The 61,400-nt window shown below is 44.1% G+C and overlaps 2 protein-coding genes across 3 annotated transcripts; one reads left to right on the top strand and one right to left on the bottom strand.

The window, feature by feature from the left end:
* The first annotated feature begins 1,810 nt into the window (after positions 1-1,810).
* LOC311144872 (supervillin-like) lies at positions 1,811-33,401 on the top strand. Its single transcript, XM_084181033.1, has 31 exons — positions 1,811-1,891; positions 9,952-10,643; positions 12,467-12,501; positions 14,009-14,070; positions 15,187-15,335; positions 18,082-18,313; positions 18,921-19,468; positions 19,753-19,861; positions 21,455-21,505; positions 21,840-21,902; positions 22,086-22,160; positions 22,264-22,420; positions 22,643-22,732; positions 22,821-22,889; positions 23,065-23,266; positions 23,427-23,599; positions 23,810-23,965; positions 24,088-24,224; positions 24,469-24,616; positions 24,949-25,094; positions 25,331-25,506; positions 27,210-27,348; positions 27,703-28,164; positions 28,380-28,482; positions 28,605-28,812; positions 28,923-29,056; positions 30,760-30,915; positions 31,345-31,488; positions 31,811-31,923; positions 32,159-32,314; positions 32,752-33,401. The coding sequence occupies exons 2-31, from the start codon at positions 10,309-10,311 to the stop codon at positions 32,836-32,838; spliced, it is 4,815 nt and encodes a 1,604-aa protein (XP_084037159.1). The 5' UTR covers positions 1,811-1,891; positions 9,952-10,308; the 3' UTR covers positions 32,839-33,401.
* LOC311144859 (transmembrane protein 98-like) lies at positions 32,872-40,951 on the bottom strand. Of its 2 annotated transcripts, XM_084181013.1 has the most exons (8): positions 40,825-40,951; positions 36,763-37,005; positions 36,473-36,544; positions 36,123-36,254; positions 35,892-35,925; positions 35,686-35,801; positions 35,529-35,588; positions 32,872-35,263 (listed from the first exon to the last, which is right to left on the bottom strand). In XM_084181013.1, exons 2-8 carry the CDS (start codon positions 36,891-36,893, stop codon positions 35,062-35,064), a joined length of 747 nt encoding a protein of 248 aa, XP_084037139.1. In that variant the 5' UTR covers positions 36,894-37,005; positions 40,825-40,951; the 3' UTR covers positions 32,872-35,061. The 2 variants fall into 2 exon arrangements, with proteins under 2 accessions (XP_084037139.1, XP_084037140.1); XM_084181014.1 differs by lacking the exon at positions 36,473-36,544 and having other exon boundaries at positions 32,877-35,263.
* Between the last annotated feature and the right edge of the window lie 20,449 nt (positions 40,952-61,400).

The following is a 61,400-nucleotide window of genomic DNA, read 5'->3' as shown; positions in this document are numbered from 1 at the left end:
CAGCTTTTAACCAAAACAGACCGTGACCGCTTTGTTATTGTTTCAATTAAAGACTAGCTTTAAAAAAAACAACGCATTGTTGATTGATTTGATTTCCACCCTGTATTTGATACCAGGCAGTCAGAATGCAAAAACGAGCTGCTAGAACATTTTGCAGGATAACAAAATGTTAATAATGTGTATGCTTTAATTTATTACTGAGGGATATTCCTGTTGTTACAAGTGATATTATTAATCTCAAGCTGCTGTAAATCAATGACACTGCTGTATGAGCATATAAGTGAATGCATTGTTTTTATATTGTTCCAACTGCACCTTTGGTTCTTTATGGCCCTTTTTTATTTCATATATATTCTCTGTTTAGATACTTAGAAAGGTCATACCTGTACACCTGTTTTATGTGCCATAACATACATTTTCATTTTAAGTTTTGAGGTGCAATTTCTATGTAAGAGGCATTTTTTCAGGACAGAGAACATTCTGTGATCTTGTTTTAATTTAGCAAATGTAAATTCATTTGATTATTAGTACTTTCGACATTGTTACTGTTTGCATTTCATTCATTCAATTGAGCAGCACCTGTTAACTGTTATTGTACATGGTTTGATTTCACCCCCATCTTACATGTATTTTAATGAAGATATTTTTACAATATCATGTTTCCAAATGTCTGTTTTACTATTTTGTACGAGAGACATGGCTATAAGGTTATCCCACCTCCATGACCTAATAGGTTATAAGCCACAGTGCTGTTTACCCTTTCTTTCATGACCTTTGACCTTAGTATGGCCACACAGGGTCAAGTGCAATTATGTTTATAAGGTCACATATATTCTTATTGTTCAAGACCTGTAATGGCCCAAGCAAGAGTATGAATCAAACTTCAGACTCTCACTTAGGGAGAGGTTATTCTAAGTAGTTATCCGTGACTTTTTGTTATTTTAAAAGTTTTATCTTTGGCCTCTTCAGATGTGGAACTGCCAGCGCTGCATCCTTCCCTCTCACTTGTTGCCTAATTTGTACAAGGGCCTCTGACCCAGCTCTCTGATCTGATCCCCCTTTCAATGTATTCTGGTCCTTGTACCCTGTTAATTTAAAGGCAGAGTCAGTGATATGACGTAGATGCACAAAGTAAACAGCATAGTGGGTCAATTTCAGCAACAGCCAAGAGATTTGGAGCGCAATGCTAAACTTCTCCACTGTTTTGTTCCCGTGGCTACCACGTTGTAAGAGTGTGACGCGAACCTGTGCAGCATGCCAAATACAATTTGACTGTTCGATAGCCGAATATTGCATCTTGCTCATCTTGCATCTCCTCATTGCAATATTGCGTTGCTGCTTGTGCGACGTCATTTTGCTGAACACCTTTAAGTGAAATGGCAAAGTGCCTGTGTGGGCACTAGAGACAGTGTTCTATACTTAGAGGTGGTAGAGTACTTCTCAAATTAGTTTGCCTTACAGTATTTTGTGAGAACTTTCAAACAGGTGAATTTGATTCCCGTGTCATATTTGGATAAATACAAGTGTCTTTAGGTTTCAAGTTATCTTTGTTCAAGCGTATCTTGATCCATGAAATGGCCAGACTTGACATTGTAGATGTAGCCTATGCTTTAGCAAATAAATAAATACAATCCAATCATAGCTTCAAAGATAGAGAAGACCATGCTGCTAACTTTATATCTGCTATATTGACAGTGTGCTGACATTTCACTGTGCATGTGGCATGCTGCAGCGCCCGGGCGAGGGGAGGGGGTTATATTTTTATCAGGGACAGTCTGCGCTCTGCGCTCGCCCTAAATGGGCTTTCATGCTCTCTGTTGCAGCGGCGCACAAATGCCCAGTCCCTGCTGTTGTAAGCGACCATAGCCGGTCCCCTACGATTCGAGTACATGTAAGTACCCTAGCAAAATTCCTTTATGTAGGCTTCTAAAACAAAACATGTTGAAAGCCAATTTACAATGGGAATTGTTTAGCTTTTCGTTCATTGTAAATGACACCGTGAGTTTTAGTGCGCCTTTGCCACAACTAGATTACAACAGTTGATTCGACTCAAATAAACTTACACATTTTAGGACATGGTTCATTTAATTCATTTGCATTTAAAGACCAATTTGATCTATTAATCGTATAGCTACACAGTTAGTTAGAAATACGTCTCCAGTGCGCACGAATGGCAAGGAAAATAGACCTGGAATTGTGTCCCCATTGGAAGGTCTTTCCCCATAAAAAAAAAAAATCATTGACATGTGGTATCAAATAGTGATTATACTCTGTTAATAGATCTGTAATATCAAACTGCAGAGAGACTTGGTCGGCCTAATGTCATTATCTTGCCAAACATTTGACTTGAGACTTGTTTGCGTAGGAAAATTGTTCTCATTCGTGTCATGGCTCATGTCTTGTTTTGTCATCATTGTGGTGGTTTTATTATCTGAGTTTTTTCATACTATATTGTGAGATCATATTCTTGGGTACATATTTGGTGGTAATGATGTTTGTTGCCATGGTGTTTTCTTGAAGTGGTGAGCTACTGACTGTATTGTGGCTGATGTAGAGGGTGGAAGTTGGAGTGGGCTGGTATATCAACTAGGACTGAACTATATGTACAGAAAGGGACAGTGATGTCATGTCATCATTGATACTTACATGTAAATCATGTGATTTAGGCTAGATCTTTTGGATGCCATCTGGCATTGGTGGAGCAAAATATTCCCAATTGTTCACACTTGGATGTCACACAGTAAACAACTGTTAATGTGTCATATCATTCCATCATCCATTGTATGAGGGGCGGAGGAGGAGGAGAGCTACAGCTGCTGTAGAGGCATTATGTTCCTTAGTGTACACAACTCCTAGAAGCTGCAGTTGTTATCATTTCTAAACTAAATTAGAGTGTATTTGTTTAGGCTCTGCAAAACTCTGCCACTGCCCCAGTGATAGCAGCATTCTGAGCTATTTAAACCCAGAGCCTTTTATTGTAAATAGAAGGCTCTGTTTAAATATATCCCTAACTCACCTGCATCACATGTCCATTGTGTCCAGTGATTATCCAGAACATGGGTACAGAGAGAGGTAACACCACGTAAGCCTTCCGCATGTTTCGGTTCGGCTAGCGCCTAGCCAAACCGAACGAGTGTGCTCGCATACTCCCTTAATAAACCTTCGCTTGAAAATCGAGAAAAAAAAAAGCGGCAGTAGTACTGTTTGTCCATCTTGAGACTCCGTGGCCAGTATACGCTTCCTCAAAATAATCGAAAATAACTCAAGAAATCTGTCATTTAGACATTTTTTGCAGAGGAGATCGTTTTACATCTAACTAAGATGTTTGGTGCAGTATTTCGCAATTTGCATGAAAACGATTAGTCTCTCATTGAATGACAACAAACACTTCATTGAAGAATCCCTACTGTTGACCAATCACCGAAGAAGGGGCGTAGACATCGGCTACCGACTTCAATTTGGTTTGAGAAAAAATTTAATGTGCACAAACAGCCGAAAAAAGCCTTGCCGAAGACCAGAACGAACAAAAAGGCATCATAATATATGCACAAACTGTTCAGAACTGTTTCAGCTGGGAAGCATGCGGACGGCTTTAGAATGTGAAGAGTGGATGGAAAGCCACCGCTCATTTGTCCTTAAATTACTCTGCTGCCCAGTGGGGGGCTACAGATCTAATCGCGTGTAATTCCTCTCTGTCTCTTTAATCTGGACTTCACAGTCTGCTCCTGTCCTGAATTTGGTGACATCATCTGATGTAACATATCACCCCTTTAACTTCAATGAGGGAAGATGTGAGATCAGAGACCCCATGGTTGGAAAAAACCCATTGCATTTGTACTGGAAGTTATAAGGTTTAGTATGGACATTATCTATGAATAATCCTTTTATAATTATAGATTACTGTGTGGGCATTTTGAGTTCTGTTAAACCCAAAAAACATATAGGGTACGGGGATACCTAGTCAGTTGCACAACTGAATGCATTCAACCTAAATGTGTCTTCCACATTTCACCCAACCCTTCTGAATCAGTGAGGTAATACCTCCTACATAACAGGAGGTTGGTGGCACCTTAATTGAGGAGGACAGGCTTGTTGTAATGGCTTGAGCGGTATAAGTGGAATGGTATCAAACACATGGTTTCTATGTGTTTGATGCCATTACATTCACTCTGTTCCAGCCATTATTATGAGCCGTCCTCCCCTCAGGAGCCTCCACTGTCCTGCACTACATGACCAAAAGTATGTGGACACCTGCTCATTGAACATCTCATTCCAAAATCATGGGCATTAATATGGAGTTGGTCCCCCCTTTGAGCCTTCCCACTAGATTATGGAAGATTGCTGCAGGGACTTGCTTCCATTCAGCCACGAGCATAAGTGAAGTTGGGCACTGATGTTGGGCGATTAGGCCTGGCTCGCAGTCGGCGTTCCAATTCATCCCAAAGGTGTTCGATGGGGTTGAGGTCAGGGCTCCGTGCCGGCCAGTCAAGTTCTTCCACACCGATCTCGACAAACCATTTCTGTATGGACCTCGCTTTGTGCACTGGGGCATTGTCATACTGAAACAGGAAAGGGTCTTCCCCAAACTGTTGCCACAAAGTTGGAAGCACAGAATCGTCTAGAATGTCATTGTATGCTGCAGCGTTAACACTTCCCTTCACTGGAACTAAGGGGCCTAGCTCGAACCATGAAAAACAGCCAGCCCCAGACCATTATTCCTCCTCCACCAAACTTTACAGTTGGCACTATGCATTCGGGCAGGTAGCGTTCTCCTGGCATCCGCCAAACCCAGATTTGTCCGTCGGATGCCAGATGGTGAAGCTTGATTCATCACTCAAGAGAACGCGTTTCCAATTTCTTGTTAACAAACTATAGTTGTGGCAAGTCGGTTAGGACATCTACTTTGTGCATGACACGAGTAATTTTTCCAACAATTGTTTACGGACAGATTATTTCACTTATAATTCACTGTATCACAATTCCAGTGGGTCAGAAGTTTACATACACTAAGTTGACTGTGCCTTTACAGCTTGGAAAATTCCAGAAAATTATGTCATGGCTTTAGAAGCTTCTGATAGGCTAATTGACATCATTTGGGTCAATTGGAGGTGTACCTGTGAATGTATTTCAAGGCCTACCTTCAAACTCAGTGCCTCTTTGCTTGACATCATGGGAAAATCAAAAGAAATCAGCCAAGACCTCAGAAACAAAATTGTAGACCTCCACAAGCAATTTCCAAACGCAGCCGTCTTACCGCAGCCGTCCTTGGGACCACGCAGCCATCATACCGCTCAGGAAGGAGACGCATTCTGTCTCCTAGAGATGAACGTACTTTGGTGCGAAAAGTGCAAATCAATCCCAGAACAACAGCAAATGACCTTGTGAAGATGCTGGAGGAAACAGGTACAAAAGTATCTATATCCACAGTAAAACGAGTCCTATATCGACATAACCTGAAAGGCCGCACACCAAGGAAGAAGCCACTGCTCCAAAACCGCCATAAAAAAGCCAGACTACGGTTTGCAACTGCACATGGGGACAAAGATCATACTTTTTGGAGAAATGTCCTCTGGTCTGATGAAACAAAAATATAACTGTTTGGCCATAATGACATCTGACTTAGTTACACCAGCTCTGTCAGGAGGAATGGGCCAAAATTCACCCAACTTATTGTGGGAAGCTTGTAGAAGGCTACCTGAAACGTTTGACCCAAGTTAAACAATTTAAAGGCAATGCTACCAAATACTAATTGAGTGTATGTAAACTTCTGACCCACTGGGAATGTGATGAAAGAAATAAAAGCTGAAATAAATAATTCTCTCTACTATTATTCTGACATTTCACATTCTTAAAATAAAGTGGTGATCCTAACTGACCTAAAACAGGGAATTTTTACTCGGATTAAATGTCAGGAATTGTGAAAAACTGAGTTTAAATGTATTTGGCTAAGGTGTATGTAAACTTCTGACTTCAACTGTATAGTGTATCTCCCTAGAAATGTCCCTGAGCAGGACTGTCCATACTCACTCATCTGACAGTCTAATTTCTCTCTCAACAAGCACACACATGCAAAACCTCCATCCTGGTTACTAGGTTGCCTGGCTGTTTGAACACAAACAAGGATCTGAACCACTAACCATATATAAATAATGACATCACCACATTTGTATTCTCAATCAGTAGGGACTTGAGCCATTGGCTAGGCTGCCAAAAATTGGTGTGTAGTCTCCCGAGTGGCGCAGTGGTCTAAGGCACTGTATCGCAGTTCTAGCTGTGCCACTAGAGATCCTGGTTCGAATCCAGGCTCTGTCGTAGCTGGCCGCGACCGGGAGACCCATGGGGCGGCGCACAATTAGTCCAGGGTAGGGGAGGGAATGGCCGGCAGGGATGTAGCTCAGTTGGTAGAGCATGGCGTTTGCAACGCCAGGGTTGTGGGTTCGAAAAAAAAAAAAATTATGTATGCACTCACTAACTGTAAGTCGCTCTGGATCGTCTGCTAAATTACTAAAATGTAGCGTGGGACTGGGGTGAAAGAGGGATATGAAACATAGTGTCCGTGACTACCTCAGCTCTGTTTACAATGACATGCGGGGATATATAATACTCACCTTCCGTTTTGCCTCATTAAAACCTCTCTAGTACAAGTTGATTCAACTTTATCTTGGCAAATAGTGTATACAGTATCATTGCTCTGTGTATTCCTAGCGAGTACTAACTAGTCTGCTCATCCGGGTGCTTTAGAACATGCTTGTCAACTAGTGTTACTGGATTAGGGGCTGATGATCCATGCTGAGCTCCAATGGCAACCAACCTCTCTCGCCCAATCCAGCCCTGCCTAGCCTGTCACATGACCTCTACACCGGTCTGCCACAAAGATGGACACTCTCTGTCTCTGTCTTCATTGTCTTACTCTCACTCATTTACATGGTATTGGGACGTTTCTCATCTTGCCCGCTCTTACTCTTGACAAGGTAGGGCTATACTAACCAAGCTGTCTCTATTCTTGTGGTAGTCAATTTTGTGGTTGTGTTGAACTTGACCTCACATACACAAACATACACACATGAGCACACACACATACACACATGAGCACACATAAACACCTGCCCTTCTGATCTTGATGTCCCGTGGGGATCACTGCGTCTGACAGCTCAGCTTTCGGTGCATCGCCTTTTGCTGTCGTCTGCGGTAACGTCAGATTTGCAGATTCACCCGGCTCTATGTTAGTCGTTTACCTCACACTGTCTGAGAGTAGTAGTCAAAGTCAGGAGTGACTGCAAAATCAATTTAAAGTCAATCATGTCTTCTACATATAAGCTTGCAATGGCAATCTGGAAGACACTGTCTCACACCATTCCCAATACTCCCAGAGCAAGCGGTGTATCTACAGTGTAAACGATGTCCGTGTTTATGGTGATGGTGAAACCACAGAGTACAGTGCCTTTAGGCCTGCAGTACCTCTGCTGTACTAAGTCCTATGAGTCCCATGGCTCTCTCCGCTCATTGTTCCATAGGCCCCATTGTGTTTCAGCTGTAGGGGGAAAGGGACAGGAATGCTGACGCTAACATTTAGCCATTTCAGGACACACAGGACACACCAATTTTTGGCGGCCTAGCCAAAGTCCCTACTGATTGAGAATACAAATGTGGTGATGTCATTATTTATATATGGTTAGTGGTTCAGATCCCTGTTTGTGTTCAAACAGCCAGGCAACCTAGTAACCAGGATGGAGGTTTTGCATGTGTGTGCTTGTTGAGAGAGAAATTAGACTGTCAGATGAGTGAGTATGGACAGTCCTGTTCAGGGACATTTCTAGGGACGTACACTATATATACAAAAGTATGTGGACACCCCTTCAAATGAGTGGATTCGGCTATTTCAGCCACACCCGTTGCTGACAGGTGTATAAAATCCAGCACACAGCCATGCAATCTCCATAGACAAACATTGGCAGTAAGATGGCCTTACTGAAGAGCTCAGTGACTTTCAACGTGGCACCGTCATAGGATGCCACCTTTTCAACAAGTCAGTTCATCAAAATTCTGCCCTGCTAAAGCTGCCCTGGTCAGCTGTAAGTGCTGTTATTGTGAAGTGGAAACGTCTATGAGAAACAATGGCTCAACAGCGAAGTGGTAGGCCACACAAGCTCACAGAACGGGACCGCCGAGTGCTGAAGCGCGTAGCTGGTAAAAATCGTCTGTCCTCGGTTGCAACACTCACTACCGAGTTCCAAACTATCTCTGGAAGCATCGTCAGCACAAGAACTGTTCGTCTGGGGCTTCATGAAATGGGTTTCCATGGCCGAGCAGCCGCACAAAAGCCTAAGATCACAATGCGCAATACCAAGCGTTGGCTGGAGTGGTATAAAGCTCGCCACCATTGGACTCTAGAGCAGTGGAAACGCGTTCTCTGGAGTGATGAATCAAGCTTCACCATCTGGCAGTCCGACGGACAAATCTGGGTTTGGCGGATGCCAGGAGAACGCTACCTGCCCGAATGCATAGTGCTAACTTTAAAGTTTGGTGGAGGAGGAATAATGGTCTGGGGCTGTTTTTCATGGTTCAGCCTAGGCCCCTTAGTTCCAGTGAAGGGAAATATTAATGCTACAGCATACAATGACATTCTAGATGATTCTGTGCTTCCAACTTTGTGGCAACAGTTTGGGGAAGGCCCTTTCCTTTTTCAGCATGACTATGCTCCCGTGCACAAAGCGAGGTCCATACAGAAATGTTTTGTGAAAGAACTTGACTGGCCTGCACAGAGCCCTGACCTCAACCCCATTGAACACGTTTGGGATGAATTGGAATGGCGACTGCGAGCCAGGCCTAATCGCCCAACATCAGTGCCTGACCTCACTAATACTCTTGTGGCTGAATGGAAGCAATGTTCCAACATCTAGTGGAAAGCCTTCCCAGAAGAGTGGAGGCTGTTCTAGCAGCAGAGAGGGGACCAACTCCATATTAATGCCCATGATTTTGGAATTAGAAGTTCGACGAGCAGGGATCCACATACTTTTGGTCATGTAGTGTACATTCCCAATGACATGTTAAGTACCATGTTATTGGTAGAGGATCAGAATGAATACTGTAGCTTACATAAACCATGACTGGGTTTGAACAACCAGCGAACTATACCATCTCTGGGTAGGCCTGTTTGAGATATAATTTACTTTGTAAATGTAATATTTTGTTTAGTTAGTGAACTTACTACTTGCCGGACATGTCTCCAACTGTTCAGCTCGCTAACATAGGAAGCACTAACTAATGTTGGAAGCTAGAGGGACTAATATTGTCCAACCTTAATGATAACCAGTGGAATTCTACTGGAGGGGAAACCTGCAGAAAGTCAGCCACGTACTGTAGGACTGAAGTGAAGCTGACTGGCTGGATGGCTGGCTGGATGGCTGGATGGCTGGCTGGCTGGCGGTGGTATAGGGTTTCAGTGCAAGGGGAGATTCCTGCCTTGCAGAGCAGCCTACAACAGGTCATCTTACAGGGCTTCAGCAGGAAAGAGGAGAGCGAGAGAGAGAAGAGAGAAAGACATGGGAAGAAAAAGAGGGGGCAATTATAATGTAGCTGGTTGTCTACAGATGGCATACTGCTATAAAATGAGATGAAGCAAGACGCTGATTTTATCAGGGACATTTTAAATAGGTGTGGTTTGTTTGGGTTCAATGCTATGTGGGTGTGAGAGAGACTTGTGTAAATTCTGGCTACTGTAAATTCTTTAGCTTTTTGTTTCATCATAGCGTCATGTTATTTGATTTAATAGTGCACTTGTAGGCTGGTGGAATGTTTATGTCGTAGGGATTGACTTACTGAAGAACATACGGATGTGAAACAAACAATTAATCAATTATTCAACTGGTAGGGAATGAATGTGTGGCTAACTGATTGAGAAAGTCGAGATTGCACAGTTATCTGATGTTTCTATTGCGCCCTCTGTCTCAGCAGTGCGATGAGCTCAAAGGAATGATTAGTCTGTCTGGCAGTCTACTGATTGGAAGAAGACATTCCCAATGCCAACAACGGAGGTGCTGATTGGTTCCACATGCCAACTTTGGACCTTATGATTGGTGAAGCACTTTAGGATATCCGACTGGTGTTTGCAGTTGTTTGGAGCACACACTAACTTACTGGAGGAGGATTTGGTTTTTGAACCTCCATTTATCCTTTGGTGTTTGATAGCTGAGAAGTGACGTAGGAGGGAATCTCTTGAGGTTTGAGTCATCAATGCCCAGGTCATTGTTAAAGGAGACCTACTGAGACCTTCTGACTTACGGACAGACAGGGAGAGGAACAGGCAGCATGGACACTGTGGAGAACCCTGACTTGGAGCCCAGATCGGAGCGGATCGCTCGCTACAAGGCCGAGAGGAGGCGGGAGCTGCAAGAACGCTATGGCAACATGGAGGAGCTCCCATCCAAGTGGGTGAGGAGGGATGGGACTCTCATGAACTCAGACGGTGCCCCTCCCTTCACAGACAGGACCCTCTCTGGGGGGGTGAACGACAGAGCGGGGGGGCTGGAGGGGGGCAGGAGGGGCCTCCACTGGGAAAGCAACACCCCACTGGAGTCAGAACCTCGGAGAGTCTCCAACGGCTTTGAGGCAGACACTTCTGCAGACCCAACATACCTCCAAAGGTGAGTCCCTTCCATGTGTAGCCGATCAACCCCATCAGGAACACAAGTAAACAAAGAGTGAGGCAGCAGACAGGTTGCATACACTGACAATTCCCTTTGTTTCTGTGTGTGATGTGACACTACATGCTGACTCAGACCACTGAACCTGGTTATGCTGAAAGTGTGCAGGTAATGCCTACTGGCCATCAGTGAATTGTTGTGTTATACAATATCAGGCCATGTACACATAGAGTAACAGCTACAACAGACTGGCCTTTTCCCTGTTCCCTAACTACAGATTGATGAATAGAAACAACCATATTATGTGTAACCACCTCTTAAAACAACCCCCCTCCAGTCACCAAGCTCCTTCTCCAGTGAACATTCTCTCATGTGACCTTTCAGCCCCGTAAAACAGTTGTCAGAGTTCACCTGTGCTTTATGGCCTTTGTTGCTAATTCAAGCGGAGAGCGCTAAACCTGGCTCCCAGCGGGGTGCAATACTAGTACAGCAGAGATCACATTGATTCCTCCATGTGTGTTTTATACCCTACTGACCTGGACTCCCTTTCCTTTAAGAGATACAATACTTTGTCAGGGTTGCTCTTTAGGAATTGGCAGTGTTGTGGTAGTTTGCCACTTTCCTTACGCCACCTACCTCCCTCCTCCCCCGCCTCCAGGCAGTGTTCCTCTGGCTCTGCCGGCATGTTGAGTGGGGGGAAGCCCCTAGCTCCCCCAGGCCCCCCTGGACCCGACTCGGCCCAGCTGCAAACGCGGGTGTCGGTGGGCCAGCTGAGGAGTGCCCTGCTGCAGCAGACCGGAACTGTAACACAGCCTGAGAAAGTGTAGGGTCTCCTGCATGAAACGGCCTGTGTGTGTGTTGTTATTCTGAATATGTGTGGGTGTCAGTCTCTTTGTGAAGTCTTCTATGTGTCTCTGTTTGTCTCTGTTGGTATGCATCTACATTGTGTATTAGTGGGAGTTGTCCCACTGCTTCCAGTCTCTCACTATCTCTCTCTCCCTTTCTCTCCTGATGCTCACCCTGTTCCTCTGTGGTTGGGAATAGTAGCCCTGACAGTGGCCTTGCGGCCTCTTCCCTTGACCTGGCTGTTAAGCCGGGCTCGGAGGGGGGACGGCGGCGCACCCGTCGCTACCTCCCTGGGGTGTCAGGCGGGGGCCGCAAAACAAACGAGCGCTTCAGGACACAGCCGATCACAGCCTGTGAGGTACAGGAGAGCGGCGGGTAGGGACTGTGTGCTGCGGCCCGCCGTATCAACCATATCATATCAGAGCATGCAGGTCAAGCCTGGGGCTCATCTGGAAGACTCTGCCCTAGTTTGGTTACTCTTCAGGTGGAGAGGTTTGCAGTGTTTTGTGCCATTGCAGTGTTGTTGTTTTTTTGCTGATACGTTGTGTTGATAGTGTGTGATAATGGTTTGCGTGTGTGATAATGGTTTGCGTGCATGTAAATGCTTTCCAGATATGTACTGTCCTCTCATAGAGGAGCATCTCTTCTTGTGGTTATGTATTGAAATATTTTGCCCTTGGTACACTGGCAAGAGGCATGATTTGCATGTATGTTTGCATCTGTTCATGGCCCTTAATACCAAAACCATGACATGAACAGTGTTGCTATGTTGAGCATGCAGATATGGCACAGGAGCCTGGGCCTGTGTGTGAGATACAGTTACCCACACAGACAATGGAGAGAGAGTGAAAAGAGAGAATTACACCAGGCAGAAATGAGCATGGTCAAACTCCTCTCATCTTTTGTCTTGTGTGTATGTTTCAGCCAATGACCTCATGTTGATTCTCTCTCTCTCTCTCTCTCTCTCTGTCCCACAGGCTGCTAGAAGCAGAGGAAGAGGAGAACGCTAAAGGTAACGAACCCCGCCCACCTGGGGTCACATGGCCTGTTTTTGTTTGCCACACACAAACGGCTGATTCATGGCCTATTGGACTGCCTCTGTACTGCCTCTGTACTGCCTCTGTACTGCCTCTGTACTGCCTATGCACTGCCACTGTACTGCCTCTGTGTTAACTGAGTGGGGGGAGAGAGGGACAGAGAGGAACACAGAGAGAGAGACACAGAGAAAGAGAGGGACAGAGAGAGAGAGCGAAATAGCGAGAGAGAGAGAGAGAGAGAGGGTCACAGGCATAGTGCTGTGTGGCTTGCCAGGGATAATGTTTAACACAGTGACAAAGGAGAGCAGGTGCTCTCTCTTTCTCTCTCTCTCTCTCTCTCTCTCTCTCTCTCTCTCTCTCTCTCTCTCTCTCTCTCTCTCTCTCTCTCTCTCTCTCTCTCTCTCTCTCTCTCCCCCTCTCCCCCCTCTCTCTCGCTCTCTATCACAGAAATGCCGACATGAGAGATAGGAGGTGGCAAAGAGCTCTGATCAGCACTTGTCTCTACAAGTAGCGTGTGATAAAATGGCTCAGCAGGCTGCTGTAATAGGCTCTGTCATCACACAGTAGCTGAGAGACAGACAGACAGACAGACAGACAGACAGACAGACAGACAGACAGACAGACAGACAGACAGACAGACAGACAGACAGACAGACAGACAGACAGAGGAAAAGGGGGCGGACAACACAGGGTCAGAAGGGATAGCTGTTTTTTTCTATTTTCACTCAAAATCAACCGATAATATAAACACACAAACCTATATCAACTAATAGTTACTGTATAACAGTACGTTTATAACAGTAAACCTAATGAATATACTCTGACCTCTACTTACACTCAACCCCAGCTCCAGAGCTGCCTTTATAGAACATCTATAATAAACAGAACATCAAATAAATCAAGGGCTTTTATTTTTAAACACTCCACCAGACCCAGATGGGCACAGGGTGACGGTAGAATGTTGAAGTTCCTCTGTGGTGATGGATTTATGAGCCATAAAAGTACCTTACCGCCACTATAAAAATTGTCCACACTTCTACACAGTAACTGTCCAATAAGTTCTCTCTCATACATTAATTTGTATGTCCACCTAAAATACATGATTAAATAGCCATTGAGAGCATTGTTAGAAACAACAGAGACAGTTGACACTCACATGATCAGTGATGCTGACCAACTGCCCAACTGCGTGGTCAAAAGGATGAGCTGTGTGGTCATTAAGTTCAGGCCAGGTGAGAGGAGAAGTAGCCAGCTAGCAGTGCCAGCTGAGAGATAGTGGTGGTGGTGCCATGTGTCAGTGTAGTGAATGCCAGGTGCAGGATGACAAGCAGGGCGATGACCTCACATGAAGGGATTAGTCACAGAGATCTGTCTATCTCATTGTGTCGCAGTGGACTGATGTGTATGTACTTACCTCTAATGCATTTACCTCAGTTTGCCTGACTTGATGTATATATTTAATGTAATGTATTTTCCCCCCAGCTGATGTGAAGACAGACGACAGAGCCAAGATGAGTGTGGCGGCCAAGATGTCTCTGTTTAAAGTAAGCACGTCCATCTATCTCAGCCTTGGCTGTGAAACAGGACCCCCTCCCAGGACCCCCCTCCTGTTCCCTTGTACCATGCTGTCCGTCTCCATGCCTGATCACAAAAGGTCATCACCATGGAGATCAGTGGGGCTACACAGGGCTTATGTCTCACAACTGCACATCAACAGACACAACAGAGCCCATAGAGAGAGAGAGAGAGAGAGAGAGAGAGAGAGAGAGAGAGAGAGAGAGAGAGAGAGAGAGAGAGAGAGAGAGAGAGAGAGAGAGAGAGAGAGAGAGAGAGAGAGAGAGAGAGAGAAGAGAGAGAGAGAGAGAGAGAGAGAGAGAGAGAGAGAGAGAGAGAGAGAGAGAGAGAGAGAGAGAGAGAGAGAGAGGAGAGAGAGAGAGAGAGACCTGGCGGCTGCTCACCTTACAGTCACGGAGCAACGCATGATGGGCCAGCAGGCTGAGCATGCAGAACCCCCCCCCCCCCCCCCCCCCCCCCCCCCCCCCCCCCCATATTTCACTCCTGGTGGGTTTTAGTCGCCTTAGCATCTGTCAAACCCAGGTGAAAGGTAGCCAGGGACTATAAAGCCATGAACAGCCATTAACAGGTGGTTATAATTAGCCTGTAGCTGGCTCCTGTCAGGCTGGCTGGTGGAGGAGGGAGGCAGGGCCAGGAGGGAGGGGATTGAGGGGATATGGTACGCTACTGAGAGAGCTCTGGTTACACTGTGCATTCTATCCCTCTCCTCTACCTCCTTACGTAGGCTACCCACAGCACCTTACAGATCCCTGGTTTATTCACCAGCTATCCAACCCACTTCCGCTGCATATAGTACTGTACCTCCATTCACATGTCAGGAAAGAGAGAGACTTTCAATGAAAGAGATGAAAAACTAGAGGACATTTCTGTAGTTTCTCCTGTTATTGTTTCAGTAGAGTGAGACAGTCATTTCAACCATTATATGCTCTGTTTGATCTAAATGTTGATTATACACCGGTGGCAAAGGCATTATTGTGCAACATGTAATGGTCAGATATTACGTATCAAATATCAACATAAATGTTATGAATGACTATTTCTCTCTCTCTTTCTTTCTCTCTTCCCCCACTTTCTCTCTGTTGCAGGCGCTAGAGAAGACCGCAGCCCCTGAGGCCTCCTCCTTTCTGAAGCCTCGTTCTGGCAGCGTCACGTATGAACGCAGAGTACGACGCGGCAACGAGCACCGCTCACTCACTCAGCCAATCACCTGTGAGGAGATGGTGGTGGCCACCAGGTGAGCAGGGTCGAGTCACACCTCGATGGTCAATGGACAAGGAGATATTGTATCTGTGGGCAGTGAGGTGTTGGCAGACAGTATGCAAAAGACACACGTTCAAATTCCTTGCCCAGTGAGGGGGTTGTGGAATCCACATGGAAGGCAGGTCATGAGATCATAACTGATTATAGTTGTGATACGTTTATGGTATACGGTTTCTGTAGATTCGTCGCTCTAGCACATTCCGATATGGATTTAAAGCCAATGTTATCAAAGTAATCTAAAATAATTCATAGATTTTAAACAAAAAACACTTTCTGTTTGTCATAAATTGACAATATGAGATGAAAGGCCATTTCATAACGAGTTCAGGAAGTCATGCTAGAGCCCTGTGCAATGTTCAGAAGGGTGGGGGCAGAAGTCTTAATCAAAGAGACCTTAAGAAAAATATGCCACATTTTACTAACACTAAACATACAAATATGTATTTCACCGTTATAATGAAGATGAAATCTTATAGCTAGTCGTTTTAAAACTTGATTGTACTATATTTAGAATGCATACAGTGGGGAAAAAAAGTATTTAGTCAGCCACCAATTGTGCAAGTTCTCCCACTTAAAAAGATGAGAGAGGCCTGTAATTTTCATCATAGGTACACGTCAACTATGACAGACAAAATGAGAAAACAAAATCCAGAAAATCACATTGTAGGATTTTTAATGAATTTATTGGCAAATTATGGTGGAAAATAAGTATTTGGTCAATAACAAAAGTTTCTCAATACTTTGTTATATACCCTTTGTTGGCAATGACACAGGTCAAACGTTTTCTGTAAGTCTTCACAAGGTTTTCACACACTGTTGCTGGTATTTTGGCCCATTCCTCCATGCAGATCTCCTCTAGAGCAGTGATGTTTTGGGGCTGTCGCTGGGCAACATGGACTTTCAACTCCCTCCAAAGATTTTCTATGGGGTTGAGATCTGGAGACTGGCTAGGCCACTCCAGGACCTTGAAATGCTTCTTACGAAGCCACTCATTCGTTGCCCGGGCGGTGTGTTTGGGATCATTGTCATGCTGAAAGACCCAGCCACGTTTCATCTTCAATGCCCTTGCTGATGGAAGGAGGTTTTCACTCAAAATCTCACGATACATGGCCCCATTCATTCTTTCCTTTACATGGATCAGTCGTCCTGGTCCCTTTGCAGAAAAACAGCCCCAAAGCATGATGTTTCCACCCCCATGCTTCACAGTAGGTATGGTGTTCTTTGGATGCAACTCAGCATTCTTTGTCCTCCAAACACGACGAGTTGAGTTTTTACCAAAAAGTTATATTTTGGTTTCATCTGACCATACGACATTCTCCCAATCCTCTTCTGGATCATCCAAATGCACTCTAGCAAACTTCAGACGGGCCTGGACATGTACTGGCTTAAGCAGGGGGACATGTCTGGCACTGCAGGATTTGAGTCCCTGGCGGCGTAGTGTGTTACTGATGGTAGGCTTTGTTACTTTGGTCCCAGCTCTCTGCAGGTCATTCACTAGGTCCCCCCGTGTGGTTCTGGGATTTTTGCTCACCGTTCTTGTGATCATTTTGACCCCACGGGTTGAGATCTTGCGTGGAGCCCCAGATCGAGGGAGATTATCTGTGGTCTTGTATGTCTTCCATTTCCTAATAATTGCTCCCACAGTTGATTTCTTCAAACCAAGCTGCTTACCTATTGCAGATTCAGTCTTCCCAGCCTGGTGCAGGTCTACAATTTTGTTTCTGGTGTCCTTTGACAGCTCTTTGGTCTTGGCCATAGTGGAGTTTGGAGTGTGACTGTTTGAGGTTGTGGACAGGTGTCTTTTATACTGATAACAAGTTCAAACAGGTGCCATTAATACAGGTAACGAGTGGAGGACAGAGGAGCCTCGTAAAGAAGAAGTTACAGGTCTGTGAGAGCCAGAAATCTTGCTTGTTTGTAGGTGACCAAATACTTATTTTCCACCATAATTTGCATATAAATTCATTAAAAATCCTACAATGTGATTGTCTGGAATTTCTTTTCTCAATTTGTCTGTCATAGTTGACGTGTACCTATGATGAAAATTACAGGCCTCTCTCATCTTTTTAAGTGGGAGAACTTGCACAATTGGTGGCTGACTAAATACTTTCCCCCCCACTGTATAAGTCATTTCAAGCCTTATACAGTTTTGTTGAATAGAAAATACATAATATAAAATATTTCATATTTTCATATTTGTACTGTGTACTTGAGCTTGTGTCCTGAAAAGTGACTACTACTCAGCAATTTATAACTATTTTTACCAGAACGGTGATTTTAATCTTTCTTGCAGTAAAAGCATTACTAGTTATTGTTTATGGCCCTCTCATGATAAATAATTACTTTTGGGTATGTCTATTTAGGCAGAAATCTACATTTTGCCATTACATTTAACAGGTTTAATGTTGTACAGTTTTCAATTGAAAACCTAGAGCTGGTAGGGTTTGTTCACTCATAATGGCGTCCCATCTGGCTAACTACATGTGTCCTTTACTGAGTTGGACAGAGAGATTCCTGCCTCTAATTGGAACAGGGAGCAGTCAGAGAGGAGGCTAAAACACTAATTTACTGCCACGCATTAAAAATATCTTGCATTGTGTTCCACAGTTTCCGTCAATCCACATTTTAATTAACAGGGCTGTTTCTCTGTTTTAACTATTCATCCATGACTTCCATTAACCACCCTTCTTCTCCTACCTATCTACCCCATGTCCCTGCAGCACCCCCCAGCCAGCGGAGTCACGCGAGGCCAATGCTGTGCAGGCCGAGGCGGAGGTGGTGGAGGACGATGAGAACAGTAAGCTGACTCTGAGTGAGAAGCTGGCTCTGTTCAACAAGCTGTCCCTGCCAGGGAGCCAGGGGGACGCCCCTCCTGATGCCCCCCCGGAGAGACGCAGGCAGAAGGGGGCACGCTACCGCACACAGCCAATCACTGTGGAGGAGGTCAGCCTGGTGAGTGGGTGTGGGACCAAGACATCCTCAGAGGAATGGAAGAGAGAATATTAGAGATGACATTGGCAATTGTGTGTGTGTATCTTTCTTTAACTGAGAAATGTAGATTGTGACACAGGTGATTCAGTGTGTGTATTAGTGCGAGTGTGTGTGTGTGTGTGTGAGTATACTGGATGTTGACGTGAGTATGAGTGGGTGAGTAAGTACACCAAATTAAATGTCACGCTCTGTGCCTCTAACTGTTGTGAGCACTGGATTGATCAATAGTTTTAATTGATCAGCATCAAGCCAATATCGACCATACCACTGTCCAGAGGGTAACACTACCCTAGCGCCCAATTCACACTAAAATTAGACAGGTCCAAAATGATGACTCAGAAATATGTAGTAACCTCTTCTTCTTATAGTTTTCATACTAATTTACACTATTGTGATGAGTAGAATTAGTAACCTCTTCTTCAAATTTTCATACTAATTTACACTATTGTGATGAGTAGAATTAGTAACCTCTTTTTCAAATGTTCATACTAATTTACACTATTGTGATGAGTAGAATCTATAATCTCCATGTCTCTGACAACATTCTCCTCTCTATGTCCTCCCTCAGCTCCAGAAAGGCCCCATCCAGCTGCCCCCGCTGCGCCTGTCCCCCACCCTCTCCGACCGGCAGCAGGAGCTGTCCGTCAACCTGATGCCCAGCGAGGTGTATCATGCCCAGACTCGACCCAGGGCCGACGTGGAGCCTAACACAGGACCTGACCCGTCCCAGCAGGGCCAACAGCAGTGCTGGGACTCGGAGCAAGGAGAGATCAGAGGCATCCTGAGGGAGAGCCCCTCTGCAGGACCAGAATGGGACCGAGACAGAGACACTGTGTGGGAGGACAGACAGCAGGACCAGAACGGAGGAGGGGAGAGGGGGAACGGGGTGGAGGAGAGGAGGGCAGTGAGACATGATAATGTACCAGTGCCTCATAGAGAGAGACCAGCCTCCTCTGCCCCCTGGAGACAGAGGAACAGGAACAGGAGGGAGACGGTGGCTGTGTGTGCCCCAGCCAGGCCATCCTCAGAGCAGGGTCACCCCAAGGAGGAGAGGCCTTCCCTGGCTGAACAGAGAGGGCAGATGGACCCCCCTGTGAACACCTCTGGGAGAGACGGGTACACAACTAACACAAGAGCCAACACACAGGCCTTTTAAATGATGTGTTTGTGTGTGAACGTTGAGGGATTGTTGTGACCCCGAGCATGTATTGACATTTGTGTGCTGAAGGAGGGATTTCTATTGCTGAGTGTCATGGAATGTTTGTCTTTGTGTTTTTAGGTGGGTGGGTGGGTGGGTGGGTGGGTGTGTGGGTGGGTGGTTGTGTGTGAGCGAGCGAGCATACGCACAAGAGAGAAATTTGCATGGCTATTTCTTAGACCTCCCCTCTATCTCTGTGCAGGCTGTCAGATGCTTCCAGGGAGGAGGAAGTGGAGGAGAGGGGTAGCTTAATGAGGAGAGACACCCCTCCCAGACAACACGTCCAGGTGACCTTGGCGGACCAGAGAAAGGTAAGACCAGCGGCCATCTTACTGGACCTCTCCTTAGTTGAAACACACACATAGACACCTTAGTCATAGCAGGCATGTACTGGGAATGGTGGGCAGTGGATGGATGCTGACATCACTGATTTGCATTGGAAATCTCAGACTGACTGAGCTCATGTGTTTTGGAGCAAGTTGGTTGGCTGTTTATAGTTGATTTGGGTCTGCACTTGTGTTTAGCATCTTGAATATGTAGGCTCAGAATCACAATGAGGCAAATCCAGTCTTAGCCTGGAAAGCAGAGCAGCGGACAGCTGTGGACACATCCTTCTCAGTCAGATAGATAGATAGAGCCACAACAGAAGGCTCCCAGCCAATCCCTACTCCCCAGGGTCTGTGATACTATGGCTTGGCCCCACTGTAACACTCCACACCAGCCCAGCCCAGAGAAAAGGCCCTGGCTTCCCCTTGTAATCTCTAATCCTCGGGGTGGCTGCCTGGAACCAGTGGGTTTAGTTTAACCTGTCAGTCAGGGAAAGAGGGGAGGATGAGGGTCACCAGGGGGACAAATCACAGGGGAGATTGGCCTGGATTTGGGAGGCATTTCAAAAGAGGGGATGCTGTCCGCACACTGCCCAAAAATTAAAAATAAATAGTATATTTATTTGGAAAAAGGTGAAAAGTACAAAGGTGCATAGTACGTGGCCAGGTAGGAGGAGTTAGTTAGCTGTCCTTTCTGTTCTTGAAGGTAGAACAGATATGTTGTGTAGGCTAGTTCAGAAAGCTGAGTGCTTAATATCAGAGTTTGAGTTATAGTTTTGCCATTCCACTGAAACCAAAGGAGCATCATAACATCATACCACCTCTACACCAGCCCTATACCTTACTGTGGTATGTGTTTAATATCATACCACCTCTACACCAGCCCTATATCTTACTATGGTATGTGTTTAATATCATACCACCTCTACACCAGCCCTATACCTTACTGTGGTATGTATTTGATATCATACCACCTCTACACCAGCCCTATACCTTACTGTGGTATGTGTTTAATATCATACCACCTCTACACCAGCCCTATACCTTACTGTGGTATGTGTTTAATATCATACCACCTCTACACCAGCCCTATACCTTACTGTGGTATGTGTTTAATATCATACCACCTCTACACCAGCCCTATACCTTACTGTGGTATGTGTTTAATATCATACCACCTCTACACCAGCCCTATACCTTACTACAGTATGTGTTCAATCTCTGAGAGCTACCTTGCATTACTTAGATATGGGTGCCACACCTAATGGTGCTAATGCCCAGGAATGGGCTGAATGGCTCAGAATGACATGGAATGTTAACAGATAGACTGAGAGGCTTCCATGAAAACCCTCTTGACCCCATTAGGCACCCTTAGCTGGACAGTGTTGACAGTTCTCTGTGCTGTGTGTGTGTGTGTGTGAGGGAGAGACCTCCATACCCTTGTAGATGGATCTCATTACCCTTCACCCTCTCTTTCTCCTGTTTGCCGTCTCATTTTATGCTACGCTCCTCTCACCCTATTTTTCTCTTGGCTTTGCTGACCACACCCCCTCTATGCTCCCATGCTGCCCCCTGTAGGAAGACAGTGAGATCTCCCATGATGCACCAGCTGTCAACCCTCAGTGCTGGGTAAGCGGAGTGCTGACTCTGTGGCACCCTATTCCCTACATAGTTCACCATATTGCCTACAAACATCTGTGTTTGGTTATTTCAACCTAACGTTTGACCCTGGTTTGTTGACCATGCTGCTAGTCCAAGTCATATCATATCTATTCTATTCTGTTCAACTCAATCCTGGGCTTTTTCCTTTATCTCCCTCCTCTCCTCTCCTCCTCTCCTCTCCTCTCCTCCTCCTCTCCTCCCCTCCTCCTCTCCTCTCCTCTCCTCTCCTCCTCCTCTCCTCTCCTCCTCCTCTCCTCCCCTCCTCCTCTCCTCCCCTCCTCCTCTCCTCTCCTCCTCCCAGGACCCTGTCTTTTCCTCTGTCTATTCTAACAGTACACCTCAATATGTCATGTGTTACAATCAGGTGAGTGTGTGTGTGCAAGCACACGTTCAGGTGTGAGTGAAGTGTGTCCATTGCACGCCACTGCCCTCAATATTCCATTTGGATGTGCTTGTTTGAGTGCTGTGATTTGAGTTGTGTTATTACTGCAGTGAAACGTGTTAACGTAGTTCCCCTTCATATACCCTATTTTCTCTCCCTCCTCAGACCAGTTCTTCCTATGAGGCCCAGGAGGTCTCCTCTCCAACCCAGACCCGCTCTCAGCCCCAATGGAGACAGAAGGTGACACACACACACATACACACACAAACCCACAATCACAGAATCACACACATACTGGTAGGTGTTACTGTCTGGTCATTGATCCCTGTCTCTGCCCATGCAGCAGGCTAGACCAGTAGAAGTGGAGGAGCTTCCACAGGCGTCGGTGGCTGAGCGCATGAGAACTCTACAGGAGAGTGAGGAACAGTGGAAGACCAGAGGGAGAGGGGTCGCCAACGACTCGGCCCAGTACACTGTGGCTGGACGTATGGCGAAAAGAGGTGAGGTTTCTCTCTCTCTGAATTAATCTGTTTCCCTCTTTCTCTTTCTCTTTCTCCTTTTCTCGCTTTCTCTCTCTCTCTCTCTCTCTCTCTCTCTCTCTCTCTCTCTCTCTCTCTCTCTCTCTCTCTCTCTCTCTCTCTCTCTCTCTCTCTCTCTCTCTCTCTCTCTCTCTCTCTCTCTCTCTCTCTCTCTCAGACCTGTGTGTGATTGTCCCATTGCAGGTTTGGTGTTCCCTGTGTCAGACATAGACGAGACCCCTCCATCTCACACTAAGAGACCCTCCACAGGAGCCACAGCATGCCCATACGAAGGTAAAACTACCCCATCCACAAAAGAGAAAAGATGTTTGTGTCTGGTTTGTGATTGTAGATCCTCTTCCCTGACCTCTCCTCTCAACAGAGATCTCCAGTCACTCTGGGATGGAGGTGGAAGAGGACACAAAGCTGGACAAACTGGACAGAATGAATAGTACGTCGTATTATCAATTCTAGGATGATTTGTCCAAACCTCAGATTAAGAGAGGAAGTCTATCCACTGGTGTCTATTGTCTAACTTCCTGTGTTTTGCTCAGTGATGCTTTGAGTATCCCAATGAAGTGGAATACCTGTAACTTCTCTCATGTTTTCCCCCTCTCCTCCCCCAGCCGCTCCCCAGGACACGCCCCTGGAGGTGACCTCAAGGGAGGTGAAGGAGGTCATGACCCCCGATGACCAGGAGACATGTGGTGGTTTCTACAGGGAGGTGTCACCCCCCTCACCCTCTGCCCGCCCTGCTGGGGCTGGAGCTGCCACTGGAACTGACCCAGAGCAGGACCTGAGTGCCCTCTGCCAGACAAATACCCCCATGTGAGTCTGTGTGTGTGTGTTGGGGGGAGGTGTGCATGGTTGTGTGTATGTGTTTACGTGTACGCTTCTATCTATCTAATTGATTGAGTGTGTTCATTGTGTGTGTTTGTCTCTTAATGCCTCTTCGTGGTGTCTGTGGTGTGTGTGTGTGTGTGTGCAGGCTGACATCAGAGGTAGCACAGCATAGGCGGTCGGTGCGTCCGTACCGCAGGACCCAGGGCTCCCGGAACCCTCTGCGTGCTCTGGCGGCCCGCGATGACATCAGACAGAACTACATGGGAGAGAGAGTCACCATGGCTACCGTTAACACTAACAGGACACAAGTGGAGATGAGTGAGTCATGTTTACATATACCAGAGAGATATCTCTCTCTCTCTTGCTCCTTCTCTCTTTCTCTCTATATTTCTCTCTCTCTCTCTCTTTCTCTCTATCTCTATCTCTCTGTCTCTCTCTGTCTCTTTTTTTTTTCTCAATCTGCTTATATACCGTTTATATACTGTGACTTTCTCATCTCTGATCTCTCTGTCCCATGTCTGTCCTCAGTGGCCAAGAATTCCAACATGGCTGACTCAGCTCTAGCAGGTCTGTCCGGTACAGACAACTTCAGTAACGTCAACCTGCGTGATGTCACTTCCACAGGCTCAGTGACGAACAACAACAACCTGCCCATCAGCAACCTCATGCTCATTCACATCAAAGGTCAGTACAGATCGTGCATGTGTGTGTGCATATGATTGCGTTTATGAGTGTGCGTGTGCATGTCTGTGTGTGTGGATACAAACTCTCCATTCAACATGTGTGTGTGTCTCCTACGGTGCCAGGTCGGCATCATGTGCAAGTGCGTCTGGTGGAGCCCACAGCCAGGTCTCTGAACAGTGGAGACTGCCACCTTCTGGTGACACCCTCTCACTGCATCCTCTGGAGCGGAGCGTTCGCCAACACCACAGAGAAAGCCAAGGTACGACTGGGACACTACACACATTGTATCACATACTGACTCTATTCCTTGGCCACTAACTAGATCCCTGGCCTGTATTGTTCATGGTTTATTCCTGTTGGGCATCTTATTCATCTGTAATTCAAGCCATGTATGCTATTGAAGTACATTTTACACGCTACATTTAAACACAATGTGAAGCCACTGATAAATGTCAGTTATTACTGGTGATGATGTTTGCCTGCCTTCTGCTGTCTCTGTCCAGGCGTCAGAGCTGGCATCGTTGATCCAGACCCAGGGAGACCTGGGCTGCCGGGCCTGTGAGGTCATCCACCTAGAGGAGGGGGTCAATACTGACAACAGCCTGGCCTCTGACTTCTGGAACCTTCTGGGAGGAAAGACACAATACAGAGGTCAGACTACAACTAGTCACCAACCACTCTGTCTCTCACTCAGTAGACAAAACCATAAGAACTGTACAAACTATGTACTAATTCTATTAAAACAACCAGAACGCCCTTTTAGGTAAGTAAGTCAGTAAGTAAGTAAACTAAGTCAGTCAGTCAGTCAGTAAACTAAGTAATGAAGTCAGTCAGTCAGTAAACTAAGTCAGTCAGTCAGTCAGTAAACTAAGTCAGTCAGTCAGTAAACCAAGTATGTAAGTATGCAAGCAACCAGGAAGTAACCATTTGCATCTGTCTTTGTGTACTGTATGTGGGATTGTATATGTGTGTGTTTACTGTAGGAGCGGGAGCCCCAGAGGAGGATGAGCTGTATGAGAGTGGGGTGGTGGAGTCTAACTGTTTGTACAGGCTGGTGGAGAACAGACTGGTGCCCCATGAGCAGGCCTGGGCAGCCATCCCCACTGTCTCCCTACTGGGATCCACGGAGGTCAGTCCCTCCCTGGATCCCCCTGTGTGTCTCTGTTGCTTCTCAGCCATTGCTGCCTTGGTGCTACATATCAATGGGTTTTAACTCAATATAAAGATTATAAACTGGTATGCTATCTATCAACTTTTGTGTGATTCCTGTCAGTTTTCAACACTACAGATAGTAGCTGATCTCTGAATTGTTGTCTCTCTCTGCCTCTCTCTCTGTCTCTGTCTGTTCCCCTGTCTCTCTACCAGGCCCTGGTGTTTGACTTTGGCAGCGAGGTGTACCTGTGGCATGGGAAGGATGTTGCCCCTGGCGACAGGAGTGTGGCTGTACAGCTGGCCCAGCAGGTGTGGGGTGGTCCCTACGACTACAGCAACTGTAGGGTCAACCCACTGGACCCCACTCACTGCAACCCCAACATACAGCCGTACGTAAACACCACACAGGCGCTTACATAGTAAAATAAGTAATTTAAATACATACTGTTGTATTCATTGATACATTATGTACAGTTGAAGTCTGAGGTTTACATACACTTAGGTTGGAGTCATTAAAACTAGTTTTTCAGCCACTCCACAAATGTCTTGTTGACAAACTATAGCTTTGGCATCTACTTTGTGCCATGACACAAGTAATTTTCCAACAATTGTTTACAGACAGATTATTTCACTTATAATTCACTGTATCACAATTCCAGTGGGTCAGAAGTTTACATACACTAAGTTGACGGTGCCTTTAAACAGCTTGGGAAATTCCAGAAAATTATGTCATGGCTTTAGAAGCTTCTGATAGGCTAATTGACATAATTTGAGTCAATTGGAGGTGTACTTGTGGATGTATTTCAAGGCCTACCTTCAAACTCAGTGCCTCTTTGCTTGACATCATGGGAAAATCAAAAGAAATCAGCCAAGACCTCAGAAAGAAAATTGTAGACCTCCACAAGTCTGGTTCATCCTTGGGAGCAATTTCCAAACACCTGAAGGTACCACGTTCATCTGTACAAACAATAGTACGCAAGTATAAACACCATGGGACCACGCAGGCGTCATACCGCTCAGGAAGGAGACGCGTTCTGTCTCCTAGAGATTAACGCACTTTGGTGCGAAAAGTGCAAATCAATCCCAGAACAACAGCAAAGGACCTTGTGAAGATGCTGGAGGAAACAGGTACAAAAGTATCTATATCCACAGTAAAACAAGTCCTATATCGACATAACCTGAAAGGCCGCTCACCAAGGAAGAAGCCACTGCTCCAAAACCGCCATAAAAAAGCCAGACTACGGTTTGCAACTGCACATGGGGACAAAGATCGTACTTTTTGGAGAAATGTCCTCTGGTCTGATGAAACAAAAATATAACTGTTTGGCCATAATGACCATCGTTATGTTTGGAGGAAAAAGGGGAAGGCTTGCAAGCCGAAAAACACCATCCCAACTGTGAAGCACGGGGGTGGCAGCATCATGCTGTGGGGGTGCTTTGCTGCAGGAGGGACTGGTGCACTTCACAAAATAGATGGCATCATGAGGAAGGAAAATTATGTGGATATATTGAAGCAACTTCTCAAGACATCAGTCAGGAAGTTAAAGCGTGGTCGCAAATGGGTCTTCCAAATGGACAATGACCCCAAGCATACTTCCAAAGTTGTGGCAAAATGGCTTAAGGACAACAAAGTCAAGGTATTGACCTCAATCCTATAGAACATTTGTGGGCAGAACTGAAAAAGCGTGTGCGAGCAAGGAGGCCTACAAACCTGACTCAGTTACACCAGCTCTATCAGGAGGAATGGGCCAAAATTCACCCAACTTATTGTGGGAAGCTTGTGGAAGGTTACCCGAAATGTTTGACCCAAGTTAAACAATTTAAAGGCAATGCTACCAAATACTAATTGAGTGTATGTAAACTTCTGACCCACTGGGAATGTGATGAAAGAAATAAAAGCTGAAATAAATCATTCTCTCTACTATTATTCTGACATTTCACGTTCTTTAAATAAAGTGGTGATCCTAACTGACCTAAAACAGGGAATTTTTACTAGGATTAAATGTCAGGAATTGTAAAAAACAGAGTTTAAATGTATTTGGCTAAGGTGTATGTAAACTTCCGACTTCAACTGTATGTGATTTGTGTACAGGCAAGGTGAAAGACGGCCAGACTGGGCCCTGTTTGGCTGTGTCTCTGAGCACAACGAGACAGCCCTCTTCAGGGAGAAGTTTCTGGACTGGGCTGTAGATAAGGAGGATACCGCTGCAATGGTGGTGGAGGAGGCACAGGTTAGTTAGAGACAAATCTAATCAAATCCATTTTTATTTGTCACATGCGCTGAATACAACAGCTGTAGACCTTACAGTGAAATGCTTACTTACAAGCCCTTAACCAACATGACGTTTTAAGAAAAATAAGAGTTAAGAAAAGATTTACTAAATAATTTAAAAAGTAACAATAAAAAAATAATAACGAGACTATATACAGGGGGTACCTAGTACCAGTACCTAGTCAATGTGCGAAACACATGACTCAAAGCCAAATAGGACCCATCCTGTACAGACTCAGAGTGACTGTGAGAAAGATGTCTGGTCTTCCTCTCCCTTCCTACATTTCTCTCTCTACTGTGTATCTCTGTGCAGACTGCCATGCCAGTGTTGCCCCAGCATAGTCCCCTGCCCCAGCAGCCCCAGCAGCATTTAGAGTGTGTGTCTCTGTGTGCGTGTGATGCCAAGGCGCTGGTGGCAGGGCAGGGGGTGGCGGTGCCAGGAGACGGGGTGGTCCCTACAGTCCTGGAGGGGGTGGACGTTCAGAGGGGGCATGGGGTCGTACCCCTGGAGGACGGGCGGCAGGTGGAGCTGAGCACTGTTGCCTTGGATACCTGGCACATTCAGGAGTTTGAGGACAGCGAGGCCCAGCTGGAGAGCCCAGGGCAGCTGCATGATGGAGACACATACCTGGTCCGCTGGACCTATACTCTCAGCCCAGTGGATGAAAGCGGGGAGCCTGGGAAGGAGTGCTCTGCCGTCTTCATCTGGCAGGGCCGGCACTCCAGTATCAATGGGCGAGGCACACCTGCACTCAGGAGTCATGAGGGAACACAGGTGGGTGGTTCTTCTATCAACACTCTTAAACCACCCATAGCCTCAGTTAAATCCATAGAATCACATATAGAACATGCAAATTATAGGATGTCTATGGTTAAACCTGCCTAGCATTTCAGAGGCCTGAGTTTAAACCAGTCTTTTTGCTGGGAAGGATGCCTTTGGTTGTTGTGTACAGTAGGCTCTCTGACTGTGTTGTTGTTGTCCTGTTGAAGGTGATGGTGCCTCAGGGGCAGGAGCCTCCATGTTTCCTTCAGCTCTTCCAGGGAGGTCTGGTCATCCACAAAGGCTGCCGAGCGGACACCACCAACAACACAGGTGGGATATTACCTTGGCTTTACCTCCTCTAATTTAGGTGTGTGTGTGTGTGTGTGTCTGGTTATGTGTATGTGTTGTGTGTATATGTGTGTTCCTAACTGCACTCTCTCTGTGTCCTGTAGGGGTCTGGCGTCTGTTCTGTGTGCGTGGGGAGCTGCCGGAGGAGGCCAGTCTGTTGGAGGTGGACTGCAGCTGTGGAGGCCTGCGCTCCCGAGGCTCTCTCATACTGCTCAACAGTCAACAGGGGGCACTCTACTTGTGGCACGGCTGTAAGGTCCACACCAGCTCCCGGGAGGCGGGCAAGAGGGCTATGGAGCGACTCACTCAGATGTAAGTCTCCCTTCATGGATGTGTTCTTGTGCTTCTGTATGTATTCATTTGTTGGAAAACAAACAGTATTAATACGTGGGTATGTGTGCTTTCTGCTGTCTGTGTGTTAGGTGCCCTCCTGAACTGGGCCTCAGCATTGATAGCCCTGCGAGGGTGCAGGAAGTAGAGGAAGGGGCGGAGCCTGTGGAGTTCTGGAACGCTATTGGGCAGCAGGACAGGAAGGCCTATGACTGCATGTTACAAGGTACTGAACACACCTCTCAGCTCCTGTTCATACCTGAACAAAATACACCTTGACATACAGTGCCGTGAAAAAGTATTTGCCCCCTTTCTAATTTTCTCTACTTTTGCATATTTTTGATACTGAATGTTATCAGATCTTCAACCAAAACCTAATATTAGATAAAGGGAACCTGAGTGAACAAATAACACAGCAATTACATACGTATTTCATGTATTTAATAAACAAAGTTATGCAACAACCAATGCCCCTGTGTGAAAAAGTAATTGCCCCCTTACACTCAATAACTGGTTTTGCCACCTTTAGCTACAATGACTCCAACCAAACACTTCCTGTAGTTGTTGAACAGTCTCTCACGTCGCTGTGGAGGAAATTTGGCCCACTCTTCCATACAGAACTGCTGTAACTCAGCGATATTTGTGGGTTTTCAAGCATGAACTGCTCATTTCAAGTCCTGCCACAACATCTCAATTGGGATTAGGTCTGGACTTTGACTAGGCCATTCCAAAACGTAAAATGTGTTGCTTTTTAGCCATTTTCATGTAGATTTGCTTGTGTGTTTTGGATCATTGTCTTGCTGCATGACCCACCAGCGCTTCAGCTTCAGCTCACAGATGGATGGCCTGACATTCTCCTGTAGAATTCTCTGATACAGAGCAGAATTCATGGTTCCTTCTATTAAGGCAAGTCGTCCAGGTCCTGAGGCAGCAAAGCATCCCCAAACCATCACACCACCACCACCATGCTTGAACTTTGGTATAATGTTCTTACTGTGGAATGCAGTATTTGGTTTTCGCCAGGCATAATGGAAACCATGTCGTCCAAAAAGTTATACTTTTGAATCATCTGTCCATAGAACATTCTTCCAAGAGTCTTGATGATCATCCAGGTGCTTCCAGGTGCTTTTTGGCAAACTTGAGTCAACTTTTTGGACGACATGTATCAGAGAATTCTACAGGAGAATGTCAGTCCATCCGTTTGTGAGCTGAAGCTGAAGCGCAGCTGGGTAATGTAGCAAGACAATGATCAAGAATACACAATCAAGTCACACATGAAAATGGCTAAAAAGCAACATATTTGAAGTTTTGAAATGGCCTAGTCAGTCCAGACCTAATCCCAAATGAGATGTTGTGGCAGGACTTGAAACGAGCAGTTCATGCTTGAAAACCCACAAATGTCGCTGAGTTAAATAAGTTCTGCATACAAGAGTGGGCCAAAATTCCTCCACAGTGATGTGAGAGACTGATCAAGAACTACAGGAAGTATTTGGTTGAAGTCATTGCAGCTAAAGGTGGCACAACCAGTTATTGAGTGTAAGGGGGCAATTACTTTTTCACAGAGGGGAATTGGGTGTTGCATAACTTTGTTCATTAAATATATAAAATAAGTTGACATTTTTTGTGTTATTTGTAAACTCAGGTTCCCTTTATCTAATATTAGGTTTTGGATGAAGATCTGATAACATTCAATATCAAAAATATGCAAAAGTTGAGAAAATTAGAAAGGGGGCAAATACTGTTTCACGGCACTGTATTTAACAGAATGCCTGAAAGTTCTGAATAACCTGAACAGATATCCCAACCCAAATGTCTTATTTTGAAATGAACACACAGATGACTAATGTAAGAAGGTATACACCTGCTGAACTTGACTGAGTGCTGAAAGGTTGAGAGGTTGATGAGATGCTGTGGGTTGTTATCGCTCAGATCCAGGGAAGTATAACTTCACGCCACGTCTCTTCCATCTGAGCACCTTTTCCGGAACCTTCCAGGGGGAGGAGCTGCAGAGCCCGGCCAGGTTACCAGGGGTTGTCATGGCGATGCCCTTTGTCCAGGAGAGCCTGTACTTTGTGCCACAGCCAGGTGAGTGTCCGCTCAATGCCCAAACTCACATGTATGCACGCACGCACTCATAAACACAACTTCCATTGTTATCACCGGGACTTGAGGTATTTGGTATTTGTGTATTTTATTAGGATCCCTATTAGCTGTTGCAAAAGCAGCAGCTACTCTTCCTGGGCTCCACACAAAACATGAAACATGACATAATACAGAACATTAATAGACAAGAAGAGCTCAAGGACAGCACTACATAAAAAAAAGATTACACTCACCCCTAATATCCCCCTCTTTCTTTCCCTTTCTCACTCACTCACTCACTCACTCACTCACTCACTCACTCACTCACTTACTCACTCACTCACTCACTCTCTCGCTCTCTTGCTCTCTCGCTCTCGCTCTCACCCCCTCACTCTCTCTCTCACTCTCTCCCCCTCTCTCATCCCTCTCCAGCCCTGTTCCTGCTGGACAACCATATGGAGCTGTATCTGTGGCAGGCAGGTGAGCCTGAGAACAGTGAGACTGCTGGCTCAGCCTGCATCCGCTGGACTAACGAGAGGAGGTGTGCCATGCAGACAGTGCTCCAGTACTGCAAAGGTGACAGCAAGTAGACAAAGCAAGGCAGCTAATAGAAGAGTTGATTGTTTAGATCAGGGGTATTTCAATCTTACCCTATGAGGTCCAGAGTACTGCTGGTAATTGCACACACCTGGTGTCCAAGGTCCAAATCAGTCCTTGATTAGAGGGGAATAATTAATAAAGAAAAGCAGTGGAACTGGCTTCGAGGTCCAGATTTGAATCTGAGGGGTTTAGATGGTTGTTGGTCATTATCAGGAGTGTGTTGGGGATATGCTGTAGTTAGGGGTTAAGTTGTTCTGTGGTTCTCTAACGGTTTGGGGTGTGTTGGATGTGTTTTTAGAGAGGAACCCGAGGCGCCCCCTTCAGGCTTACCTCATCCAGGATGGAGCAGAACCCCTCACCTTCACCAACGTGTTCCCTCGCTGGGAGAAGAGACCCACATCCACCACACAGGTACAGGAAGAGAGGACTGCTCATCCTCCTCGTGATAATCATTATCATTCTCAATAATAGCGTCTGTAGACATCAGCAGCATCATTGGTAATAACTTCACAACAGCAGTAAACACAGTTCAGTATTATCTGGTTGGGTAAAGACTGCTGTGTCATAGCAACACCACAGTCTTTGTCTTTCAAAGTCAGGTATGTTTTAGATTTAGATATGCTGACTTGTGAATGATGTTGTCCAGGGGGAGGCCGGGCGGGTCAAGCTGACCTTGGTGCAGGACGCCCTGGCCCAGCTCACTAAAACCCAGTACCCTCTGGAGGAGCTGCTGCAGACCCCTCTGCCAGAAGGAGTGGACCCCCATCGCCTGGAGATCTACCTCTCTGACCACGATTTCCAGGTTGACACACAAACACGCTAGTCCTGTGTGGCTCAGTTGGTAGAGCATGACCCTTACATTGTCAGGATAATGATTCCCACTGGGGCCACTCCTATGAAAATGTATGACAATGTATGCACACTTTGGATACATTTGTCTGCTGAATGTTATATACAGTATTATATACATGATATAAAACAGAGTGCAGCTACACCTGACAGCCACTAGGGTGCACCACTAACCTCCTAATGATGGCTGTGGTGTGACATGGCCAATGGAAATATCTTATTGTGGTAGTCTGGAGATTATAAAAACAGATAGTTTAAGAGAAAATGTGACATATGTAGGTTTCTATGTAAATATTTCACAAAACGTTCATCCCTAAGACCAGTGGATGCTTGCTTTTCTCCATTATTCTGCAGTATCTGAAGTAATGTCTGTTTGTTTATATGTTTCAGACTATTTTGGAGATGAAGAGAGATGAGTATGACTCCCTCCCAAACTGGAAACAAATCACCCTGAAAAAAAGCAAAGGACTCTATTGAAAACCTAAACAAACACAAAAAGATCCCATTTTATTTATGTCAATATATCCTGAGGAGAAAATGTTTTTGTATTTTCTATTTTTAAGAGAATTATATTTTCTTGTCAGGTGATGACAATTGTGTACAGTGTTTTCTTAGTAGCTGTTTTTAAGTTGAATCTGTGTGTCTTCTTTAAGTATGGTGCATTAGGGCCTTATTCGTTCTTAGCCAATCGCTTGCAGAGAGACAGGACTGCCTATACCTTCAAACAGAAGGACAACCATCCTTATCACCAATCAATCAACTGGATCCATTTTCTTATTCCTAGAGCTTACATGAGTGTGTGGTTTTCTTACTGACTATGGATTCCCTCAGAAATGTTAACTAAAAAGAAGAAGAAACAGCATTACACATTTTCCTATGAAACTTTAATTTACCTGTACAAATCAATGAAGAGCAAGGTGTAAAAGAGGAGGGAAACATCACTAACGAACGGTGGGTGGGGAGGAGAAAACACAGGAGTACAAAAGCAATCAATTGTAATAAACAACGGAAACCAGGAAAATAAAGGCGTGGCCACTTTCTTCATGTTTCATCTCAATCAATATCATTCCTTCACAGAGCTCTGCTTGTCTGCTGCAGGCTTCAGTTATACTGGCAGTCTTCTCTTAGGCTGAATTTCAGAGCTTGAATTCTAAGAAGGAAAAAGGCACAAAAGGCATATCTTCTCAGAAAGACAAAGTGAAAAAAGGCCTGATTTGTCTCTAAGCTTGACCGTGTGTTTAACAGTATAGTTTTGCCTATAAACTCTAATGTGTGTATTTACGGTCTCCACGCTGTCTCTTTGCGTAAGTGTGTGTATCACTGTGTGCAGTTGCCCCTTAGGTTAGCAGTAGGTGAACTCTGTTACAGTTGCTCTGTAAGCTCTAGTGTGTGGTGAGGTGTTCGCAGCTCTGTGAGCTGTGATAGGGCTGGCCAGTATGTGTGTAAAGCTGGGTTATACTGTGATTACAGCGCTTGGGTTTCAGTTCTACCTAGAATATTAGGCACGTATGGAGAGGCAGGTAGCCATGCTCCAATAACATCACACCACCGGTCAGCACAAGGCACGCAAATTCACCTCCGCCTCATTTGACACAGCTAACCAAGAAACCTTCCCCCATACACACACATTTTACCCTTCCTTACAAGAACAGCAAATTCAACCGTTCATCCGCTCAACAAACCCAACACTGACGTGCATTAAACCGTCCAACACCTTTAGCTGATAGGGAGGCTTGTCTTTACTCATGGTTCTAAGTAGCAGTGTATTGCTCTAAGTGAGAGTGTATTGCTATGAGTAAGCATGTATTGCTCTGAGTAAGAGTATATTGCTCTGTGTAAGAGTGTATTGCTCTGAGTAAGAGTGTATTGCTCTGAGTAAGAGTGTACTGCTCTGAGTAAGAGTGTATTGCTCTGAGTAAGAGTTTATTGCTCTAAGTAAGAGTGTATTTATCTGAGTAAGAGTGTACTGCTCTGAGTAAGAGTGTTTTGCTCTGAGTAAGAGTGTATTGCTCTAAGTAAGAGTGTATTTCTCTGAGTAGGTGTGCATGTATTTCCTAGGCCTTTGGTCCTATTGGGTGTCCAGGGTTTTCCCCCATATGGATTAGCTGACTAAATTTAAGCTTCCATGTGACTGTGCACTCCTAACGGAGCGGATTACAGCTCACCGCTGGGAGAGGGAAGACACACAGGAATGAATATCAAGGGGCCAGTCATCCATGGCAACAACTACACACAAGCCTGTCTCAATGATCTCTCCACTTACTTACAATACAATCTGAATCTGAGTGTGGAACATAACATCTATATAAATCATAATCATAAAATGCATTATGGTTATACGTAACTATATACAAAACCAGAAACATGGTAAAAGTGAAAGGATCAAGAGCAAAAGAGCATAAGAATCTGGCAACCCGTCTGTTTCTAAAACTAGCTCTTTTCTACAATCTGGCAACCCATCTGTATGTAAATCAGCACAGAAGAGCAGCGGGAAAGAGCATTGGGAATGTGTTGAGTTTATTTTATTGTGTGTTTATCAAACATTGTGTATGTGTGAGAATGTGCACGAGATGTGCATTAATGTGTCTATTTGTATAATGTATAGAGAAGGAGTGTATGTGCCATGCTTGCCAGTGTCTATGTGAATGTGTGAGTACATGTGTGTATGTGTGTATGTGTGTATGTATGTGTCTTTGTGTTCTAGATGGCCTGCTCTCTCTGCATGTCTATTCCAGGTAGACTCCGTTCTGGTTCAGACGCTAGCGCCGCCTCCCGCAGCACCACCATGTGATCCTCGGCGGCGTGCAGTGATTGGTCGATCCAGTCCATGCTGCCAGACATGTGACAGGCGTTGCGGGTCACCAGCACCAGGTGACTGACTGACAGAAGGAGGGCGGTGGCCCTGAGGGGACAAAATAGACAAAGGATATTTAGAATTTCTCCATCAAGACTGGACAGGGAAACACTGACACACAAGTCTGTCTGATTATCATGGGTTATATTGTACCATCCCCACCTATAGTAACTTTGTTGGTCAGGTCAGACCTCTTATCATATGAGTTCCATCAGCAGAGCTATGGTCTATATTGTCTATTTGCCCAGCTATCTTTGTCCCCTCAAACCATTATAAATTATATTATCTAACAAAAGCAAACTTCATTAGGTACCTGGCATCCAGGAGTATGGGGTCCAGTGGAGGGTACATAGACCGCACAACGTCATCCACCCTACAGACACACACAGGATGATGGGAGGTCATGAAGGACATCAAACGGTCAGCCAATTTAAGGGTTATGTGATAGTACTGTGTAACCTGATAGTTACCTAGGACTGATGCGTTTAGCCACGTTGATGATGTCACTGAGGCTGGCTGGGGCTTTCACCTTAGTGCCTGAGCCCATTGTCATGGCAACCAGCTTTTCAGTCAGGGTGTGGCAGATCTGCCAATGGAGAGAGTGTGTAAATATCATTGAGTTAGATCATAATGAAAACAATGTATTCATGGAGGGTGTACAGCACGTAGACATTACCTTTAAGATGGAGATACAATGCGAAACCAAGCCACTGTTAGATAAAGAGAGAAAAGCTGTAAATAAGGGTTCATTTTTGTATGATCATGTCAGAGATGTATCACCTATTTTAACTTGATGTTATGATTATGTTGAAGTTATACTCTTGTAACCATGGAAGGCTATACGATTAGCTATAAAAGCTAGCCTGATCTACTCCTGGCATATGTCAGTGTCACATGGCCGACGTACGAGGCATCCTCGATCCAGTCCTCGTTCTCCAGGATGGCCTCGATGTGAGGGTTGGTGATGACCACGTCGTCCAGCTCCAGCTCTGACGGCTCACTCTGGGTCTCCATGGCACCGATCAGGTCAACATTGGGTCTGTGGGGAAGGAGAGGAGAAGTTCTGATGAAGGGAAGAGAGAGTGTGTGAGAGGGAGGGAATGTATACTGAATAGAAGCGTGTGTGTGTATGAGAGAGAGGGAACACGAGGAAAAGAGAGAGCGAGAGAGCAAGAGAGTGAGACAAAGAGATATTACTGGCTCTAGAACTTTGCCCCTGTATGTTGACTTAGTATTAATCCTGTGTATCATTTTGACCTTAGTGCTGTGAAGTCGCTCTGTTCAATCCATAGACTTATAGCTTCAAACCAGCAGGTCAGTCCATTGGGCCTGGGTAAGAGTGGGATACAGTTGAATCAGCTATATCCAGGACCCCTTACCACCACCTAATGTACTGTAGGGCCTAGGCCACATACCCCATCACTAGGGTCAAGAGTTTTCCTGGTCTGGACAAACTCAGGGCCCTATCCATAACCATCCAAAATGCCACTCACCCCTCCCTCCCCCTCCCAGATGTATGAAGCTAGCTAGGTATACTAGGCACTGACTTGGAGTTGAAGTGGTGCAACAGGTGGTGGGGGTGGCAGTAGCGGTGTCGACACACCACCACCAGGGCAACGAAGGAGGCCAGGAAGATGGTGGCCAGCACCCCAATGGCCACGATCACCACCGTCTCCATGGTGACGGCGGGTCCCAGGGCGTCAGTAGTCGGCAACGGGGGGAGAGAAAGGGGTTCTGATCAGACCAGGGTTCTGGTTTTCTGGGCCTGCTGGTTATGGCTGGTCGCTCATCTGTGGAGGAGTTGGTCATTAGGGGTTGGTAGTTTAGTAGTTACATACAGTTGATTTATAGACGTATGGTTACATCTTAAATAAGTTTTAGCTGAGAATCTATCTGAAAACGACCTACTTCAACTTCCATGTGCTACTACGTGGTTAGATATAGCCTACTTCACAAACCACAGGAAAAATGTCCTGTGACTTGGCTCCTAAATATGAAACACCTCCAAAGCACACAAAACTCTGATCTTTATCTGAACTCATAGAAAGCCCTTTGTGTTTGTTTCGCTGATTTAAAAAAAAAAAAAATATATATATAAATATATATTGTATTTGTCCCATGCGCCAAATACAACATGTGTAGACCTTACAGTAAAATGCTTACAGTCGTGGTCAAAAGGTTTGAGAATGACACATGTATTGGTCTTCACAAAGTTCGCTGCTTCAGTGTTATGAGATATTTTTGTCAGATGTTACTATGGTATACTGAAGTATAATTACAAGCATTCCATAAGTGTCAAAGGCTTTTATTGACAATTACATTAAGTTTATGCAAAGACTCAATATTTGCAGTGTTGACCCTTCTTTTTCAAGACCTCTGCAATCCGCCCTGGCATGCTGTAAATTAACTTCTGGGCCACATCCTGACTGATGGCAGCCCATTCTTGCATAATCAATGCTTGGTGGTGCCCCGATCCCGCAGCTGAATCAACTTTAGGAGACGGTCCTGGCGCTTGCTGGACTTTTTTGGGCGCCCTGACGCCTTCTTCACAACAATTGAACCTCTCTCCTTGAAGTTCTTGATGATCCAATAAATGGTTGATTTAGGTGCAATCTTACTAGCAGCAATATCCTTGCCTGTGAAGCCCTTTTTGTGCAAAGCAATGATGACGAACAATGATTTCAAGCACCACCCTCCTTTTAAAGCTTCCAGTCTGTTATCCTAACTCAATCAGCATGACAGAGTGATCTCCAGCCTTGTCCTCGTCAACACTCTCACCTGTGTTAACGAGAGAATCACTGACATGATGGCAGCTGGTCCTTTTGTGGCAGGGCTGAAATGCAGTGGAAATGTTTTTTGGGGATTAAGTTAATTTTCATGGCAAATAGGGACTTTGCAATTAATTGCAATTCATCTGATCACTCTTCATGACATTCTGGAGTATATGCAAATTGCCATCATCAAAACTGAGGCAGCAGACTTTGTGAAAATTAGTATTTGTGTCATTCTCAAAGCTTTTGACCACGACTGTACTTACAAGCCATTAACCAACAATGCAGTTTACTGTAGCAGAGTACATACTGTCCATTAATATAACACAGTTAGTTGATCATAACATCTGACTCTCAACATAAAATAATATAATCATACATTATAGGAAGATATTAACATATTATTGCATGTTTCACACTTTTTTGACTCGGTGCAACCACATCCTACAAGAAACCCATGATAAATGATGTGAATGCTTTATAACTTATTTAAGATCCAAATGAGAGTTTCTCAAAAGCTTTTTATCAGAGTTATGTGAGCTGTTTACGTTGTACTGTGAGTGTTGTGTTTTTGGTATCTGACATACTTTATGACTAGCTGTTCAGTATCCAAATATACAGTACACACAGCAAATGAAACAATATCCTTTCAAAAGAAACAATATCCGTTGTCTACCCTCTTATCCTTTTGGGGTTCTCAGGTCCTAGTTGTGTGAATCTGTAATGTATTTCTGATGGTCTTACCACAGTGAGTAGTTTTCACACAGGATGTGTCAAAGAAAACTACATAACATACAGTATCTGTCCTCTGCCCAGGCTAGTCACTCATTAACCTAGCCTTGCCCTACCTGTGAGCCCAATGTGTGTCTATGAGTATCACTACTACTATAAGAGGCCATGAGCAGAAAGATACATTTCCTTCTGGTACAGCATAATAGCTTTGTAATGAGTTGGCACTCATACAGTGGCAAGACACCATTTGAAACACAGCTTTTGTGCAGTCACTATGGGCAACGGAATTACCGAATTACAACATACCCAACCAACATTTTGATCCAGATGATTATATGAGATTCTGCTTTGGAATGTTGTAATTCTTTAAGCAGATTAATTTGCAGCACACTGGCTGTATCATACAGTTCTTTCGCCCCTCTCTTTCAATCAAGCATTTCTGACTCATTTTCTGTTCAAAGGCCAACGGTCACATTAAAGCCTGTTGGTTTCAGAGGCACTCACTCAGGGTGGAGTTTGACTGGTTTCTCCACACTTTTCCATTGCAAAAAGATGATTTGATAGACAGATGACTGTTTTATTCTGTAATTGTGGGCAGATCCATTGGGCCAAACACTATTCATTAACCTGGCCAGCCCTACCAGCCTATAGTGTGTAATGCGTAACATTGTAGTACTTCAATCTCTAAATGGTTTAATATATCCTTCACCCATCTGACCAAAGAATATTCTGGAATCATTCCTGAGATTACAATAATAAAGGAACCACAACCACTAGAACAGGGTTCCCAACTGGCGGCCCGGTGATTTTATTTGGCCCCCCAAGTTTTCGGACCCCAAAAATATATATATTTTTTGCATTTTTTAAAAAAGACTGTAAAAACATCAGCAAATCAGCTCCAAGTGATTTGATTTTGGAAATCTGCTCCAAAGTATTCCCACGCATAATAGAAAAATATATGTAGGTCCCCTGTAGCTCAGTTGGTAGAGCATGGCGCTTGCAACGCCAGGGTTGTGTATTCGTTTCCCACAGGGGGCCAGTATGTAAAATGTATGCACTCACTAACTGTAAATTGCTCTGGATAAGAGTGTCTGCTAAATGACTAAAATGAAAAAATATGTGATTGTATACAAATGTAAGCAAGGTTTGAAATGATTATATTTTTGTCAAATAATAATTTAGTTTGGGTTTCTTGCGGTCAATTTGCAGTCTACAAATTATTTGTAATTATGTTCTGGCCCCCTGACCATCCACCTCAATAAAGAATCGGCCCGCGGCTGAATCTAGTTGATGATCCCTGCACTACAACCACAAACTGATCATCAAACTGATTTAGTCAATATACCCCTTTAGTTAGGTCACAGAAGGCATGCTCTGGCATTTCTCAACTTGATCCTAATGCAACTCCAACAATATTGTGGTCAACGTCTTTGATTCTTATGTAGTGAGACACAGTAGACTTGAGCCTGGAGACATTTTGTAGGCTTAATGTAAACATCTCTGTGCCCCCTCACAAAGGGCCACATTCTGTCCCAGATTGCAGTTCCCACACCCCCCAATTCACTACACCAACAATGTTGATAATGGAATAGTGATAAAGACGTGCATCCAGTCATTTGAGGAATATCTGCAATGAGAGACCAAGCTCTTTAAAAACATCAAAGATTTAACTGAATCAAGTTGAATTTCCAACTACAGATCGATTAATGGAACACATTTCTGCAAAAAAAGCAACAGAGCCTCATTGTCACCATCTCCAATCTTTGAAATAATACATGTTTGAAATGAATAAATAAATAAATAATGATAAATAAATAGATATTTCTGTTCACTAGTCAAAGTTTCCCAGTTGTGTTGTGGTTTATGAACTTCCTACATATCAGAATGCATTTGCAATATTTGCAGAATTGTTAGGTCACCGAACCCCAAATAACCCCCCAAATCATTATTGTTCCTCAAGGAACAGTACAAATTTCATAGAGTGATACAATTAATTCAATTAATTCCCCCCAACCCAATATAATTCACACTTGCATCATCCTATTCTGAATAGGAAAGAAAACTAAACACACCTATCATAAATGTGTTAGAGAATAATAGACTTACCTATACATTTTGTCTGTTTTCTTGAGTTATAGCTTTGAGAAACAAAGCACCTTTTCCCCCAGGCGAGTGGAGATGGCACGGACCTCTCCAAACCGGGAACGCGCAAAGGCCATACGTGAACGGCTCAGCCCTGAGCAGGCGGCGGGTGAGTGAGCAGTGATGGAAGTTCGCCTAAACTTTGCAAGAGTGAACTCAAATGAACAGTGACGTGCACGAGCAAAGGATTACGGTTACGCGCGCACAAGAATGTATGGTCTGCTTGCTGAAATACTTTGTTTCTAACCCGTTATGAAATAGGCCTAGTTTATCAACACAGGGTTTATAGACATACACAAGATTTCACCTGAAAATCTTCCTGTAGCCACGGTTTTGTAATAAGAAAAAAAAGTTTATAATCAGAAATATATGTCGTTTATATCTGAGACTTTATTATGTGACATCTACTTGACACTTTATATTAGGGACCTTTATTCTGACAAAAGGCTACCCTTCTCCAATGTATTTAGTGGAGACTCACGTGAGTCGCGTCAGCCAGGCTAATTTCACTTGGATTCGGATTAAACTATAGAAAGGAACTTCACTGTAACCAGACTCTCATCGAACCCACCGTCCCTTCAGAGGTGATAGATAATTAGGGTTATAATGTAGGGTTAGCCTACCTTTTTGACGTTATTGACGTAGCTCTGACCAATAGGCCTTCAGGATTAGGCTTCTTGTAAGACCAATTAATATGCTATACAGCCTATTAGCAGCAGATAGGTCTAGTATTATTATCACAAAATTCATTTGTTTGGTAACATTTTTGATAACTCTAGAATGCATACGTTTAAAAAAACAAAAACATTTCCGATATAGGCCATTGATAAAAAATTCAACATTTAGCAGATCTTCAAAAACCCGCTAGATGGCGTGCCCGTCCATCAGATCTCGGAGGCCTACAGCTTTTGGAGGACTGAAAGGAAAGCTTTTTGTAAAAAAAAGAAAAATCATTAGTTAAGTGGAGGGGAGCATGTCAGTCAATCTAGTCGTAACATGATGGCTAGGGTTACACACTCCCTGAATCAATTATGAAATAAAATACATGCAAGCCATAGGTTCAATGGTTTAAGACTCCTTCAAACCCTTGCCTTCAGGTATCATGTTGGCATATCTGCGGGAAGTAGGGGTGCTGAGGGTGCTGCAGCACCTCTGAAAAATCGTAATAAAAAAGAAAATATGAATATATATATTTTTCTTTACATATTTTTTCACAAAGGTAGTGCACTGGGCCTTTAATAGTCCTGTATTAGTGGACCGAAATATAATCTGCAGCACCAACAGGGGCAAAAAGATTAGTCCCCGCCCCACTGGAGAAAAAAATGTACAGCACCACCAGACCCAAATTACTTCCCACGGCTATGCAAGTTGGTACCCCCTCCCCCAGTCTCAGGTTTTTGACCACACCATCTAAAGTCCAAGAAAGATAGTGTAATGAACAGAGTCAGATAACCCTCTGTAGCTCAGTTGGTAGAGCAGGGATCATCAACTAGATTCAGCCACGGGCCGTTTCTTTCTTGAGCGGATGGTCAGGGGGCTGGAACATAAAGTGGGGAAAAAAAGTATTTAGTCAGCCACCAATTGTGCAAGTTCTCCCACTTAAAAAGATGAGAGAGGCCTGTATTTGTCATCATAGGTACACGTCAACTATGACAGACAAAATGAGATTTTTTTTCTCCAGAAAATCACATTGTAGGATTTTTAATGAATTTATTTGCAAATTATGGTGGAAAATAAGTATTTGGTCACCTACAAACAAGCAAGATTTCTGGCTCTCACAGACCTGTAACTTCTTCTTTAAGAGGCTCCTCTGTCCTCCACTCATTACCTGTATTAATGGCACCTGTTTGAACTTGTTATCAGTATAAAAGACACCTGTCCACAACCTCAAACAGTCACACTCCAAACTCTACTATGGCCAAGACCAAAGAGCTGTCAAAGGACACCAGAAACAAAATTGTAGACCTGCACCAGGCTGGGAAGACTGAATCTTCAATAGGTAAGCAGCTTGGTTTGAAGAAATCAACTGTGGGAGCAATTAACTTGCTTTGAATAAAACCATCTGGCATATATTTATATATTATAACCCTGCAACAACCCCACTGAAAGGGTCTGGCCCCTTGATCTTGCAGAATAGACACATAGCCCCTTGTGTTAAATCTCTATGGGTTGCTTTTGTTTGTTGTCTCTCTGCTAATGCTGCTGTGCTACTCCTGCTCGAGTGTGTAATGACAGGAACCAGTGCACCAGATGGCAGTGATGGAGGTAATAATAGGCTACACTGTTATGTCTGTGTCCCGCAATAAAATAGGGTGCTCTTTGCAGAGACACTATGGTTGGTTAGAGTGTTTACTCCACTGTTCCTATCAGAATAATGTGTTATTGTGGAGTGGCAGCTAGTGCAGGAATGTGTAGGCAAGCGAACACCATAATTTCAGCATATTATATGTAGTTTGAGTTTGAATGACCCTGGCACAAAAGGAACAATAATCAATGAAAACATGTTTTGGTACATTAGTTCAATAGAAGCACCTTGTGTTTTCAGCGGGAGCGTAACATAGTCGTGTGTTAGGCTTCACATCTGTAACAGGAGCAGGGCGATTCCATACCAGCGGGAGCGGAATATATTTTGGGTATCTCAGATTGTTCTGGCAATTCTCACATAGAAACTTCATTGGGAGGTTTGAAATGTTTTTTACATTTGCATCACCATTGTTTTGAAAATCTTGATGAAAGTGGCAATTTTAGGCCCTTTTTAGACCTACAGTGCATTCGGAAAGTATTCAGACCCCTTCCCTTTTTCCACATTTTGTTATGTTACAGCCTTATTCTAAAATTGATAAAATAATTTTTTCCCTCATCAATCTACACACAATACCCCATAATGACAATGTGAAAACAGGTTTTTAGAAATTTTGGCAAATTCATTAAAAATAAAAACCATAAATACCTTATTTACATAAGTATTCAGACCCTTTTCTATGAGACTCAAAATGTTGCTCAGGTGCATCCTGTTTCCATTTATCATCCTGGAGATATTCCAGAAGGACAACCATCTCTGCAGCACTCCACCAATCAGGCCTTTATGGTAGAGTGGCCAGACGGAAGACACTCCTCAGTAAAAGGCACATGGCAGCCCGCTTGGAGTTTGCCAAAAGGCACTGAAAGGACTCTCAGACCATGAGAAATAAGATTCTCTGGTCTGATGAAACCAAGATTGAACTCTTTGGCCTGAATGCCAAGCGTCACGTCTGGAGGAAACCTGGCACCATCCCTACGGTGAAGCATGGTGGCGGCAGCATCATGCTGTGGGGATGTTTTTCAGCGGCAGGGACTGGGAGACTAGTCAGGATCGAGGGAAAGATGACCGGAGCAAAGTACAGAGAGATCCTTGATGAAAACCTGCTCCAGAGCACTCAGGACTTCGGACTGGGGCGAAGGTTCACCTTCCAACAGGACAACGACCCTAAGCACACAGCCAAGACAACGCAGGAGTAGCTTCGGGACAAGTCTCTGAATGTCCTTGAGTGGCCCAGCCAGAGCCCAGACTTGAACCCGATTTAACATCTCTGGAGAGACCTGAAAATAGCTGTGCAGCAACACTCCCAATCCAACCTGACAGAGCTCGAGAGGATCTGCAGAGAAGAATGGGAGAAACTCCCCAAATACAGGTGTGCCAAGCTTGTAGCATCATACTCAAGGCTGTAATCGCTGCCAAAGGTGCTTCAACAAAGTACTGAGTAAAGGGTCTGAAAACGTATGTAAATGTGATATTTCCGTTTTTTATTGTTAATACATTTGCAAACATTTCTAAAAAACGTTATTTTCTTTGTCATTAATGGGTCTTGTGTGTAGATTGATGAGGGAAAAAACAATTTAATCTTGTTTAGAATAAGGATGTAACAAAATGTGGAAAAAGTCAAGGGTCTGAATACTTTCCAAATGCACTGCATACATGCCTCCTGTAAGACCCTATGATCTGTGAACCGTACATGATACAAACAACATCTTGGTGTCATTATACATTATACTAGTGTGCTCTAACTTATGGAGTACATCTAGATTCGGAAATACAAATGTTCACATTAATTTATTCAATGTAAAAAATATTAATATAAATACAGTACCAGTCAAAAGTTTGGACACACCTACTAATTCAAGGGTTTTTCTTTATTTTTACTATTTTCTACATTGTAGAATAATAGTGAAGACATCAAAACCATGAAATAATACATATGGAATCATGTAGTAAACAAAAAAGTGTTAAACAAATCAAAATATATTTTATATTTGAGATTCTTCAAATAGCCACCCTTTGCCTTGATGACAGCTTTGCACACTCTTGGCATTCTTGCAACCAGCTTCACCTGGAATGCTTTTCCAACAGTCTTGAAGGAGTTCCCACATATGCTGAGCACTTGTTGGCTGCTTTTCCTTCACTCTGCCGTCCGACTCATCCCAAACCAACTCAATTGGGTTGAGGTCAGGGGATTGTGGAGGCCAGCTCATCTGATGCAGCATTCCATCACTCTCCTTCTTGGTCAAATAGCCCTTACACAGCCTGGAGGTGTGTTGGGTCATTGTCCTGTTGATAAACAAATGATAGTCCCACTAAGCCCAAACCAGATGGGATGGCATATCGCTGCAGAATGCAGTGGTAGCCATGCTGGTTAAGTGTGCCTTGAATTCTAAATAAATCAGACAGTGTCACCAGCAAAGCACCCCCACATCATAACAACTCCTCCTCCATGCTTTTCGGTGGGAACTACACATGCAGAGATCATCCGTTCACCCACACCGCGTCTCACAAAGACACGGCGGTTTGAACCAAAAATCTCCAATTTGGACTCCAGACCAAAGGACACATTTCCACCTGTCTAATGTCCATTGCTTGTGTTTATTGGCCCAAGCAGGCCTCTTCGTCTTATTGGTGTTCTTTAGTAGTGGTTTCTTTGCAGCAATTCGACCATGAAGGCCTGATTCACACAGTCCCCTCTGAACGGTTGATGTTGAGATGTGTCTGTGACTTGAACTCTGTGAAGCATTTATTTGGGCTGCAATTTCTGAGGCTGGTAACTCTAATGAACTTATCCTCTGCAGCAGAGGTAACTCTGGGTCTTCCTGTGGCGGTCCTCATGAGAGCCAGTTTCATCATAGCGCTTGATGGTTTTTGCGACTGCACTTGAAGAAATTTAAAAGTTCTTGAAATGTTCCGTATTGACTGACCTTCATATCTTAAAGTAATGATGGACTGTCGTTTCTCTTTGCTTATTTGAGCTGTTCTTGCCATAATTCACTGTTCACTCAAACAGTAACAATAGGGCTATCTTCTGTATACCCCCACTACCTTGTCACAACACAACTGATTAGCTCAAATGCATTATGAAGGAATTAAATTCCACAAATTAACTTTTAACAAGGGACACCTGTTAATTGCATTCTAGGTGACTACCTCATGAAGCTGGTTGAGATAATGCCAAGAGTGTGCAAAGCTGTCATCAAGGCAAAGGGTGGCTATTTTGAAATATAAAATATATTTTGATTTGTTTAACTATTTTTTTTGGTTACTACATGATTCCATATGTGTTATTTCATAGTTGTGATGTCTTCAGTATTATTCTACAATGCAAAAAATAGTAAAAATTAAGAAAAACCCTTGAATGAGTAGGTGTGTCCAAACCTTTGACTGGTAGTGTATCTAAAAACTATCCTTTTTGATTTTGTTCATTTTAAGACATATTGTTTGGAACAAACAATATACTCTACAGTACATCACATTTCCAGAGTGGAGTCTCTGCTTTTATGAACACCACCAACACAGGGAATGCTGGTGATTTGCTGAATGTGCGATCCTAAAGGAGGGCTGTGATTGGTTAATGACCTACAATGTCAATTTATATGTATAAAATGGATCATATCATTAAAAGTACCAGAGAGCCCACCCTTTAAATGTGATGTGTTTGAAGAGTATTTTTCCAAACAATAAGCAAAATAAAAAAGCGTAGTTTTTAGATATTTATATTAAATATTTTTCATGTTCACTAAATTCATGTGAACATTTTTATTTCAGAATCTAGACATACTCCATATGTTAGAGCACATTATAAGGAGTATAATGACACCAAGATGTTGTCTGTATCATGTACGATTCACAGATCATAGGGTCTTACAGGAGGCATCTATAGGTCTAGAAATAACCACTTTCATCATGATTTTCTAAAATATGGTTTGTGATCAAACTGAAGTGTCCTATGTGAGAATTGCCAGAACAATCTGAGATACCCAGAATATTTTCCGCTGGTGTGGAATCGCCCAGCAGAATGATGGCCAGGTGTAGTTGTCACCTGATGGTACTAGGGCATATAAATCCTATGATTCACTCCACAATACACACCTCCATCCCAGGCCACATCCCATTACCTCACCACATACATTCAGTCATCTCTGCATATCTGCACTGTACATGTTCACTCAAACAGTAACATACAGGTTCATCTCGGCAACCCAAACCCAATCTTGTGTGCTGTTGGCCAGCTACTCGATTTCAACATTTCAAAATGAGAGTCATGAGAGACTACATACAGGTGTACCCTCCCTGTACAGTTCTGCTAACCGGAGAGTAAGTTTCCCCTTTATCACCCCATGTTCAGTATTTGGGAAGGCTTTAATTAAAATGGACCACCTCTCACCTCAGAGTCCGTAGTGTTAATAGCATCCTCAGCCAGAGAGCTGTGCAGCAGCAGTCATGATTATAGCAGTAATCATTCAGCAGCTGCTGTGAGAACATAACAGCAGATCCAATCTCCTGATAACAGTCAGAGGGGGAGAGAAGGAAAGAGAGAGAGGGGGGGAGAGAGATGAACAAAAAACCGTTGTAAATACAACCCATATTTATGTTTATTTATTTTCCCTTTTGTACTTTAACTATTTGCACATCGTTACAACACTGTACATAGCCATAATATGATATTTGAAATGTCTCTATTCCTTTAACTTTTGTGAGTGTAACGTTTACTGTACATTTCTGATGGTTTATTTCACTTTTGTTTATTATCTATTTCACTTGCCTTGGCAATGTAAACACATGTTTCCCATGCCAATAAAGCCCTTTGAATTGAATTGACAAATAAAATGTGATTTGATTTGAGAGAGAGGAGTGGGAGAGAGAGAGACCCTGGCTCTGACCGTTCTGTAATATAACTATTTGCTGTCATTAATACTGCCTGGATAGGTTTGCTGCACAGTGTGACTTAGAGCTGCAGATCTAGCTAATGTCAGGCTGAGGGTGAAGGAGAGTGTGACCATAGAGGAATAATATAAGTAAGAAGTTGAGAGTAGTGCAATTTATCTCTCTGTGGTAGCGAGCTGCTGTAAGCCCTGTTGGAGACTAGAGCAGAGGGGTGATGATGCAGGAGAAATGGCCAGGCATGGTCTTGTTGTCTGGGCCTTTGATATGCCAACCTGTAGGTCAGCTGCAGGCCAGGGCATTGCTGTTTACTGGTGGCTGGTTGTACAGTACTACATCATGGTTATGTCCCAAATGGCACCCTATTCCCTACATAGTGCACTACTTTTGACCAGAGTCCTGATCAAAAGTATTGCACTATATATGGAATAGGGTTTCCTGAAGCCCTGTGATCTCTCATCTCTCTCTGCGTCACACAATCCAGACCCACATCAGGGGACAGGACTGGGCTCCGTGTGAAATGGATGCTGTTTTTTAGATCGCCTCAGCGTGGTTTGCCTCCATCACACACTATATTACTTTAAGACATGAAGGTCAGTCAATACGGAACATTTCAAGAACTTTTAAAGTTTCTTCAAGTGCAGTCGCAAAAACCGTCAAACGCTATGATGAAACTGTCTCTCATGAGGACAACCACAGGAATGGAAGACCCAGAGTTACCTCTGCTGCAGAGGAGAAGTTCATTAGAGTTACCAGCCTCAGAAATTGCAGCCCAAATAAATGCTTCACAGAATTCAAATAACAGACACATCTCAACATCAACTGTTCAGAGGGGACTGTGTGAACCAGGCCTTCATGGTTGAATTGCTGCAAAGAAACCACTACTAAAGAACACCAATAAGAAGAAGAGACCTGCTTGGGCCAAGAAACAATAGCAATGGACATTAGACCCGTGGAAATGTGTCCTTTGGTCTGGAGTCCAAATTGGAGATTTTTGGTTCCGACCTCCGTGTCTCTGTGAGACGCGGTGTGGGTGAACGGATGATCTCCGCATGTGTATTTCCCACCGTAAAGCATGGAGGAGGAGGTGTTATGGTGTGGGGGTGCTTTGCTGGTGACACTGTCTGTGATTTATTTAGAATTCAAGGCACACTTAACCAGCATGGCTACCACCGCATTCTGCAGTGATATGCCATCCCATCTGGTTTGGGCTTAGTCCCACTATCATTTGTTTTTCAACAGTACCACAAAAGCACTCTAATAATTAATCTATTGCAGTTTTCAAACATAATCACATTAATCACTGACAATACATCACAATAGTGTCAACTTGCATGTGTTGGTTTGTTAGTGACCAATAATCGTAGAGATACACTTTCTGGTCTGTCAACCGGTATGATGGTGTGGTCGGAAGCTGTGGGACTAATGATATCATCCCATGTGTTACTTTATTTAACTGGATTGTTATGGAACAGGGATTGGAACCGGTTCAGGGAACAGAACAGAAAACTGGAAAATGAATACATTTTTCAAGGAACAGAAACGGAACCTGGAACGAAAGTGATCCATACTGTTCAAAAACGGAACCGTTATTTTAAAAGCATGGGTTAATAACATTCCAGGTATTGTTTTTCTAGTCGCACAACAAAACACATATGCGAAGCCCTCACTCTGTCACTCAGAAACGTATTCCAGTGTCTGCCTGCAAGCTGGATATCTTAACCTTGCCTGTGCATGTTTAGGCTACCTGCCCCTCCCACCTCCGAAGCATAGGCTACTGTACTGACATTACAAGCTTGATTCAGAAGATAGGGAGAGAGATTTTTAATTAGCTAGATAAGAATGGATTAACTTTTTCAATGATAGTTAAGGATACTATTGGCCTAGTTATCACATTTCACGTTGGATTTATTAACTACAAAAAGGTAAGAAGTGTTTTTAATGCTGGTGCCGCTCTGCACACACAAGCTTGTTAGCTAGCTAGCTCAAAGGACATTCAAAGTTCATAGAAGCCGCTCCACCTAGGTATAATTCTGTGGACCTAATTCATATAATGCATGTCATAACAAGATGCCCAGCACTTCAAGCCTACTCCTCAACCCTCTCTCTCCCCACCCGCAACATTTCTGTCGCATCTTGCGCCATAGGCTACACTTGTCTGTCCATGATGCATGTAAACAACTAGTTTGCCTACTCTATCTGCACTGATGGCGAACTAATTGAATGAGCTAAATGTAAAAAACTGTTGATTTCACAGGTGAAAAAATAACAATATAAACCAGTACCTTTTTTGGGGTCGAACCAGTTCAGAACTTTATTTTGCTGGTGGGAACTAAACATTTTTTAAAGTTATTCTGTTCAGAATGAACCGATTGGAAAATTATGTTATGTGATTGATGAGGATGCTGAGTTACTATACTGTAGATCCTCATTATCTAGGGTTGTGATTGAAGTGTTGCTAAATGTGTATGTACAGAAGAGCCTCATTTATCTCATTTATAGATTTTGAAAGTTTTCTGGTGTCATCCCTTTCCTTCAGAGATGATCTGTTATGTGTTTTAATAAGCCAAGCAGTTAAACGAGAGACTGTTGAAAGATTGATCCATCAATACAATATTGGGATCAATACTGATCAATATCATTGCCTCACCATGGTGGATCAGTGTTATTGGTATCTGTGAAATATGCTAATCTGGTGTGTGTGTGTGTTCTTCATATTGCCATCAAATGAGGTATTTTTACAATGATGAAATACGTCCACCCATGCCTGTGCCTTGAGAGGGTTTCCCGTACTAAACTCTGAGTGGTTTTGTCTTCCCTGCCTTTTCTATTAGTACTTTCTTGTCTGAGAAAACCGAGATACTATGACAAAGCCATCTGAGCCCCCTTCCAATAACAAGCACCTAATGGTCCATGAGAATGCTGCCCATTGGAATCTGTTGTTCCGTTGACATGGCAATGGACAGGAAAGGGAGTCTTGTCTTGTAAGGTACTATAACTATGTGGGGCTGTGGGTGAAAGGACTTGTGAAGAGCAGGAATGATGAAAGGAAGGAATTACAAATGATGGTGATGATTACTGAGCTGATGAGAAGAACAAGGCCTACTCTCCTCTCGTTGTTACTCAGCTACTCCCAGGGGTCAAGAGTAGGTTCACAGTTAATGAGGTTCTGGACCTTGCTTAATGGAGACTCATCAGAATTCAAATGTGTGTTTGAGAGAGGAAAAATAAAAAGAACGACAGAACACAATTTTTCCTTTGATGGTTCAAATCAAATCAAATCACATTTTATTGGCCACATGCGCCGAATACAACAGGTGCAGACATTACAGTGAAATGCTTACTTACAGCCCTTAACCAACAGTGCATTTATTTTAAATAAAAAAGTAGAATAAAACAACAAAAAAGTGTTTTTGAGCAGAAGTAGTAAAATAAAATAACAGTAGGGAGGCTATATATACAGGGGGGTACCGGTGCAGAGTCAATGTGCGGGGGCACCGGCTAGTTGAGGTAGTTGAAGTAATATGTACATGTGGGTAGAGTTAAAGTGACTATGCATAAATAATTAACAGAGTAGCAGCAGCGTAAAAAGATGGGGTGGGGGGGCAGTGCAAATAGTCTGGGTAGCCATGATTAGCTATTCAGGAGTCTTATGGCTTGGGGGTAGAAGCTGTTGAGAAGTCTTTTGGACCTAAACTTGGCACTCCGGTACCGCTTGCCGTGCGGTAGCAGAGAGAACAGTCTATGACTAGGGTGGCTGGAGACTTTTGAGGGCCTTCCTCTGACACCGCCTGGTATAGAGGTCCTGGATGGCAGGAAGCTTGGCCCCAGTGATGTACTGGGCCGTACGCACTACCCTCTGTAGTGCCTTGCGGTCAGAGGCCAAGCAGTTGCCATACCGGGCGGTGATGCAACCAGTCAGGATGCTCTCGATGGTGCAGCTGTAGACTTTTTTTGAGGATCTGAGACCCATGCCAAATCTTTTCAGTCTCCTGAGGGGGAATAGGCTTTGTCGTGCCCTTTTCACAACTGTCTTGGTGTGTTTGGACCATGATTGTTCGTTGGTGATGTGCACACCAAGGAACTTGAAGCTCTCAACCTGTTCCAATACAGCCCCGTCGATGAGAATGGGGGCGTGCTCAGTCCTCTTTTTTTTCCTGTAGTCCACAATCATCTCCTTTGTCTTGGTCTGTTTTTTTTTCTTGGTCTTGTCTTTGGTTTGGTCTGTGTATGTGCTTCCAGTTGTGTTTGCATCATTATGTGTCTCTCTGGCCTGTCAAATCTATAGAAAACCCATTGTCTGTGAAAAACAACCCTCAAAATCACTTGGCTTTGGCTTTCAGAACTGCGCTTTCTCCGTTCTGCTAGAAGTAAAAGAGAAAAAGAGAATTTGGTGTGAACTTTCCTAGCTGTGCCCTCTGGCTTTTTCAATCCCTACAGCTCCTCCCGGCTTACATGGCTTTACGTTCCATAAGCGGCTGAGTGGGAATCGCAGAGCAAGCTTTCCCCGACACTGAGACGGAGCTGATGGGGATGAGTAGAGTAGAGGACACAGTAGCGTCCTTGAAAATCAGACCAATTCAGCTTTTAGTCAGAGCTTTGTCTCGCTACTCTGTAAATACAGGACTGTTGAGAATCAGCTTCTTGGCAGGGACTATGTACAAAATAAATACACAGTAAAACACAAAGAAGACATTGGATACTGCTCAGTTGAGACTTTATAAAAAAAACAGAAACATAGTGTTTATTAAAGTGGCACTCCACAATATAACACCAATTGAAAATATATATTTTAGATTAAAAACCAACATTGAAGAGCACCCAGGAAGAGTTTTGAGACACTATAAACATCCATGATACAATATCATAAGCTTTCATTGTCAGCAGGACTCAAACCTGCACGGGAAGTTCCCAATAGAATTATAGTCCATCCCCTTAACCACTCAGCCACAACAACCTAATAGTGTTGACACACAAACAGTGCCCTATCGCTGACTCTTATCATTGAGTTTTCAGAAGCAGCATGAAGTGGGTACAATGCAGGGTCTCTGTGTGTGTGTCTGTTATTGTTAGGGTTCAACAGTTTGTATTCAGAATGACTGATGGAAAGATGTGTTTTGTTTGACTGTATCAGAGTGCCAGTTTGTATGTGACCACGCAGCTTGCTTTGTTTGCTATTGTATGCTCAGCAGAGCAGTACAGTGTGATGTTGAGTGGCTCTCTGACCTCTGGTGCTGTTGACACACACACACACACACACACACACACACACTGAAAATATCCGATACTCAAAGAGAGAAAGGAGGGCGGTTCCCCAGTCTGGTAGCAGTAATCACATGGCCCTGGCCAAAAACCAACAACACAATGATAACACCACTGTTTGCCAAAAAGTGTGATCGGGGGTATAGCTCAGCGGTAGAGCAATTGACTGCAGATCAATAGGTCCCTGGTTCAAATCCGGGTGCCCCCTCATTTTCTCTCAGATTTCTGTAGTAGTCAAACGCCACAATACAATTGCTTCACAATTGCAATTTGATGATATTTTCTCTGTCGCTAATCACTTATTAGATCAGATGACGCTGCGATTTCAGTCAGTCAGCGAACAGCACCAGTGAGAACTGAGATGTTTGACAAATTATTGCTCTCCCCTTCCACCTGGGTCATCACCTGTGAGGGATCCCTCCCTCTTCCTCTCCAGCTGTCAAGGAGCGATTGCTTCTGCCTTTCAAACCAAGACGTTTTTCAGCCAACTTTAGCATCCGGTCAAATTTGGCCAACTTTTCTTTATATATTAAGGGTATTGCCGGCGAAAAATTTCCGCCAACCGACCTAGTCATGATTGTGGTAAAGTTCTGCCTGGCTTAGTATGAAATGTGACCGTAATGCTGAGGCAACTCCAAAAGCCCGCGGAGGTTGTGTAGTATGAACACGAGACTCACATGCTTTTGAAAATATAGATTGTCATTATTTTCTATCGGTATCATGATGAAGATACTCTCAATGTAAGACCCTAGGCCTGCTCCCTAACAAAGCGGAGTGAGGGTAGGAAAGACATAAAACGTGGATCAAAAAAGCATGGGCTTGCCTTGGGCTCTGTTTCAAAATATGAAAGCGATTCCAAACGTTGCCGTATTTTATTCTGTTATATTTCATTGTATAGACTACTATAAAAGATGTGTGTTGACTGTGATCAGGGTAGCCTTGTCTGTTTAATGAACAAAATAACTATTGATTTCATGTAGCCTATAGGCTGCACAAAAACCCACATCTGACACTTACTGCCACTCCTAAAGTTGCCGGCATGTGCACGGGAGATAATTATCTGGTATAAATGGGACTGTATGAATTGAATTTAAAAAAACACTGCCAGATATTTTTACAGGCAACCTACCATAAAGTCTGTCTGTAAAGGGTACAAGTCTCATCTCTCAAACTCTTCTCCCTGTATTTCAAGGATCACTGTAGAGAAATCACTCTACCTCGGCTTCCATCCATGATATTGTCCTTATTGAGTATTCTCCCCTACATGTTTAATTTAACATGATTACTCCACTTTTGAATTCTTCACTCATCCACAGGGGACTTGTTCCCACCTTCAGATCTTTCTCTCCAATCTCAGAGAAATTGTTCCCGCTCAGATCTTGTGTCCAATCTTTGAGCAATTCCTCCTCTCGCTGAGCCTAAGTGTGGGTGTGAGAGCTTGCGTCCCAAATCGTACTCTATTCCCTTTATATAGTGCCATTTGGGATACACACAGAGACAGCAATGATAGTTAAGGGAGGACTTTTATCACTCGCCCAGGTTGGTAATTGGACGTTTTCGATGGTGTTGTGAAGCCATGCAGTAAGAGGAGTCGAAGGAGAGAGCCAGCCTTCATCATCCAGATGGGATAATTAAAGTGAATTAACAGACCAAACATGCAGAGAACCCCTGTGGATCAGAACACCCTCTGTATGGCATTTAACAAAGCAGACCTGCATCATCTCATCCAGTACTGCTGGGGAGATGGGGAGAGCACCAGAATTAACTTGAATTTGACATCAATGAATGATGTACGTGAAAGTCATTGTACGCGCTTATCTCGACTCTGAATCGGCCCATAAGAGAGAGAAATATGAATATGACTACATTGGTATGTTAAATGGGCAGGCATGTTATTTTCCTGATGGAGGTGGTGAGCAGGCGTTTGACAAGGCGCCCGGCTGGAAGCGATGTGTCTACCAGCTGTGCTCTGCACTGCAGCACTGATGAAATCCACTCTGTGGGCTATTGATCTGGCCTGCGGTTTGATTGATGCTGTCTTTAAAAATTCATTAGGTTGAGGCATGGGGGAGCTGCAGGGCAGCGGGTGATCCTGTAGGGCACATTTGTCTATGTTTACAGAACCACCAGTATTCACTCAGCAGCAGGAAAATAGCGTTGTTGTGTTGCTCTGTACCACACACACACTTCACGTAACTTTTACATACGTGCACCACACACACACACACACACACACACACACAGACATTAGATGTGATTTTAAATCCCTGTAGTTTTGAAGTGCATATGTTGCGCTATGCCCTTATCTTTGTGAAGTGCTTGGTGTGACTATGTGTGCTATTGATCCCTGCATGTCCCTAGAGCTCTGCACTGCTTATACCTGCACCCATAAATCACATGACGACTACAGGACGACGACCCCGGGGATTCACTCTCATCGACCCCTACATCCATTTAAACGCGTGGGGACGGCTATACTACAGCGTCTGGTCAAAGGTAGTGCACTATGTAGGTTGCCATTTGGGATGCAGCCCACATGTCAGAGTGAGACCACAGAGGAGCAGGTAGCACACAAAGAGTTAATGATCGTCAGAATAGAGCAAGTCCCCCCTCATAGGGAACACAGCAGGGTTGATGAGAGGTGCCGTTTACTATTAAGACACGCTGTTAATTAAGACTGCATGCTTCAATTTGCTGGGAAGTGCTTAAAGGACAGACAGGGGAGAAGCCTGGGGTTAATGTTCTACTCAGGGTTAGAGGGAGAGACGGGCCTGTATGGCAGGGGAGGGAGAGGGGGAGAGATAGGGAGGGAGGTGGGAGAGAATACTTGCCTATAGTCAGAATGCTGCAGAGGGAAGCCTTGACTTGCACATGAAACTCTGCCTACCTCGATGTTGGCTGTTTGAAACAGGGAAATTAGAATTTGGGTATTGCTGTGCTCCTGCCTCAGCCCTGGATCTCGCCCACTCTCTACGGTTGCAGAGTGGGAAGAGTTCACACACACACACACACACACACACACACACACACACCGCTCCACTCCAGCACTCGCTAGCTTGTGTGCGTGCATGACTCCAGTTGGATTGTGTGTGGGGGAGTGCATTTACAGTGCCTTGTAAAAGTTGTCATCCCCCTTGGCATTTTTCCTATTTAGTTGCATTACAACCTGTAATTTAAATGGAATTTTTATTTTTATTTAATGTAATGGACATACACAAAATAGTCCAAATTGGTGAAATGAAATGTAAAAAAAAAACTTGTTTCAAGAAATTGTAAAAAATAAATAACGGAAAAGTGGTGCGTGCATATGTATTCACCCCCTTTGCTATGAAGCCCCTAAATAAGATCTGGCGCAACCAATTACCTTCAGAAGTCACATAATTAGTTAAATAAAGTCCACCTGTATGCAATGTAAGTGTCACATGATCTCAGTATATATACACCTGTTCTGAAAGGCCCCAGAGTCTGCAACACCACTAAGCAAGGGGCACCACCAATCAAGCGGCACCATGAAGACCAAGGAGCTCTCCAAACAGGTCAGGGACAACGTTGTGGAGAAGTACAGATCAGGGTTGGGTTATAAAAAAATATCAGAAACTTTGAACATCCCACGGAGCACCATTAAATCCATTTTTAAAAAATGGAAAGAATATGGCACCACAACAAACCTGCCAAGAGAGGGCCGCCCACCAAAACACACGGACCAGGCAAGGAGGGCATTAATAAGAGAGGCAACAAAGAGACCAAAGATAACCCTGAAGGATTTGCAAAGCTCCACAGCGGAGATTGGAGTATCTGTCCATACGATCACTTTAAGTCGTACATTCCACAGAGCTGGGCTTTACGGAAGAGTGGCCAGAAAAAAGCCATTGCTTAAAGAAAAAAATAAGCAAACACGTTTGGTGTTTGCCAAAAGGCATGTGGGAGACTCCCCAAACATACGGAAGAAGGTACTCTGGTCAGATTAGACTAAAATTGAGCTTTTTAGCCATCAAGGAAAACACTATGTCTGGCGCAAACCCAACACCTCTCATCACCCCGAGAACACCGTCCCCACAGTGAAGCATGGTGGTGGCAGCATCATGCTGTGGGGATGTTTTTCATCGGCAGGGACTGGGAAACTGGTCAGAATTGAAGGAATGATGGATGGCGCTAAATACAGGGAAATACTTGAGGGAAACCTGTTTCAGTCTTCCAGAGATTTGAGACTGGGACGGAGGTTCACCTTCCAGCAGGACAATGACCCTAAGCATACTGCTAAAGCAACACGCGAGTGGTTTAAGGGGAAACATTTAAATGTCTTGGAATGGCCTAGTCAAAGCCCAGACCTCAATCCAATTGAGAATCTGTGGTATGACTTAAAGATTGCTGTACACCAGCGGAACCCATCCAACTTGAAGGAGCTGGAGCAGTTTTGCCTTGAAGAATGGGCAATAATCCCAGTGGCTAGATGTGCCAAGTTTATAGGGACATAACCCCAAGAGAGTTGCAGCTGTAATTGCTGCAAAAGGTGGCTCAAAGTATTGACAAGGTATTGACTTTGGGGGGGTGAATAGTTATGCACGCTCAAGTTTTCTGTTTTTTTTTTGTCTTATTTCTTGTTTCACAATAAAAAATATTTTGCATCTTCAAAGTGGTAGGCATGTTGTGTAAATGAAATTATACAACCCCCCCCCAAAAAAAAATCAATTTTAATTCCAGGTTGTAAGGCAACACAATTGCCAAGGGGGGTGAATACTTTCGCAAGCCACTGTACACCATGTGTGTAAGAAGGGAGTGGTTCATGCCTAGCGTAGACTGCATGTGTATGAAAATGGGCCCCTGGCTTTCTAATTACCATATTATTTTCATCACTGGATTCAATAGAAAAATGGCACCTCTGGCTGTATGCAGCAGGTTACATAACACAGTCATGTGAAAACCTGGCAAAGTATTTACTTCTTCCTTGGAATTTGCGTCACATCCCAGATATTCCTAAAGGAAACATTTCAAAATGCTGTTTTTTCACCTGCGTAGGTAAACAAAGATATAGGGATGGCTTGTGTGTTTGTGGAGAGGTCCGTCAGCCAGTGAGTCAGCAAGCCATCCAGCCAGTCAGTGATAGCCTTTTGGAATAATGAGTCCCCATTGTTCTGAAGCCTAATACTGTTTTTTTGTTTTATCAGTTTGGTACTATTTTCACAAGTATGTGGTACATTTTCACAACTCTTAGTACAAAACTCCAAACTGGTCACATTTTTTACGCAGCCAGTCTTTCATTCAAAACCTGTCATTGTGCATTCATTTGGATTGTAAAAAATGTTCACCACACAACCATTGATTCAAAATATACGTTTACAGTTAATCCAATAGCAAACAATGCAAGATACGCGTTTCAAATCGCAAAGAAGTGCTGAAAGTAATATGCTACAGTACTGTAAATTATAGTAGATTACAGTTTTCACATTAGGCAATACACTTACATTACCCAACAAAATTGACAGCAAATCTATAATTTCCATAATATCTATCCAAAGTGTAATCAAAGGTGTGTAATCAAAGGTGTGATCAATGAAGATCATTCATGCAAAAAAAACATTTTCTTTTTTAGATTGAATTGCAACATAGGTGAACTGTCTGTAATCAAATGTAAGAAATTAAATGAAACAAATTAAATGAATTAAAATAAAACAATGTTTATTATGCATTAACTTGCATCAAGCCTGTCTTGAGCATTTGGCCATAAATTCTCAACTACATCACAGTGAATGTCCTCATTGTTCATGCACCATGGGAAAAACCTTTTGGCATGACGAATCCAAGCTTGACATTGGTCTGCATTGATGTCATCGCATGCCTCATCCATGGCCAGAAGGAGGGTGGCACACTCATGGGATGGCGATCGTACACCTGCCACCTCCATGCTGAAAAAAAAATCTACAATAGGGTTGAAGAAAGGAGAGTATGGGGGCAAGTATAGTGTCACGAATCAGGGATGGGCCCGAAACCATGCCTGAACCACCTATGCAGGGTGGAATCACGCCATCTTCAAAGATCGCTGCGCACATGGAGATGTTTCCCCCACGTTGTGCAGGCACTTGGACGGTCACCCATTGACCGATGAGGTTCCACCCACGGCGCCAAGTTTTGGCCAGGTTGAAACACGCTTCATCAACAAAGATACACTTGTGATGGTTCACAGCAGTGTCAAGCACCATCACTCTTTCAAAATATATTTTGGTTAGTTATTTTTTACAATATATTTCCAATATGATATTGTGTAGTAGCATGTGCATCAAATAGTACCAGTATACAGTGCATTCGGAAAGTATTCAGACCCCTTCACTTTTTCCACATTTTGTTTTACGTTACAGCCTTATTCTAAAATTGATTAAATACAATTTTCCCTCATCAATCTACACACAATAACCCATAATGACAAAGCGAAAACAGGTTTTTAGAAATATCTTATTTACATAAGTATTCAGACCCTTTGCTATGTACTCGAAATTGAGCTCAGGTGCATACTTTTTCCATTGATCATCCTTGAGATGTTTTTACAACTTGATTGGAGTCCACTTGTGGTAAATTCAATTGATTGTACATGATTTGGAAAGGCACACACCTGTCTAAATAAGGTCCCACAGTTGACAGTGCATATCAGAGCAAAAACCAAGCCATGAGGTCGAAGGAATTGTCCGTAGAGCTCCGAGACAGGATTGTTTCGAGGAATAGATCTGGGGAAGGGTACTAAAAAATGTCTGCAGCATTGAAGGTCCCCAAGAACACAGTGGCCTCCATCATTCTTAAATGGAAGAAGTTTGGAACCACCAAGATTCTTCCTAGAGCTAGCCGCCCGGCCAAACTGAGCAATCGGGGGAGAAGGGCCTTGGTCTGGGAGGGGACCAAGAACCCGATGGTCACTCTGACAGAGCTCCAGAGTTCCTCTGTGGAGATGGGAGAACATTCCAGAAGGACAACCATCTCTGCAGCACTCCACCAATCAGGCCTTTATGGTAGAGTGGCCAGACGGAAACTACTCCTAAGTAAAAGGCACATGACAGCCCGCTTGGAGTTTGCCACAAGGCACCTAAAGGACTCTCAGACCATGAGAAACATGATTATCTGGTCTGATGAAACCAAGATTGAACTCTTTGGCCTGAATGCCAAGCGTCACGTCTGGAGGAAACCTGGCACCATCCCTACAGTGAAGCATGGTGGTGGCAGCATCATGCTGTGGGGATGTTTTTCAGTGGCAGGGACTGGGAGACTAGTCAGGATTGAGGGAAAGATGAATGGAGCAAAGTACAGAGAGATCCTTGATGAAAACCTACTCCAGAGCGCTCAGGACCTCAGACTGGGGCGAAGTTTCACCTTCCAACAGGAAAATGACCCTAAGCACACAGCCAAGACAACGCAGGAGTGGCTTCTGGACAAGTCTCTGAATGTCCTTGAGAGGCCCAGCCAGAGCCCGGACTTGAACCCGATCGAACATCTCTGGAGAGACCTGAAAATAGCTGTGCAGCAAAGCTCCCCATCCAACCTGACAGAGCTTGAGATGATCTGCAGAGAAGAATGGGAGAAACTCCCCAAATACAGGTGTGCCAATTTAATCCATTTTAGAGTAAGGCTGTAACGTAACAAAATGTGGAAAAAGTCAAGGGGTCTGAATACTTTCCAAATGCACTGTATAGTGCTGTACCTGAACATACTCGGCGCGCAGTTGTTTCACCTGGTCGTTGTTTCTCTCAAAAGGCACCAGGTGAATGTGTTTCATAGATACCTGGTGCCTCTTCAGAAGGCAGGCAGATGGATGCCACAAAGTTCTCCTGAATGGCCTGATTTATTTCAGAAAGCCGTTTGTCTTTCCTGGCCCTCACCATTTCCACCGCTGTCCACTCCTGCTGGTCGGTCAGCACACGACCACCACCATGGGGTTTTCTATCAATTCTGAGGGTAGAACAGAGTATACTGTTACTAGATCATACTGTAAGAATACTGTAACATGTTTGGTGAATTTACATGCATTACAATATGTAATTTACTGTAAATGTAATGGTACAGCATAGTGCATATCCTGCAGACTTACCAGTTTTCTTGGCGAAATGTTCTC

The sequence above is a fragment of the Coregonus lavaretus genome, assembly GCF_964263955.1.
Source record: "Coregonus lavaretus genome assembly, chromosome: 2".
NCBI lineage: Eukaryota > Metazoa > Chordata > Actinopteri > Salmoniformes > Salmonidae > Coregonus > Coregonus lavaretus.
The sequence above is the reverse complement of the archived record's forward strand: the minus strand, read 5'-3'. Positions and strand labels throughout refer to the sequence as shown.

What these genes read in the sequence shown, in the direction of transcription:
- LOC311144872 (XM_084181033.1), top strand. Translation starts at nt 10,309, where the DNA reads ATGGACACTGTGGAGAACCCTGACTTGGAGCCCAGATCGGAGCGGATC. An exon ending in AGCCCCAATGGAGACAGAAG is followed by an intron (nt 22,161 to 22,263) that starts GTGACACACACA and finishes CTGCCCATGCAG; the next exon opens with CAGGCTAGACCAGTAGAAGT. An exon ending in ATGGAGCGACTCACTCAGAT is followed by an intron (nt 28,813 to 28,922) that starts GTAAGTCTCCCT and finishes TCTGTGTGTTAG; the next exon opens with GTGCCCTCCTGAACTGGGCC.
- LOC311144859 (XM_084181013.1), bottom strand. Translation starts at nt 36,893, where the DNA reads ATGGAGACGGTGGTGATCGTGGCCATTGGGGTGCTGGCCACCATCTTC. An exon ending in TTGCACCACTTCAACTCCAA is followed by an intron (nt 36,545 to 36,762) that starts GTCAGTGCCTAG and finishes ACTCTTACCCAG; the next exon opens with GCCCAATGGACTGACCTGCT. An exon ending in AGCGACTTCACAGCACTAAG is followed by an intron (nt 36,255 to 36,472) that starts GTCAAAATGATA and finishes CCTTCCCCACAG; the next exon opens with ACCCAATGTTGACCTGATCG.